The sequence below is a fragment of the Malania oleifera genome, chromosome 6, assembly GCF_029873635.1.
Source record: "Malania oleifera isolate guangnan ecotype guangnan chromosome 6, ASM2987363v1, whole genome shotgun sequence".
Taxonomy (NCBI): domain Eukaryota; kingdom Viridiplantae; phylum Streptophyta; class Magnoliopsida; order Santalales; family Ximeniaceae; genus Malania; species Malania oleifera.
This window is the reverse complement of record NC_080422.1, coordinates 30,562,292-30,634,380: the sequence shown is the minus strand read 5'-3', so window position 1 is coordinate 30,634,380 and position 72,089 is coordinate 30,562,292. Positions and strand designations below refer to the sequence as shown.

Below are 72,089 nucleotides of genomic sequence, written 5' to 3'. Positions count from 1 at the left end.
TTATGAAAATTTGTCCATTTTGTGCAAACAAGGTGCCATGCTACCCCTTCACTTATAACTTCAGTGTCCTCACTGAAGTGTGGAAAGAGAGAACCTAGGTGCATGGCATATGGAGTGAAAAGCAAGTAGTGTACCTACATCAGTAATATTCACAGAAACTAGCAATGGCAAGCTCAAGCATAGATACACACTGTAGCATAAAGGATATTTGCATTCCAAAATCACCATGTACTTTTCATTTATAACAGATAAAAGGCACAAAGGATTAGATAAATGAACCGTTAGTACCTCTGACAAAAGCATGGTGTGGGTATAAAACGAGATGGCAAAAACAAAAGTGGGCTGTGATAGGGGGTCATTCTACTTCAGATGCTGAATCCAAATCTAAAATGTGGAACAGATTGTCAGTGAAACAACCAGGGTTGGTATGGTTGGTTATAGTTCGGATGATCTTTTTGACTGCTTCAACCAGGGTGTTTGAAATCACTGGGCCCAAAGTGGTGGGTGGTACATTAGCAGGCTTGGGCATAACTGTGTGAGGTAGTCGTAGAGTCCGCCCTAAATGCGTTGTCCGTCATGTAGAAGAGGCACTCTACTGAGGTAGCTAGGTTTGGTGAGTCCGAGCCGGAGTGTTGGAGGGCAGGCCATGCTCCACCTTAATCTTGGTTCCCAAGCGCAACTCCATCAATGTTGGGTGTGTGGCTTAAGAAAGGGAAGAGATGATGTGGAAGGAAGGGGCTAAGCCCTAGGTCATGGAGCCGTGGTGCAAGCAAAAGGTGCTCATTGGAGCTTGACGCGACGGTCGGACAAGTGGCAGGGAAGCGGAGGTTGGGCTTGGACATGGGCGACTAGGGTTTGGAAGTGAACGACGAGGATCGACTAGGAGGTAACAATGACGAGAGTTGAAATGTCGAGGATGAAATAGGATTTTAAATGAGTTTGACTTTGTCGACTAAGGTGCACCAGTGCATAGTGCTAGTCACCACCTTCGTCGAGCCTCTTGGTATTTCAAGTTAGAGTGCAAGGAATGGACCTGGTCGCCCATATTTATAATGGTCGCTCTCTTGGTTGCACCCCCAACTTATCCTAAATCTTACTCTAAAGACGCTAAACCCTACTTAATCTAATTTAAACATTCTGTGGACTAGAAAAAATGAAAAACTATTGGGTTGCCTCCCAGAAGCGCTAAGTTTACCATCTTCAACCAGATGCATTGAAGTTCAATTTGGACTCATCCTGGTTCTCAAGTAGAATTAGCTTCTCTCTTTTCTTCCTCCCACCCGAAGTTGCATACCCCCAACTTATGTTCAGAATTGGGAACCCACTCTTATTTTATTATAAATTGCTCAAAAGGGTTCACAAATTTAGCAATGGTAGGGCTATCAAGTTAAAGCGTACAATCCCAAGGGTATTTCCATAGCATTGAAGGAGTTGCTTCCTTAACAATTTTATCCCTCACGTTTTCATCCACAGCTTGGACAGCATTAAGTGGATGTTAGGAGGCATTAAATATGTTCATCCTATGTTGCTTATGACTCCATGAGATGTCCATAATCCCCATCCTGAATGCAGGCATTAGTCATGGCTAGGAATGGTCGTCCCAAAAGGACAAGGATCGGGTTTGTGGAAGTCTCCATGTCTAAAATGATGAAATCAACAGGGTAATGGAAATCTCCCACCTTGACTAACAAATCTTCTACCACACCTTGGGATTGCTTAAGAGATCGATCAGCAAGGCATAAAGAAACCGAGGTGGGTCGCAACACTCCTGGGTTAAGTTTTTGATAGTTCGGGTATGAAAAGATGTTCACATTTGCTCCTAAATCTAGAAGGGCCCCATTAATGGTGTAATTTCCAATTACACATGAAATAGTAGGTGATCCGGGGTCTTTTAGTTTAGGAACAAGGTGCTTCAGTATTATGGCACTCATATGCTCGGCCTGCTTAACCAAACCATCCATGTGCACCCTTGATTCTATCCCCTTTGTTAACAAATCCCTAAGAAATTTTATGAACGCAGGTGATTACTTAATGTCATCGAGGAGAGGCTTATCCATTCTTAACTTTTTAAACATGTCCTAGATGGACTCAGTGGAAGCCTCTTTCCTAAATATAGAGGGTGCAAGTGGGGCTGCCGAATGTGTCACTGGGTAGCTTTGAAAAGCCCTATGGGGGGGGGGGACAAAATGAAGTATGGTCCTTCTGGTGGTAGGTGTGAGACTCAATGGTCTTTGTACCCGACTAGAGGAAGAGATTGTGCATGAATCAATGTTTGGTGCTTCCAGTTTTATCTCTTTATTTTCGCCCTTACTTGATTGCTCCTTACCTTTTTTATCTATCATCCTACAACTTTAGAAGGTGGTCAACACCTTGGCTTACTCAAGGTATGATGAGGGACCAGATTCTAGTTCACATTCCACCTCATATTGTCCCTTAGGATTTTCTATAGGATGACTTGGTAACTTACCCTTATCCCTCCAACTTAAAATAGCAGCTAGCTACCCCATGGTGGCTTCTAGCTTTGCAATAGATTAGGAATGCGAGTGAAGCAGTTGCCGGTCCACTTGACGGTCAGCTTCGTTTTGCTTAAGGGCTATCAACACTGTCCCCTGAAATGAATCATATTTGGATTGAGGTGAAGGCGGCTACTGAATGGTTGAAGGTCTGGGGGCTGAGTCCGGATGATTTTGGAAATTTTGGTATAGGCGTGGAGGCACAACATTAGGGTTTTGTTGAGGTCTTTGGCTTTGAAAACCTAAAGCTTACGGCCTCCAGGAGAATTTAGGATGTTGTTTCCACCTGGGATTGTAGGTATTCGAATAAGGATCATTGGACAGCTTATCGTACCAATTGTGAGCTGCCTTTACTTCCTCCTGCACAAGCTCAGGCTGGGAGTGCGCATACAGGCAATTATAACATGCGGCCTCTACTCTTATTCTAACTTGGCTCTCAATGAATTCCTAAGTCTATCACTAACCTAAGAAAGGTGGAAGAGGAACCCAAAGCTTGTGTTCGTAGAGAATACTTATAGGCTCTAGGGTTTATAAGGTTTTTTTTACAAATTAGGAAGCTTTGCAGTAAATCTCACGCAGAAGATCGTCGTTGTCGACCAAGTCGCCCTTATGTCACTCTTATGTGCGCCCTAGTCAAATCTCATAAGAAGTTAGGGATTCGAATCTTCAATATCTTTGAATTTTTCGTCCCTCAGGGTCTTGATAGTCGAGAATATGTTCGAGACTTGCAATATCTTGATCCTCAGAAATCTCAATATCTCGACATAGTCGCCCCAGAAGGTCTCTTGGTCGAACACTTCGTCGAGACTCTTAGTACTTATGAATTTCAGTTCTATCTTAGTATCTCAACATGGTCGGCCCAGCGGGTCACTTGGTCGAATCTTGCAGCATTCTGATCTCAATCTGAACCTTAGAGTTTCCAGTGGAAGACTAAGTCGCCCTTGTGGTTTGCTGGTCGCGCCACATGATTCAGCATCATCTTCTTGTCCATTTATGATCTGACGCTACTGGAGTTTGGCTAAATGTCTAAATTCGAGCTTTGAGTCCTCCAAATCCTCCTTGGCTTCTTGTAATGCCTAACTCCATGGTTTTAACCTGTTTTTCCTAAAAAGACAAACAAACCTTGCATAGTTCTGAACAATGATAACTCTAGGTAAATACATAATGAAATGAGGATAAGCACAGGTAAATAAGGGTCTAAAATCATGTATTTTAGGGACTCATCAGACTCGTCATGCCTGCCAACGTTATATTATGAAATACACGAATAACCACACAAAACAATCACCCAAACATATCAATTCATTTACCACAGTATTCACAACCAGTATATTATGAAGAATTAATCTCATGCCACATGATTTAAGCATTGAACCACAATTTAATAAATTGATATGGTCAACCCTACTCACTTTGATCCTTTATAAAATACATATAATGATTCAAAACCAATAATTTATTCTGATTAGAACGTTCGAAAAATCCATTACTATAACCCTGTGTTCATATATTTTAGTTTAATCGGTTAATTTTGGAAATAATAGTCGTTTACATAATCCTAAGCTCAAATACTCCTTTTAAAATGGATAGGTCTAGAAACAAAAGTGGTATTCATATACATAAACCTATATACTTCATTTTAATCGGTAGAATTGACAAAAAAACCAACATAATTTATTCCCCTAACCTGTTTTCTCGAAAACGACCCGAAACGAATGGGAAAGCAAAACCTTAGCTTTCCAATACTCACCAAGGAATGGGAACCTTTGATCCAGAAGGAGGGAGAAAGGATCAGAGAGCACGTGATAGTGATTTGGGAGGCTTAGGAGAGGGAGATACGAAGGAGAGAGCCAAAAATTCGAAACCCTAGCTTTTTAGAAAGAGAGAGAGGAATGAAGTTTTCTAAAATAAATAAAATAAATAAATAAAAAAAGAGCTTAAAACTATTTATAGGTTCTCAGCCCCACAAGAAACAATCGATGGTTTGGCACTTAAACGCTCTCAGTAGATTAAACTATCGACAGTTTTTCTAAGAAGGCCTCAAATCGCCGACAGTTTAGTGCTAAACCAAACCATGTCCATTCTTTTCTTTTCCTTCTCTTTTCTTTTCATTTATTTCCATCTATTCCCTTTTCCTTTTAAATATTTTCTTTTATTTTCTTGATTTGGGTCTCTACGATCTCCCCCCTTTAAAAGAATTTCATCCTTGAAATTCATTAACCAATCATTTCACATAACTATGGTATTACTTAACTAACCTCATACCAAATTTCCAACATACTCCATAAATACGAATAACTATGTTAGCCTAGTATTAAATAAAACTATTGCTTACTTCAGAACATAAACACGTTATCTATTGTCATGCCTCTAGCAATATCTGCTTCAATCGGGATAAGTCTATAGACGTGCACCTGGCTGCCACAAGGCACCTAATTGTTCCCCTGGTTCTGATCAGGAGTGGGTGCATTGTTTGATGGTCCGCGACAATCTTGGGCTATGTTTGTACTTGCCGCACCGATAGCACACAGGACCCTTACCCCAGCATTCTCCACAATGCCTTTAATTACATCTGGCACAGTGAGGGCGTGATGAATCACCCTAGTGACCTCGATCATCCTTATCTAGCCTCAAGCCCACAGTATCACCATCTCCCCTCCATGAACCCTGTCTAGCATCTACATGGAAGTTAGGAGGCATGGATCTCTTCCTATGATCTGACATCTCTGCACCTCTTTGCAGACTCATCTCTGCTACGATGGCTTTATCCACTAGCTCTGAGAAACTCTATATCTGCAAGACTGCTACCTGCTCGTGGATCTTCTATTCAAGGCCCCTCTTAAACCTTCGCACCTTTCTGTATTCATCTGGGACCATGTAGGGGGCGAAGCGAAATGGCTCCATGAACCTGGTAGCGTATTGCTGAATAGTGAGGTGCCCTTAGGTAAGGTTAAGAAATTCCTCTACCTTTGCATTCGTGGATTGGAGAGCATGTGAGAATGATCCGAGAGGCTTAGGAGAGGGAGACACGAAGGAGAGAGCCAAAAATTTGAAACCCTAGATTTTTAGAGAGAGAGAGAGAGAGAGAGGGGAATGCAGTTTTCTAAAAAACATGAGCCTAAACCTATTTATAGGTTCTCAGCCACGCGAAAAATCATTGACGGTTTTCTGGTCTTGACGAAATCGTCGACGATTTGGCACTTAAACGCTCTTGGTGGATTAAATTGTCGACAATTTTTCTAAGAAGGCCTCAAACTATAGACGGTTTGGTGCTGAACCAAACCATCTCCATTCTTTTCTTTTACTTTTCTTTTCTTTTCATTTCTTTCCATCTATTCCCTTTTACTTTTATTTATTTTCTTTTATTTTCTTGGTTCGGGTCTCTACATGGGAAGCTTGGTCATGCTAGCATGGATTTATTACATAGATTATCTTCTAGAGAACTAGTAAATGGCTTACCAAACGATAACTATGTCAATGATAAAGTTTGTGATACTTGTCAATATGGGAAAAAAAAATCAAGTCACCATTCAAAACCAAAAAGATGATTTCCACAACTAGACCCTTAGAGTTAATACATTTTGATTTATTTAGACCTAATAACATTGCAAGCATTTGTGGAAAATTGTATGCTTTTGTAATTGTTGATGATTTCTCTAGATTTTCTTGGGTTATCTTTCTTGCAAATAAAAGTGACACTTGCAATGCTTTTATTCATTTTTATGGAAAAGTTCAAAATAAAAAAGGCATGCCCATTGTTCACATTAGGAGTGATAGGGGAAGAGAATTTAGAAACAAAGAATTAGAAGACTTTTGTAACAAAAATGGTTACTCACACAACTTCTCCGCACCTAAAACTCCACAACAAAATGGAGTTGTTGAAAGAAAGAATTGAACGCTTCAAGAAATAGCTAGAACCATGCTGAACGAGCATAGTCTTCCAAAATATTTTTGGGCTGAAGCCATAAGTACCGCATGCTATGTTAGTAATCGAGTCATCATCATATCCAAAATAAGAAAAACCCCCAATGAAATATGGAAAGGTAGGAAACCAAATATTTCACACTTGAAGGTCTTTAGATGTAAATGTTTCGTTCTAAATAATAGAGACCATTTGGCAAAATTTGATCCAAAATCTGATGCAGGGATCTTCTTAGGGTACACTATGAATAGTAAAAATTATAGAGTCTTTAACAAAAGAACCCAAACTGTTCAGGAGTCAACACACGTAGTTTTTTATGAATTAAGCCCTTTTGCACCCAAAGCAACAATTGAATGAGAAGAAGATGATCAAGTAACCACCATTAGAATTGAAAAGGAACTTGAGTAGCTTAAAATAAATAACGAACAAGAAGAAAGTTCCCAAGAAAACAAAACCAATCATCAAGAGCCACAACCTCAAGAAGAATTTGTGAAACCAGAAGAAATTGATCAAGAACTCGCCAAAGCTTGAAAATTTGTCAGAAATCATGCAATTGATCCATCATAGGAAATCCATCTAAGGGAGTCAATATTAGATCACACGTAAGAAGTGGATGTCACCACATAGCCTTCGTATCCCAAATTGAGCCTAAGAATTTTAAAGAAGCTAAAAATGATGGAAATTGGATAATGGCTATGTAAAGACTCAAACTAGGAAAATAAGGAAATTAAATAAAACATGAAAAATGGGATTTTCAGAAGGTCTTCATTTTTTTTAAAAAAACTCATTTATTTGTACTAAACTTAAGGTAGGAGATGCTTGAAATCCTTGTTTTCAATTTAATGATATTTTCTAAACCATTTACTATACTAATGCATATTAACTAAATAAGTGTGGCATGAGAGGTTAAATGAAAAATATACAGAACATTAGAAATATATGTATGAGATATAGGAACTGGAGTTCAAATTTTTATCAGGAAATGTAGGAAAGAGATGCCAATTAAATACCGAGAGATGTATGTACTAAGGTTAAACCAAGAGCTGTGTGTGCCGGTTTATATCAACAAATGAATGAATGAATTGTGAAAAGTACTGGAACTGCTTAAATGTTTTATGAACGAAAACATGTTATTGCCTCATGATCGTGAGGTGGAGTTCGTTATAGAGTTGACTCTAGGGATGGCGCCAGTATCAAAAGCTTCATATCAAATGGCTCCAGCGGAACTGAGGGAATTAAAAGAGCAACTACAGGAGCTACTAGATAAGGGTTACATTCGACTGAGTGTTTCACCCTGGGGAGCACTAGTACTGTTTGTGAAGAAGAAGGATGGGTCGATGAGGATGTGCATTGACTACAAAGAGATCAACAAGGTGACGGTAAAGAATAAATACCCGTTACCCAGAATTGACAATTTGTTTGACCAGCTACAGGGCACACAGATCTTCTCTAAGATCGATCTACGATTCGGGTATCATCAGCTAAAGGTGAAATCGGAGGACGTACTGAAGACAGCTTTCCAAACCCGTTATGGCCATTATGAATTTTTTGTTATGTCGTTCGGCTTAACAAATACTCCTGATGCATTCATGAGCCTGGTGAATAGGGTGTTCCATGAGTACTTAGATAGGTTCGTGGTGGTGTTCATCGATGACATTCTAGCATATTCAAGGAGCCCAGTAGAGCATGGGACTCATATAAGATTGGTTCTTCAGGTACTCAGGGAGAAGAAGCTATTTGCTAAATTGAAGAAATGTGAATTCTGGTTGGAACAAGTTGCATTTCTAGAGCATGTAGTGTCTAAGGAAGGAATATCTATGGATCAAAGCAAGGTAGAGGCAATAGTTGACTGGGCAAGACCAAGGAACATGCATGGGGTTCATAATTTCTTGGGTCTGGCCAGGTATTATCACCGGTTTGTTGAGGACTTTTCTAAACTGCTAGGTGCTCTAACACAGCTTATGAGGAAGAATAATAGGTTGGAGTGGACTGGGGAGTGTGAACAGAGTTTTCAAAAGCTAAAGCAACGTCTAGTCACTGCTGCAGTATTGACCATTCCGTTAAGGGATGATGGTTATGTGATTAACAATGACGCATCCTAGAAGGTACTTGGGTGTGTCTTGATGCAATGGGGAAAGGTTATCGCTTATGCTTCTCGTTAACTCAAGAAGCATAAGAAGAACTACCCTACACATGAATTTGAGCTAGTAGCTGTTGTTTTTGCATTAAAGATATGGCGGCACTACATATATGGTGAAAGGTGTGGGATCTTTACGGATCATAAGAGCCTCAAATACTTCTTCACCCAGAAGGAGTTCAATATGAGACAACGCAGATGGCTTGAGCTAATTAAAGACTACGACTACACCATTAGTTATCACCCAGGAAAAGCTAATGTGGTAGCTGATGCATTGAGTCGGAAGTTAGTGGATGCGTCGGTTTCAGCAATTATTGTATATCATCTTATCATTGTGATCTGGAGATGTTGGGAGTGGATTTGGTGGACAAGGATCCACTGGCATTCATTGCCGATTTAGTTATTCAGCTAACTTTGTAGGAGAGAATCAAAGCTGCGCAGAAGAAAGACGTAGAGTTGGTAAAGGTTATAGAAAAGGGTTTAGGATGGCTTAAATCCAAATTTCAATATCTTAGACAATGGGATATTAAGATTCCACACCAGGATTTGTGTACCGAATCACGCCAAGATTAAGAAGGTCATTCTAAAGGAGGCACATCGTTCACTCTATACAGCACATCTAGGGAGTATGAAGATGTACAGGGATCTACAGAAATCTTTTTGGTTGTCTAACATGAAAAGGGAGATCGCCCATTTTATAGAGCAGTGCTTGACATGTCAGCAGATTAAGGCAAAGCACCAGAGGCCAATAGAACCACTTCAGCCACTTGACATTCCCAAGTGGAAGTGGGAGCATATCTCGATGGATTTTGTATCGGGATTACCTGCAGCGGTGCATGGGCAGAATGCCATCTGGGTTGTAGTGGATCAGCTGACAAAGACTGCACACTTTATTCCCATCAGAGTCGGTTATTCCATGAATAGGCTGGCAGAGCTATATATGCAAGAGATTGTACGACTCCATGGCATCCTTATTTCTATCGTTTCAGATCAAGACCCGCGATTTACCTCTCGTTTCTGGAAGAGTTTGCAGGATGCCTTGGGATCGCAGCTCACATTCAGTACATCATTTCACCCATAGACGGAGGGAAAATCCAAGAGAACTCTTCAAACTTTAGAGGATATGCTATGGGCGTGTGTGCTAGATTTTGGGGACAGTTGGTTTCGTTATCTATCGCTCAGGAATTTGTATATAATAATAGTTACGAGACCAGTATAGAGATGACACCATATGAGGCTTTGTATGGTCGTAGGTGTCGATCTCCATTGTACTAGGATGAGGTAGGCAAGCGGCAAATTTTGGGACTGGAATTGATTCAGCAGACCTCTACAAAGCTCGAGCTTATCAGGGAGAGGATCAGAGCAGCACAAAGTCGACAGAAGAGTTCTGCGGATACTCGCCGACGGGAGTTAGAGTTTGAGGTTGGAGATATGATATTCCTAAAGATTGCCCCGATGAAAGGGGTGATGAGGATTGGGAAGATGGGGAAGTTAAGCCCTCGGTACATTGGACCATTTGAGATTCTAGAAAGGATAGGTCCAGTTACTTATCGAGTGGCATTACCCCCAGCACCATCCAGAGCTCATGACATGTTTCACGTATCAGTTTTAAGGATTTACGTGCCAAACCCTTCACACATGCTAAGTTATGAATCTTTGGAGATCGGGGATGTATTAGCATACGAGGTGGTACTGGTTCAGATTCTAGATCAGAAGGTACAGAAACTGTGTACTAAGGAACTACCATTAGTGAAAGTGCTGTGGCAAAACCATGCAATGGAGGATGCTTCATGGGATTTAGAGTCAGAGATACATCAGAAGTATCCTCAGTTATTCATAGATATTCAGAGCTAAATAGGTAAGTAGAATGGTAAGTAAGTGGTTTGTATATATGTTTAATAGAGTAGGTTTGTTCATGTTTAGAGTATATATGGTCTCCGGGAGAGTTTTGTATAGATATTGTAAACTCTCGAGACATTATGTAACGACCTCAAAATTTAAACGTCATTCATTTTTTTTTATAAACACATATGAACTGCTCTAATACTCTTACTATGAAATCTCAGGCCTCAGAGGGGCACTGGGGTATTCCTGTATATAGTAAACATACCTATGCAGTGGAAACATAAATCATACAACCATATATACCATATAATGCCAGAATTCAGTATTTCCAAACCATGGTTATATAATGCATCTCTCTCTAGTCCCATCTACCCCAAAATACAACACTCTGTACAAACTTACCCTATAAACAAGGGAACGCAGTAATCATGCTATCTGTGAGCTTGGTCTGCTCGCCTAACTAGCTCACCTGAAAAATGTTAAAGTAATGGGGTGAGTTAACGCTCAGTAAGTGGAAATATGCTATTACTAGTGTATGGCTACTAAGTTGCATACTATTTGAATAACATCCGAACTGTATATAAATGATAAATCTGTAAAACATATCTTACATTATCGCAGTTTAAAGTATAACTGTATCATTTGAATTTTCTACTTTTCATACTGCTAATATCATACTATATTTTTATCAAATACTGTAAAACTATATACATATCTCTTTCCCTGAAACTCTGTATGTCATGATTTGACCCCTCATGACAGGGTTGTGCAGCCCGTAGGGGGGACTTAACGCTGGTCGGCCCTCCAGGTAAGTCAGTATACTCTACACTTCCTCAGCCTGGCCAAACTGCATCCACTCCTAGGCGCGGAACTGGACTACTACCTCGTCAAACCGGCCCCCTCAACCCATCAAACTGGGGAGCTGCATCCACTCTGAGCATGGTTTGACGGTACCCACACACTATCTGAGATATGTGGTTACACTCTATCTGTATTAGCAATGGTACCGTACTCTGTTATCTGTATCTGTATCTGTAATATTTCATAGGGATCTAATACCATATATATAATACTATAATCTTTCTACTGTTTTCATCATGTTTCCAAAATAACCACAATACTATAATTCTGTACTATAAATTCTGTAATATCTGAATAATTGAACTATAGCATCTTGATGCTATATCTGTATATCTAACTATATAATCTGTCTGTATAATCTATCTGTATAATCTGAGTGTTATGATATTAGGAAACATGGCATACTGTAAATACTGTATATAATGATCTGTATAAAAACTGTAATATACTGATTTGAATAAACATCTGTATATGTATACTGATTTGAATAAATATCTGTAATATACTTATCTAAATAAACATCTATATATATATACTGATCTGAATAAATATCTGTATATATTGTATAACATGATATGCTGGAAAAAGCTATGTAAGTTCTATATCAGATAAATATCTACTCAGGCCACATGAACATTAAGAACTCTTATTCTGTAAAAACTGTATAATAAACTGGTAAATATGTATCTATGAAATCTTTGTTAACATTTTTAAAACTCCTAGCATAGCATATTTCCCTTACCTAGTTTCTGAAAAGCCCCTACTATATTCTGGCTCTACACCCGCAGGGTTCTCCACTCAACACCCTAAAAATCACATCTCCCAAAACAAAATATCATTATTTCTTCGTATATTATATTTCTTATAACTGTGGAAAAGAAAAATACTGAATAAAATGCCTTACCCTAAAATTGGGATGGATTTCAAACCAGCTCCACCAATGATCCACTCCGGCAAATTTGCAGAGAACTTTCCCAGGAGCGTTGTGGTGGCCTCAGATTGTCAATCCAACGAGAAAAGAAGCTGGGATCAAAGAGAGAATGGGAGAGGGTCGTTTTAGAGAGAGAGTGTGTTTCTTGCGCCAAATTCTGAGGATAAATCCGAGTTTTAGCTATTTATAACCCCGGATTCGTCGATGAGACACGTCATCTCATCGACGAGTCCCTTCAAAAGTTCATCGACGAACCTTCTTCTCTCTTCGACAAATTTCAGACTACCAAAAACCCCCCTCTCGGTATCTTCTCGTCGACGAAACATATCCTCGTCGACGAGGCCTTTTTATGTTTTCAGCGACGAATTCCCTATGTTCATCGATGAGACCCTATTTAAATTCTCTGGGTTATTACACATTATGTGTAACCATGATATTCCTCTACCATAAGAGAGGGCAGGTAATAAATTTGGGACGGGGCTGCTATGTGGGTGGCCGCCAGCTCTTCCTAGAGTCAGAGCAATAATAGTTCGGATGATGTAATAGGAAACAATTAGCAAATTTTGAGGACGAAATTTTTATGAAGAGGGGAGATTGTAGAGACCCAAACTAGGAAAATAAGGAAATTAAATAAAGAAAAATGAGATTTTCAACAGGCTTCATCGACAAACTCTATGTTCTCGTCGACGAAGGCCCTTATGAGATTCGTCACCGAAATTCATAGCTTTGTCAAGGAAGAGATCCAGAACATCCGAAAAATATCAAACTTAGGGTTCGTCAACAAGGTCCTTCCTTCGTTGACGAATGGCCTTGTGTGGCTTGTCGACGAAGGTGCCATTTCGTCGATGAATTTGACCAGGTCAAGGGCTCTATAAATAGAAATTTTGTTTGCTTCTTCATTAAGAAACATAATTTCTCTCTCTCTCTCTCTCTCTCTCTCTCTCTCTCTCTCTCTCTCTCTCTCTCTATCTATCTATCTATCTAATCAGCGCCCACACACACACACACTCTCTCTCTCTCTCTCTCTCTCTCTCTCTCTCTCTCTTCAATCCTTCACCGTTCGTTGCCCATTTCAATGATCGGAGGTTACCATGAGGATTAGGGAGCGAATATACAAATCTAGTGGAGTGGATTCTTGATTTCGGGAAAAAGCTAGGGTTCGGTTCTCGAGCGTCTCAAGTGTTTGTCAAGAAATAGGTAAGGGGATTTGTTTACAACAGTATTTTTGAAATATAAATTGGTAGAACTGTAGTTTATGATATTATGTATGATATGACTACTTATTTGGAAAATTTCACCGAGTGGAATTGCTGATTTTTCAGTTTTACGGTTTTGGGAAATCTAGGGTTTTGGGGTATGGTCTTCAGTTTTTTTTAAAACTCATTTATTTGTACTAAACTTAAGGTAGGAGATGCTTGAAATCCTTGTTTTCAATTTAAATGATATTTTCTAAACCATTTACTATACTAATGCATATTAACCAAATAAGTGTGGCATGAGATGTTAAATGAAAATATACTGAACATTAGAAATATGTGTATGAGATATGAGAACTGGAGTTCCAAATTGTTATCAGGAAATGTAGGAAAGAGATGTTGGTTAAATACTGAGAGATGTATGTACTAAGGTTAAACCGAGAGCTGTGTGTGCCGGTTTATATCAACGAATGAATGAATGAATTGTGAAAAGTACTGGAACTGCTTAAATGCGTTATGAATGAAAACATACTACTATGCTTTTGATATAAATTGTATGTGTGATATATGAACCGCTTGAGAAAGCTTGTTACTAAGAGAGCATGGTATCGTTGCTAGAAAGAGAGATACAATGCAACCACACATTATTCTTGAGTGTGGGTATCTAAACAGTCGATTTGGCACAAAGGGCCACTGGTTGATTACAGACCAAGGTGGTGTAGGCCAAGTCGGACTGAAGAGAGTAGCACGACTAGCCTGGTGACCCCAAGACTAGATCAGAGCATTATAATCGCACAACGCATACCATAGGGGAAGTAAATGGTGTTGATATGATGTTTCAAAGATGAGATGAGTTCATGATGCATATACATGATTTAAAAAAAAAATGGGCAAAGTCACAGCGTTAAGTACCAAGCAGAAGGATCGTACAGTGTGTGGACTTGTACCTTACCCTAACCTCAGGAACTCTTGCTTATAATAAGCTTGTAAAAACCCTAAAAAGAGATATAAAAGATTAGTAGAATGATTTCAAAAATAAAATAAAATAAAATAAAATTAAAAAAAGAAAAAAAATTATTATTAATTAATTAATTAATTAAAGAAATTTAAAAAAAGAAAAAAAATTAATTAAAATTAATTTTTATTTTATTAAAAAAAATATATTATTATTAATATTAATTAAATATTATTATTATTATTATTATTATTATTATTATTAACATACTGAAGCTTCACAAAGCTTCAGGATGAATTTTTTTTTTATTGTTATCTTTAGCCGCCCCCCCCCCCCTTCCAACTTTCTTCTTCTTCTGTATCTTCTTTTCGTTCACTTTCCCTGCGCAGCACTGAAATCTCTCTCTCTCTCCTCTCATTCTCTCTCTCCTCGATTTCGTGACGAATTTTCGTTCGATCGAAAATTCGAAGATACCATTGGACTCCATTCGCCGCTGCTGTCATTTCTACCGGAGCGAATCGGTGGTAGGAGCGGCATAAGCATATTCCCTGGGGTAAGTCATTTTCCATTTTTCTTTAAATTTTGGCAAAATATAAGCCCAATTGACGAATGGAAACCACCACGAGAATCTAGGGATGATTCTTTACAAGTCTAGCGGGACGGAATTCTCGTGGGGATATCAGGCCAAAACCCCAAATTTAGGGTACGAGGGTTATTAAGGGGTTTATTTTTAATTAATTAGCATTAATTTAAAAATACTAAAATATTGATCATCTGATACTGAAGTAAGATTTTTGGAATTTAGGACCCGGGTGAGCGCCGCGGGTGTAATTTTGGGACCCGCAGGTAAAATTTGGAAAATTAAGTGAGGATGTTAAATAATAGTTTAAATATTAATTTGAGGTATATGGAGCCTAGGGAAGGCTAGATGAGTATTATTTTGGAAAAATATATTAATTAATCTGGGGAAATGTAAATTGCAGGAGTTAAATTTCGGGCGCCAAAGGCGTAGGATTTGGGTCCTAACAAATTTCTTAGTAGCCAGGTAAGCGAATAAGCAGTTATTTTCCATACAAATTATTATTAATTATGAGTAAATTTATTTATAAAAAAGCATATTCTATATTGTTTATTATGAATGAAATGTGCGATTGGGAAAATACTGTTATAATGATTAAAATATATATGTATGTATGAGGTGCCGAAAAATCACGATTTTAGAATATAAAGTATGACTTTTAACAGCATGTGTGTGGCATGAATATTATTTTACGTGAAATGTATTATGATATGAAGGATTTTACGAACAAAGCATGATTTCAGGTATTATGAAAAGATGAGTTATGTTGTGATGAATTTGACGAATATATGATAAATGATTTATTTTCAATATATATATATATATATATATATATATATACCTGAAATGATTTTGGCGCGAGGCCATGTATTTATGTTATCAGCACGAGGTCGTATTTATGTTATCAGCACAAGGCCATATTTATGTTATCGGCACGAGACCGTACTTATGCATGATTTCGGCACGAGGCCGTAATTACTATATTTTCGGCACGAGGCCGTAATGATGTTATATATATATGATCATGTATTGTATGTTATCACAACTAGCATGTTAGTTTAGTTTAGTTTAGGGGCTCGGTACCGTAGCTATATTGTAGATCAGATATCTACGTCAGATCAGTGCTAACCATCCCACAAGGGGATGGGAGATGGATAGTCGATGTGGCTTTCAGTAGAGTGTGGACGTCTACTTGGCAATTCGGACTAGGGTGTGGCGGGTTCATCGTACTTACAAACATATTTGACTCAGCAGTGGTCGGCTAGCCATTGTCGGGTCCCGCCTTTGGGCTGCACAACCCATCATGGGAGGTAATACATGACACCAGCTAGCTATTCATCTTGGTTATATGTTTCAGTATTACCGATATAACAGATGTTTTATGTAAGATATAACTTACTAGAAAATATGAAAGCATGTGATTATTCAGTATGATATGATGAACGTTTACGAAATCTGAAATGTACTGTATACGTATAATTACATTAAATATTTATGTTGCCACACAGCTGTATTTAGTTTATTTTACCTTACTGAGAAGTGTCTCACCCCCAAACTTAATTAATTTTTCAAGAGCCCCTGAGAGACCAGCGAGTCAAGGCCGCCGTTGAGCTAGTGAGATTACCCTGTGAGAAGGGTAAGATTTTGTAATAGGGTCAAAGTTATTTTGTGTTCGACCCTAGAGATATTTTGATGTATGTGAGGATGTATAGAAGTACAGTTTTATAATGTTATAGAAAGCTCTTGTATTATGCTTTATGGATGGATATTTGGATTTTATGTTTACTGCTGCGTAGAATTCCGCTGTGTTTGACAGGTGTCCCCGCTACCCACGGGTTCAGGTTGACCATTTGATCTATTATGTGACATTTTATGTTAAGAAATTGAGGGACGTTACATTTGGTATCAGAGCCTAGGATACTAGGTTCTGTAGACTCTATAGTGCAACAGTAATAATACCAGAGTATAGGATAAGGGAATTTGAGGTCTAGTTTTGTAGTCTAGATCCAGGACTTCCGTGGTGGTTTGTGTGATTTTCCTGAGGTGACGACTTCAGGAAATTCATTGTAAACTATCGTCGAGTTAGGTATCTAGGTTGTAGGATTGAACCTTGAATTAAGATCAAGAGTGACGAGTTAATTAGGAAAATATACCATATGAGCTGAGTGATATGTATAGAGAATGAGGTTTTGAGTTATGTTACATGTTTTTCAGGATGGACCTTGGTGGCAATAGTGCCCACGCTAGTGGGAGTGAGGGTGCTGGACCCTCGGGCGCTGCGGGTAGTGATTTAGATGCCTTTTTACGCAACGTAGCACAAGTGATGGCAGAGATTGCTAGAAGTTTGAAGGGACAGGGTGGTCCGTCTGGAGGCCACAGTAGCTCGATAAAGAAGTTCATAAAAATGAATCCTCCAGCTTTCTCAGGGGGAACGGATCCTGCAGTCGCTGAGAATTGGGTGCAGGAGATAGAGAAAATATTTGCAATGTTGCACTATTCTAAGGAACAGAGGGTACTATTTGCCACATATAAATTGACTGGAGAGACCGAGAGGTGGTGGTCGGCGGTGAGAGTATTAGAGTAGTAGAGGATTGTACCTGTAGAGATGGCGTGGGAACAATTTAAAGAAACATTCTTCGACAGGTATTTTCCAGCCTCTTCTAGGGAGGCTAAGATTGAGGAGTTCTTGAATCTGAAGCAGGGATAGCTATCAATGCAGCAGTATGTGGCAAGGTTCATCGAGCTATCTTGTTTCGCCCCGTACATTATTCCAAATGAGGCGAAGAAGGTACGACAATTTGGAAGAGGCTTGAGGAGAGAAATTTATAAGCAGGTATCGATTTTGAAGTTGCAAGACTTCGCCGAGCTGGTTGACCGAGCCACTATAGCAGAAATAGGTGATCGATTTGAGGCTAAGGAGCAGAGATAGAAAAAGAGGTCTACACCTTATGGTTCCCAGCAGGGAGTTGGTCGTGCCGCATGGAAGAGAGGTGGCTATTATAGGGACCGGAGACAGGAGACTGGGAATCACGGTTTCCAAGGTACACAGCCATCTCCCGCTTGCCCATCTTGCGGGAAGAGACACCTAGGAGAGTGTTGTGCTAGGCGAGGTCTCTGCTACAAATGCAGGGAGCCAGGACATATGATGAGGGAGAGTCTGACACATACTGTTACTACTCTTAGACCTACACAAGGAGGTTACCAGGCACCATGAGGAGGCCAGCAGAGGAATACGGCCCCAGCTAGAGTTTTCGCTTTGACACCAGGCGATGCTTAGGCAACCGGCGATATGATAACAGGTACTGTTTCAATACTGTCATTTAAAGCTACTGTTTTGTTTGAGTCTGGGGCGATGCATTCGTTTATCGCCCGAGATTATGTTAAATTGTGTGGGTTTGAGCCTCGGCAGTTAGAAATTAGTTTGTCTATTGCTACGCCAACTGGGACCGTAGGGGTATGTAGAAAGGTACTCAGGGACTGTCCAGTGGATATTCAAGGGAGGTCTTTGTTAGCTAATCTGATGGTTTTAGACATGCATGGGTTTAAGGTAATCTTGGGCATGGATTGGCTAGCTACCCACTATGCTAGCATTGATTGCCATCAGAGAGTGGTAGTGTTCAGACCTCCAGAGGGACGGGAGTACAGACTCGTGGGATCACATGTGCGCACCCTAATTACGCGCCGAAACTACGTAATTGGACGTTTAACCCTGGCTTTACCGTTTATATTTTTAATTAAATGTCCAAAATTATCCAATATTTTAATAAAGTGCCAAAATTATCATTCTTGAACTTTATTGCACAATTTATGAAGTTTTGGTAATTTTTTGTCGCAGGAAAATTCTCGGGAATCAAAACCGACACTTATTCGTATTTCATGCATAACTTTTCCGTTTGAGCTCCGATCGAGATGATTCAAATTTCTGGAGAAAGAGGAAAGGATTATCTACAATTTTAGTGTTTTAAGTTTTGTGAGATACGAGCTCTAGAAGAGCAGAATTTGCAATGAACAGAGAACAAAAAATACAACAATTCGGGTCAAGTTGCCGGGTCAAGTTGGTTGGATCCGAGTCCTAGGGCAGCTTCTTTCCTCCATCCTATTTAATTCCCTTTTCTCCCTTGCGCAGGGTGTGCCTCCGACACCCTTTTTCTCTCCCTCAAACTCTCCTCTCCTCTCCTCTCTTCTTCTCCTCCTTCTTCTTCTTCTTTAATTTTTCTTTGTCTTGTCTTTTCTTTTCAGTTCTCTCTCTTTCATTCTCTCTGTATTTCGGGCCTCTCTCTATCTCAGTCTTCCTTCCTAGTCTCTTCCCTATATTCTCCTTCTCCCTCAATCCCTTGTTCCCCCAGTTGCAGCCATCTTCAGCAGTTCCAGTTCCGAGCTACCCTGCAACTCGAAGAAAGTTGCTGTCCACAGCAACACAGCAGCAGCCTTCTCGTCCAAAACCAGCAACCCGTGAGCATCCAACACACAGCAGCAACAGCCCCAGCTCCATGATTTGCTGCTGCAACCTCCACACACCCGAAGCCTCGGCCAGCTACCCCTGCAGCTTCTTCAACCCGAGCACAGCTGCGACAGCCTCTACAAGACCAGCCAGCTCCCTGCTGCAATAGCTATCCAAGCTCCTCTCGGCCATGCTCTGTTTTCTCTTACTCTCTCTCTCTCTCTCATCTCCTTCTTCTTCTTGTTTTTATTTATTTATTTATTTTATGTTAATTGTTATTTTGTCTTTACTCATTGAATTTTATTAAAGGCTTTGTTTTTGTTTTATTATTCTATATTCTTCTTTCTTTAACATTTATTTAGATGCTCTTTTAATTATAGTTCTTTTTAGTATTTAAGTTTATTGAATTTATGTGTTCAATTAATGAAGTCTAAGATAAAAATAAAAATATATATAGAAAACTAAAATAAAATACAAAGTTCGTGTTTTTTTTTTAGTTCTTGTGTCATGTTATTGTTTAGGTTGATTGATGGTCTAATTTTAATTCGAGTTCGGTGTTCGTGTTAAAGGTCCAATTTTTATTGCGCGTGTGTGCGTATTTGATTGAGTTTTCATTGCATACTCTATTTCCTTGTTTGAAGTTGCCATTTTTAATTAATGCATGTTTCAGTGTTTCCTTAAGTAGGTTAGGGTTTCCATTCTTGTTTTTTAAATTAGTGAATGTTAGTTTTAGGGTTTAAAATTGCATGTTATTTAATTTGTCAAAAGTGAAATTGAACAATCTTGAGATCCCGAATCTAAACTGAGTTCAGTACCTTTTTAATTTCGATTGGAAAGACGTAAAATCTGAAATTAAAACGCATTCCCTGAGGAGACGATCTAGCCCTTGGGCTTAATATTACACGACAGAACTCCTATACTTGGGATAGCGTTCGAGCTGCTCATTTTTCGAGTGAGTCAAGTTTTTGCACCCCACCTCAATTATTATCTTCTATTCAAGCGCATAGATGGCTATCAGAAGGCTGTCAGGGATATTTAGCCTATGTGAAGGCTGTATCAGAAGGGGAATTGAGGGTGGAAGATATCCCAGTGGTGAGGGATTTTCCTGATGTATTCCCTGAGGATTTGTCGGGACTACCTCCTAATCGTGAGGTAGAGTTCGTTATTGATCTGGTTCCAGGGACAGCACCGATTTCGAAGGCACGGTATAGAATGGCACTGGCAGAGCTAAAAGAATTGAAAGAACAGTTGCAGAAGCCATTAGATAAGCGGTTTATTCAGCCCAGTGTGTCATCCTGGGGAGCACCAATTTTATTTGTGAGGAAGAAGGATGGCTCGATGAGATTGTGCATCGACTATCAAGAAATAAATAAAGTAACTATCAAGAATAAATACTCGCTCCCGCGTATTGATGATTTGTTTGACTAGTTACAGGGGACACAGATCTTTTCGAAGATAGATTTACGCTCCAGGTACCATCAGGTGAAAGTCAGGGCGGAAGATGTTCTGAAGACGACATTCAGAACACGGTATGGTCACTATGAATTTCTAGTTATGCCATTTGGATTGACGAATGCTCCTATAGTGTTTATGGATCTTATGAATAGGGTTTTTCACCAGTACTTGGATCAGTTTGTGGTAGTATTTATTGATGATATACCGGTGTATTTGAAGAGCCCAGAGGAGCATGAGGAGCATCTGAGTATAGTGTTGCAGGTGTTGCGATAGAAGAAGCTATATGCGAAGCTCAAGAAGTGTGAGTTCTGGCTGGAACAGGTTACCTTCCTTGGACACGTTATATCAAAGGGTGGTATTTTTGTTGATCCGAGTAAGATTGAGGGGGTAGTAGATTGGGTACGACCAAAGAACGTGCACAAGATCAGGAGTTTCCTAGGATTGGCTGGGTACTACTGCAGGTTTGTTGAGGGTTTCTCTAGATTAGCAGGCCCACTTACTCGATTGACTAGGAAGGGAGTGAAGTTTGAGTGGTCTGATGAATGTGAACAAAGCTTCCAAGAATTAAAGCAGCGACTCATCATTGCACCTGTATTGACGATACCTTCAAGAGAAAAGGAATTTGTAATTTATAGTGATGCGTCCCATAAAGGGCTCTGATGTGTATTAATGTAGCAGGGGAGAGTAATAGCCTATGTCTCATGATAGTTGAAAGAATATGAGAAGAACTACCCTACCCACGATCTAGAGTTGGCGGGGGTTGTTTACGCGCTGAAGATTTGGAGGCATTATCTATATGGGGGTAGGTGTGAGATATTTACTGACCATAAGAGTTTAAAGTATTTCTTCACGCAGAAGGAATTGAATACGAGGCAGAGGAGATGGTTAGAGCTAATAAAGGATTACGACTGCACTATTAGCTACCACCTAGGAAAGGCTAATGTGGTTGCTGATGCTTTGAGTCGGAAATCAGTGGAATCATCTATATCTGCAGTGGAGATTCAGCATCCGATTCAGATGGATTTGGAGAGGCTTGGTGTGGATCTGGTAGAGGGCAATCACCAGGCGTTCATTGGGGACTTAGTTTTGTAGCCGACTCTATAGGAGAGGATTAAAGCAGCTCAGAGGAATGATGCAGAACTAGTAGAGCTTATGGGAAAGGTACAGGATGATCAGGAACCAGAGTTCAGCATTTTAGATGATGGAGCCCTGAGGTTTCGTACCAGGTTATGTGTTCCTGCCGATCCTGAGATCAAGAGTCATTATAGAGGAAGCACATCGGTCCCTACATACTGTACATCCAGGTAGCACTAAAATGTACAGGGATCTTCAAGAGTCCTTCTGGTGGAGCAACATGAAGAGAGAGATAGCTCAGTATGTGGATCAATGTTTGACGTGCCAGCAAGTGAAGGCTGAGCATCAGAGACTAGTAGGATCATTGCAGCCACTCCACATTCCTGAGTGGAAGTGGGAGCATATAGCGATGGATTTCATCTCAGGATTACCACCAGCATTGCATGGATAGGACGCTATTTGGGTAGTGGTGGATCGATTGACGAAGACTGCCCACTTTTTGCCGATCAGAGTTAGCTACTCCTTGGATAGATTGGTTGAGTTATACATCTAAGAGATAGTTAGACTCCACGGCATCCCAATGTCCATAGTTTCAAATAGAGACCCACAGTTCACATCTTATTTTTGGAAGAGTCTGTAAGGGGCCATGGGTTCTCAGTTGTCATTTAGTACAGCTTTTCATCCTCAGACAGATGGACAGACAGAGAGGACGATACGGATTTTTGGAGGATATGCTGCGAGCATATGTGTTGGACTTTGGAGGTCGTTGGATGCAGTATTTGCCACTAGTTGAGTTTACGTATAACAGCAGCTACCAGGCTAGCATTGAGATGGCACCGTATGAGGCATTATATGGCAGGAGGTTCCGATCCCCATTGTACTGGGATGAGGTTGGAGAGAGATAGGTATTGGGGCCAGAGCTGATACAACAGACTCAAGATAAAGTCAGACTCATTAGAGACAGGATCAGGGCAATGCAGAGCCGGCAGAAGAGTTATGCTGATACTCGTCGGCGAGAATTGGAGTTTGACACAGGAGATCACGTATTCCTGAAGGTGGCACCATTGAAAGGTGTTATGAGATTTAGGAGGAAGGGTAAGTTGAGCCCTAGGTATATTGGACCATTCGAGATTCTTGAGATAGTAGGCCCAGTTGTCTATTGTTTGGCACTACCACCAGTCCTATCTAGGATCCATGATGTATTCCACGTTTCTATGCTGAGAAAATACATCCCAGACCCCTCCCATGTGATTAGATATGAGGCACTGGAATTGGGTGATACTTTAGCTTATGAGGAAGTGCCAGTGTAGATTCTTGACTGGAAGGAACAGGAGCTACGCACAAAGAAGATTCCACTGGTAAAAGTTCTGTGGCGCAACCATGCCATTGAGGAGGCTTCCTGGGAACTAGAGGATCAGATGCGCCAGAGATATCCACACTTATTCAGTGGAGTTTAGAGTTGAGCCAGTCAAGTGAATGAAATAGTATTGTAGTTCTATTTGTATAGTGTAACGTAGGATAGATAGAGTTTTTAGTTTTGAAATGTGAATGGTTTTGAGAGAATTTTGAATAGTTGTAATCTCCCAGAGCTCTCATTGTAACCACAGTATTCCTCCGCCATAGGTGAGGGTAATCAATAAAAAATGGAAGTGTTTTTGCTAAAGAAGGGAAACAGGGGAATGACAAATTTTGAGGACGAAATTTTTATGAGGATGGGAGAATGTAAAAACCCCACAAAAAGAGATATAAAAGATTAGTAGAATGATTTCAAAAAATAAAATAAAATAAAATTAAAAATTAAAAAAAATATTATGAATTAATTAATTAATTAAACTAATTTTAAAAAAAGAAAAAAATTAATTAAAATTAATTTTTATTTTATTAAAAAAATATATTATTATTAATATTAATTAAATATTATTATTATTAACACCCTGAAGCTTCACAAAGCTTCAGGATGAATTTTTTTTTTTATTGTTATCTTCAGCCCCCCCCCCCCCCTTCTAGCTTTCTTCTTCTTCTTTATCTTCTTTTCTTTTCTTTTCTTGCACTCTCCCTGCGCAGCACTAAAATCTCTCTCTCTCTCTTTCCTCTCATTCTCTCTCCCTCTCTCCTCGATTTCGTGACGAATTTTCGCCCGATCGAAAATCCGAAGATACCACTGGACTCCATTCGCCGCTGCCGTCATTTCTACCGGAGCGGATCAGTGGTAGGAACGGCGTAAGCGTATTCCCTAGGGTAAGCCATTTTTCCCTTTTTCTTTAATTTCTTGCAAAATATAAGTCCAATTGATGAACGGACACCACCACGAGAATCTAGGGATGATTCTCTACAAGTCTAACGTGACGAAATTCTCGTGAGGGTGTCGCGCCAAAACCCCAAATTTGGGGTACGGGGGTTATTAAGGGGCTTATTTTTAATTAATTAGCATTAATTTATAAATGCTAAAATATTGAGCATCTAATACTGAAGTAAGATTTCTGGAATTTAGGACCCGGGTGAGCGCCGCGGGTGTAATTTTGGGACCCGCGGACAAAATTTGAAAAATTAAGTGGGGATGTTAAATAATAGTTTAAATATTAATTTGAGGTATATGGAGCCTAGGGAAGGCTAGATGAGTATTATTTTGGAGAAATAGATTAATTAATCTAGGGAAATGTAAATTGCAGGAGTTAAATTTCGGGCGCCAAGGGCGTAGGATTTGGGTCCTAACGAATTTCTCAGTAGGCAAGTAAGAGAATAAATTAAAGCAGTTATTTTTTATTCAAATTATTATTAATTATGAGTGAATTTATTTTCAGAAAAACATATGCTATATTGTTTATTATGAAAGAAATGTGCGATTGGGAAAATACTGCTATGATGATTAAAATATATATGTATGTATGAGGTGCCCGAAAATCACGATTTTAGAATATGAAGTATGACTTTTAACAGCATTGGCATGAATATTATTTTACGTGAAATGTATTATGATATGAAAGATTTTACGAACAAAGCATGATTTCAGGTATTATGAAAAGATAAGTTATGTTGTGATGAATTTAACGAATATATGATAAATGATTTATTTTCAAAATATATATATATACCTTAAACGATTTTGGAGTGAGGCCATGTATTTATGTTATCGGTCCGAGGTCGTATTTATGTTATCGGCACGAGGCTGTATTCATGTTATCGGCACAAGGCCGTATTTATGTTATCAGCACGAGGCCGTATTTATGTTATCGGCGCGAGGCCATATTTATGCATGATTTCGGCACGAGGCCGTAATTACTATATTTTTGGCACGAGGCCGTAATGATGTTATATATATATATATATGATCATGTATTATATGTTATCACAACTAGGATGTTAGTTTAGTTCAGTTCAGGGGCTTAGTACCGTAGCTATATTGTAGATCAGATATCTACGTCAGATTAGTGCTAACCATCCCACAAGGGGATGGGAGATGGATAGTGGATGTGGCTTTTAGTAGAGTGTGGACGTCCACCTAGCAGTCCGGACCAGGGTGTGGCGAGCTCATCGTACTTACAAGCATATTTGACTCAGTAGTGGTCGGCCAGCCATTGTCAGGTCCCGCCTTCGAGCTGCACAACCCGTCATGGGGGGTAATACATGACACCAGCTAGCTATTCATCCTGAGTATATGTTTTCAGTATTACCGGTATAACAAATGTTTTATGTAAGATATGACTTACTAGAAAATATGAAAGCATGTAATTATTCAGTATGATATGATGAACGTTTACGAAATCTAAAATGTACTGTATACGTATAATTGCATTAAATATTCATGTTGCCACACAGCTGTATTTAGTATATTTTCCCTTACTGAGAAGTGTCTCACCCCCAAACTTAATTAATTTTTCAGAAGCCCTTGAGAGACCAGCGGGTCAAGGCCGTCGTTGAGCTAGTGAGATTACCCTGTGAGAAGGGTAAGATTTTGTAATAGGGTCAGAGTTATTTTGTGTTCGACCCTAGAGATATTTTTATGTATATAAGGATGTATAGAAGTACATTTTTATAATGTTATAGAAAGCTCTGGTATTATGCTTTATGGATGGATGTTTGGATTTTATGTTTACTGCTGCGTAGAATTCCGCGGTGTTTGATAGGTGTCCCCACTACCCATGGGTTCGGGTTGACCAATTGATCTATTATGTGACGTTTTATGTTAAGAAATTGAGGGACGTTACAAAGCCGAACTATCTTTTGCAAGAAATACATGTATATATATATGCTATATTACAGGGATGATAATGAATTAAATGTTTAACTGCTTTCTACTTGAATAAACTCATATGGTCACACACTGATGTAATATGATCTACCTTACTGAGAAGTGTCTCACCCCAATATACAAATTTTATTTCAGGTCCTACAGGAAACCGATTCTAGCGTTCTAAAGGGATTCTTGATCGTAGTGGTTTTGGTTAGTTTATGTACGTTCTTGTATATGTACTGGGCTTTGGCCAGGTTATCTTTTTGGGTTTGTAATAACAAGTTATGTTTTGTTTATGAATGGCTGTGTGTGAGGAACAGTTAGAAACTCTGGTAAATTTTTATTAGACAATGTATGTATTTCCACTGTATATGTTATACATAGTAGTATAGAACGCCCGTGTTTCCCTTATTTGGGCGGGTAGTATATGTATGGTATTAGAGATATGCATGTTATGTATGTATAGTGGCACTTTGGACCCACCCAGAGGGTCGGGGCGTTACAGGCTATGCAGGAAGAGCTTGATTAATTTAAAAGAAACAATGTATGGGAGCTGGTTCCTAAACCCAAGAGCACATCGATAATAGGCACAAAATGGGTATTTAGGAATAAGAAAGACGAAGATGGTAACATAGTAAGAAATAAAGCATGACTAGTTGTTCAAGGGTATAACCAACATGAGAGAATTGACTATGACGAAACATATGCCCCTGTAGCAAGACTTGAAATCATCAGGATGTTACTAGCCTTTGCTTGTTACAAATATTTCAAATTATTTCAAATGGATGTTAAAAGTGCTTTTCTAAATGGATACATTAATGAAAAAGTCTATGTCAAATAATCCTCAAGATTTGAGAGTAATGCACACCCTGAGCACGTATTTAAACTCTCAAAAACTTTATGGGCTTAAGTAAGCACCAAGAGCATGGTATGATCGATTAAGCACATTTCTCTTGGAAGATGGTTTCACAAGAGGACATTTTGATACTACCCAGTTCTTGAAACATAAAGGAGATGATATGCTTATTGTGCAAATCTATGTTGATGATATCATCTTTGGTGCCACAAAAGAAAACATGTGTAAAGAGTTTGCTCGATATATGCAAGAGACCTTTGAAATAAGTATGATGGGAGAACTGACATTTTTCCTTGGCTTGTAAATAAAACAGATGAAAAATGGAATATTCATCAATCAAGCCAAATACGTAAAGGACATGCTCAAGAATTTTGGTTTGGAAATTGGAAAAATAAAATCAACTCCAATGAGTATGACAACAAAGCTAGATAATGATGAAAACGACAAAAATGTTGACCATAAACTATATAGAGGAATGATTGACAGTTTACTTTACATGACCTCCAGTAGGTCGGCATTCATGTTCAGTGTATGCCTATGTGCTAGATTCCAATCATGCCCCAAAGAATCATACCTCAATGTCGTAAAGAGGATTTTTAAGTATCTGACAGGAACTTATGACTTAGGACTCTTTTACCCTAAGAACGCTCCATTTGATCTTACTTGCTATTTACATGCTGACTATGGGGGATACAAAATTGATAGGAAAAGTACTAGTCGTACATGTCACTTTCTAGGACACTCACTTGTTTCATGGTTTTGCAAGAAACAAACCTCAGTTGCACTCTCAACCATCGAAGCTGAATACATTGCCGCTGACAGTTGTTGCGCTCAGGCTTTGTATATGAAGCAGCAACTCAAGGACTTTAAGATTTTAGTAAAGGGAACCCCAATCCACTGTGATAACACTAACACTATAAATATCTCAAAAAACCCATGCTTGCACTCTTGGACCAAACACATTGAGATCCGGCACCACTTTATTTGAGACCACATGCAAAAGGGGGATATTGAGTTAGTTTATGTTAATACTGAAAATCAATTAGCAGATATATTAACAAAACCGCTAAATGAAGAGAGATTCTGCAAGATTAGACATGAATTGGGTATGTGTACTCCCAAGGATTTATATTAAAAACATCCCATTCATTTATAATCTTTATTAGCTTAAACTTAGAAATTTTTTGCTACAATTCTGCTTCACTCATCGACAAATGAAAGGTAATCATTGACGACAGGAGCACATTCGTCGATGAACTATTATCACTTGTCAACGAGTCCCGTTGGGCCATTTTAAAAGCCAACACCCAAAACTTGTCTGTTTTGAGCACTAACTTGAAAACTCTCTCTGGTTTTTTCCCTCCTCGTTCCTTAGACCTTAAATCTCACCCCTCCTTCATTTTCCAAGCCCTAAACGACCACAATGGCTTCCAAACCAAAGAGAAAGGTCGGACATTCTTCCGGACATTACAATCTTGGCACGAGCTCCTCTCAAAACCTTCCTCTTGAACACGTTCGGAAAGCTTTGGCTGAGGGAAGGGTTCAGTTCATTTCACCAGAGGCTCAACTTCGCTACAACAACTATATATCTAAATGAAGCATCGTTTTTGGTAAGATCGTTCTAGTTAAGTTCCTTGAAGATAACTTCTCTACTCTTTTAAACAAAATAAAAGTTGTTGGTTTGGAAACTTTGTTAACATTGAACAAGCTTGTTTATATTGATTTAGTCAGAGAGTTTTATGCCAACTTTGTGCCGTTATCATCTGGATGCATGACCTGTTCCACTGTTAGAGGCAAAACAATTTTGTTGAATGAAAGAACATTCTCTAAAGTGCTATCTTGTCAACATTGCCCTATTCAGAGCCTTCCCAAGGCCATGTGGCCTACTGATGATGATTGGTTTGACTCATAAAAGGCACTTGAATTAGTAATGGAAAACCCCCAACATCTCAAAAAATTGCCAAACCCAAATCTAAAGAGCTAACTATGGAATTTAGAATATTACATCACATAATCACCTATAATATCTCATTAAGACAGGGCAGGCGAGATACAGTGATGCTTGGAGATATTTTTGCCATGTTTTGTTTGTGGCATGGACGCGAGATTTATTTGCCCTCTGTTATCATCCAGCACATGGAAAAGAATTTGAAACGTCGAAAGGGATGCTTACCCTTCGCTTGAATGCTCACAAAATTCTTCTCATACTACAATATTATATGTGCATGCATTACAGGTACAACACCTACTCAAGATGACATCTACATAGAAGCCACCCTGTATCATATGCATTTTGTTTGGGATGATCAGACATTGATCTGGAGAAAACTTGACCAACAAGCTAGGGGGATTGTAGACTAGGTGGAAGAAGCCATGGAGGAAGAAGCAGCAGTTGGGGAATAAAATTTCCCTGAGATTCACATGGATGCTCTTGAGGCTGGGGCATATTCAGTTGACCCTATCTTGTAGCGTTTGGATAGGTTAGAGTAAGGAATGACAGTGCGTATGGATGCTTTGGAGGAAAGCATGCGCGCATGCTTTGACTCCATGCAGCAAGCACAACAGGCACGCTTCGACTCTATGCAGCAAGAACAAGAGGCTCACATGACCCACGTTAACTTTAGTCTCACAGCCATTCTTGACCACCTTCATTGTAACTAGTAGGAAACCCCCTTTCTTTTTTATGAAGGCAAAAGGGAGAGATAAATGTAAAATTGGTGTTTGCTTGTTGCACTGATTGCCACTTGACACTTTACACTTGTTTTTTATATGTATGCTTCTTTTGGGATATGGCTGTGTTGTTTGCATCATTTTGTTGACTTGATGCATCGTCTTGTGTTGATGATTGAGGCATAACTGTTGTAATGCTTATTGAGCATGGTACATGCTCATGATAAATATACATTTTTGTGGGAACCGTTGTACTTAGATGATCATTCATGATATGTTTGATGGATATTACTTGACTCTTTTGCTTGATTGCTTGATTTCTAATGAAGTTTATTTACTATTGAGTCACACTGGGCATACTGCTAATTTGTTGGACATTATGCTTGTGTTGGATATACTGAACTCTTTGAAATTAGGCATGATGATGAAAGTCAAGGTTGAATCTCTTTTTACCATGCAAAAATTGCATACAGTAAGGGGGAGACATTTATTTAAAAAATTTTTAAACAAGTATGCATATTTTGATGGGGAGTTTTTTAAGAAAAATCTTACAAAGAACGACAATGGTTTGCCATCATAAAAAAGGGGGAGAATGTTAGCCTTAGTTGCTAAGGTATCTCAACCATTTGGTTTTGATGATATAAACCCATTAGTGACCCTCAGGTTAACTAATCTATATTCTTAAGTTCAGTTCACGTAAACAATACAATACCAAAGTGAGCTTAAGGATCAGACGTACATTGATGAAGTAATGAGCAAAAGTCATGACCAAATCCCACACAAGGAATACCCAAAGCACAACCAACCAAAGCTTTTAAGAAGACTTGTTTGTGTTTACATGTATGTTGGGTTGTGTGTGAGGTAGGAAAGTTCTTGTAACTCTTGTGCTTGTGATGTGTGTAAGAATACCTTGTAAGAGTTGAGCAAATGCATGTGCATGTAGTTCATGTTAGTATAGATCATCAAATGAGTTCTCACATGCATACCGCGAGTCATGCTAGTGCACAAGATGTCCAAACGAGCTTTCAAACTTGGTTTTCTTAAACAAGACATCTTGTACTTTATTAAAACCTCATTAGCACAAGGTTGAATCATCGTTAGAACACATATAATTCATATGCACTTGTCCTAGCTTGGGTTAGTTCATTTAAGGCTTACTTAGCATGAAAAACAGGGGATTCTTTAGCTAATGCAATGCATTCGTCGACCATAAAATCCACTAGCCTTATTGCTTTTCTGCTTAGGCGAGTCGTCGATGAATGGGGGCGATTCGTCAACTAGTGAGGTTGACTCATCGACGAACAAGCTTGGCTCATCGACAAAGAATTCTAGTAGCTAAAATATGACTCTCAGCCCAGGTGACTTGTCGACGAAAGAAGGCGACTCGTCGACTACTGAGGGTGACTCGTCAATGAATCCATGACATTAATTGACGATTGATTGCGAGCAGACCCATAATAAATGAGTTTCAAACGACTATTTTTTACTTTGTCTTGCATCAATAGATGCCTAACGACTAGCCAATGGCTAACTTGTCCCCTTGCCCATAAATATAACCCATTGGCATTTATTAAGCAGATTGATTGAATATTGGTTATTGGAAAAATTAGTTAGAGCATTCATTCTAGGTTTACATTTGCTCAAAGCTCTCTTGCACCTTATTCTTGTAATACATCACTTGCTGAAGAGAGTAGTGTGAGGTTTCAATCTGTATTATCAGCTCAAGAAGGAGCATCTCTTTTAATCTCTATTTGCTATTGTTTCCTTGTGGATTTGAAGGTTTTTGGTGAGCCATTTGTAAGGTGGTTCTTGGTGAACACCTTGTTTTCAGCTTTTGGTGAGCAACTAGGTTTGGTACCTGATTTGAAAAGGTTTCTCCATCTTGAAAGGAGATTGTTTAGTGGATTTGACAATCCTTGAGTTGGTCTTAAGACGTGAACGTAAGCTAGGTGCTGAACCACGTTAATATCTCGGTGTCAAGCTTCTCTCTCTCTCTCTCTCTCTCTCTCTCTCTCACACACACACACACACACACACACATACACATTTATTTTGTTTGTTTGTGATTATTTACTTTGATATTTATTGTGATTTAAATCACTTGCTTCTTGGCAAGATTTATTATTTTGTAGAAAATTTTATTGTTTGCAAAAAGTGTCTATTCACCCCCTCTAGATGGACACTTAGGTTGACAAATATTTTTCATCTTTTTCAAAATTTTCAAATGTGAGAATTTCTTTTTTTATTTTTCTTGGGGCCCAGGGGGAGTAATAAATTTGCTAATTGCTTACCAAGTTTGAATTATAATTTTGAGTAATTAATTGTGTGTTAATGATAATAATGTGATTGTATTTATTGTTAAGGCTAAGTGTAATAGTCTTGGGCCCAACTCCGATGAGATATTATTCGTTTTGGCTTAGTAGTTTCACGAGTTTGTCATATAAAAGACATCTCACATAGTTGGAGTCCAATCCATAAGGGCGTGGGACCGTAATAGGCTCTCCTGTTTGATCTTTGACACTTTTGTCAAAGTGGCTTACACCTCCATGTAGGATCCACCCACATAATAGTATCCCCATGGTAGCTCTCATACCAAATGTAATTGTCCTATACCCAACTCCGGTGAGGTATTGTCCGCTTTGATCCACTATCTTCATGGGTTTGTCCTATAAAAAGTATCTCACATAGTTGGAGTCAAAACTATCCTTACAAATCTAAGATCACCTTAGTTTATATTCAATGTGGAACCGTGGTACTAAACCTTAAGAAAATTATGAAAATATAGAAAAAGATATAGATTAAGTGACAAATTACTTTTTGTTGTGTTGTGAAATTACAATGTAGATGGTTGATACCATTGTACCATGCAATGATTTTGGAAAGGCGAAAAATATTTAAGTCATGCACAAAAGGGTACCATTAATGCCTATTTTATCAAATTTGTGTCCAGTAAAAAGTTTAACTTTTCACAACTATATGTTGTACTTTTTTAATGAAAGGTGCATGATATTTCATCAAGTAGTATTTTAAAATAAGAATTTTGAAATTTAGATGTTAATATTTGTAGATATAAAAAAAAATTAAATTAATTTATATTATGCTTTATCAAAATTTATAATAATTTAGATAGAAACCTAAAAGCAAGATTACATATTTGCATTTTCTCATTGTAATCTCATTTAACGTCGGCCCAGCCCAACTTCATCAGTGTTCTTCTTCAGCTCCCAAAATCTTATACTTCGTAGCATTAGAATGAAACCCGAGCCTTGTGATTACAAGTCGCGAGGGTAGTGTTCTGATATCAGTGAGCAATGGAATTGGGAAGAAGAAGCAGGTGATTTGGTCTCTTATCAAAGATTCAGTTCGCGAGTTTGAAACAGGTGATCGCGATTGCAAAACATTTGCGCTTCCGGCGTCATCCCTGTACTTGGATTGTGTATCATTCAAATTTCACTAATTGAGTGCTGACCAGAGGACCGCGTTCATCAATCGAATAGGGATTCAAGGCATGAGCTAGCTCCTTCTTGAATAGCAACCCACTTGAACAAATGGAGAGTTCAGACATGATTCAGATTCTTGTGTTGTCACAGTTCCATTGATTTCTTCTTCATGTGGGCATGTTGGATGGTCGCCCATTCTTAAGTCCATCCGTTCTTTCAAAGGAACCCCCCTCTTTGCTTTTCTCTCGAGAAAAGTGGTTGTCGGAAAAAAAGGTAACTTTCCCAAAATCCGAATTGCAATAATTTCTCCGTATGCGTCTATAATTTCTATCTCCGGTTCTCTTCATGCGGTATTTATTTGCGAATACATTCTCATTCTCATTCTATAATTCATAAGAATCTATTCTCAAACCTATTCTTTTTCTATTTATCCCTTAAATCAAATCCCTCCCAGAAATCATCAGCCATCAATTGCATAATCGACCATGAGCAGCTCTCTCCATATTTGTCTCAACAACTCACTTTGCCCAGATCTCCGCCGTTCGGTTACTCTTAAAACTAGAACCTTTTTGGGTCCGTCCAACGGCGGGAGGGTGCTTAATTGCGTCAATGTGGATGTGCGAGCGCCGGATAAGGGGAAGTTTGGGGTTGGGGTGGCGAGCAAGGAGGTGATGGAGGCAGAGGGGAGGTTACTGGTAGGGACGTATGCTAGGTCCCCGGTGGTGCTTGCCAGTGGGAAGGGCTGTAAATTGTATGACTGTGAAGGGCGAGAGTATTTGGACATGACGGCTGGGATTGCGGTGAACGCGCTTGGGCACAGCGATCCCGACTGGCTGAGGGCGGTCATGGGGCAGGCTGGTGTGCTCACGCATGTCAGCAATGTGTACTATTCGATTCCTCAGGTGAGGGCTTTCTGCATTGTGGATTTGTTATCCTTCTGGTTTCATATTTTTCGTAATATGCTGTAAGATTTATCATTCTAGTATTTTATCTCATGTAATCATTTTTCTGCGAATATGTATTTCCATGTCCCATCACAAGTATAATTATAGCACACAGAAAATTCTGCTTGTGTGGAGAGTGGGTTTTGATGATTGAGAATCTGTGATCATTTATTCCCTTTGGTGAATTAGCGAAAAAGTAATTGCTGGTTCAGGAATGTGGAAAGGTTTAGTTTGATAAGAAATTAGTGTTAAGGATTCTGAAATTGTGGCATTATATTAACGGAAAAGTTTGCAAAGAAGGCTGTAGTTGAGTATTAAAACCTTATTTGGGATATGCAGCTGTAGTACTGTCTGGAGTGGCTGGGTGGTTAAAATATCCGCCTTTTGACTATTCTCATTACTCTCTTGACTGGGTGTACAAATTTTGACAGCATTGAAGTAAATCAGTTTATCAGTTGACATGCCTAAAGTTCATTTATAAAACTGACCTAAGAGTTGCAACTTTTAAATAGTAACTAAATTTGGTTAGTCATTGCATTATACAGTGTGATTGTAAAACAATGACTTTGAACCACATGGACTTTGAAATAATGATGAAACTATGATACTTCAATAAGTGTGCAAAGTGGTGCTAGGGCTGGTATTAAGGTGTGAGGAATCGATGCGAATTACTTCCTACTTATTGGGGATTAACCTTGACAACTTGATTGAAAATACTTGATAGCGCTGTTTGAAAATCTATTCCCCAGGGATCATGCTAAAACCACTATCTGCTTCTTGTTTGCAAACAATGCTATGTTGCTTTTGTTTGTCCATGCTAAGTTGCTACTTAACATGGGCAATTCAATTCTTTGTTGTCCAACCCTACAATATATCAATGGGCTTGTACCCTTGTTGCAGGTAATTTGTACTTCCGTAGCTTATAAGTCACGTAGATGGGAGAAAGCATTTCTGTTTGCATTATATTTACATTTAGCTTGACTGAGATCTTCTGGCTGGATTGCAGTTGGGTGTTAGTGTCAACGGAACAGCAAACAGCAAAGCAAAAGATTTCTTTCCTTACTTCGGCCCACAATTATTTCCTTATTTCTCAATTCATTATTTTGTACGGTTAGCATATATTTAGTTTACATGTATAGGGCTAGACATATTATAGTTACATGTGTAGGGCTAGAATCATGCTAAAACTTATTTACTTTCCATGTATACCATTTTGGTAAAGTCTATATATAATATACAGAACTCAAGGCCAAACGATTTGGCCATTCACACTATACTTTGACATGGTATCAGAGCCAGTTGACTGTCAAGTTTTTTTTTCCCCTTCAAATTTTTTTGTCTTCTCGATTTCGGAGGTCTCTCTTTTCTATGGCTGTTGTGGGTTTTATTTTTTTTATTTTTATCTTTTCGATTTTTTTTTGTTCTCTATTCTTTCGGTATTTCTGTGGCTGAGTGGCTGTCAGCACAGCAGGTTTACTGGTTTGCCACTTATTTTAGTGCAGGCAATAACTTTTTGTTGCTGTTTCTGGTGCTTCTTTGTCTCGGCACAACAAGTTTCTATCTTTGTGATTCTCGACATAGTAGGTTTCTTGGTTCAAGATTTATTTTTTAGTGCAGGAAGGTTGGTCTTGGTTCTTTCCGTTGCTGATTCTGGTGCTTCTCTGTCCTTGTGATTCTTGGCAAAACAGGTTTTTTGGTTCAAGATTTATTTTTTAGTGCAGGCAGATTGTTCTTGGTTTTCTTTGTACCTGCATTGATTTATTTTTTGGGCTTCTAGATTTTCTGGTAGTCTTTTTTTTGGCATAGTCTTTTATTTTTTTTTTTTAGCTTCTCGATTTTCTCCTTTATTTAGCATGGACTCCGCACCTGTGTGTGCCAAGTTTACGGGCAACAATTATTCTACGTGGGCTTTTCAATTTGAACTTTTCCTGAAGATCTTTGGGGTCATATTGATGGCACGGATTGTGCAACCAACCTCATAAATCCAAGGAGTCAGCGGCTTGTCCGTCATGGGCTGTGCTTGGTGCCAAGGATTCAGCGGCTTGTACTTCATGGGCCATGCTTGATGCTTGGATTATGTCTTGGCTTCTTGGTTCGATCGAGCCCCATATTGTCCCCAACTTGTGACCTTATCGCACTGCTCCATCCATGTGGACTTATTTAAAAATCAAGATAATGGTGTCTGTTGTTTTCAGTTAGAGCATGCGATTGCCATGTTTCAACATGACAATTGTTCCATCAAAGACTATTATTCAGAGTTTCTTACTATTTGGAACGAATATTCTGATCTGGTTATTGCAGATGTTCCTGTTGCCTCTCTTCCCATTATTCAAAGCATGATTCGAAACTGCGATTGCGGGTAACGTCGCGTAATAGTCACGGGTGTCGCGGGTCGCGGGAGACGCAGGTGTTATGTAGCGGGAAGCGGGTGTAACGATCGTGAATTTTTTTCACGCATGCACAACCATGCCAAAATCGAAAAATAAGCATGAAATCCATTAATACATGATTTTTAATGAATTTTGAAGGATTTCATTCAACCTACAAATGTTTCTTAATAGACATTATGATTTTTATATTAATTTTAGTGCGCCGTTTACAAAAAAAAAAAACATATATATATTTTTAATAATTTACATTACTTTAATGAGTCAAAAGATGTAAAAATGTAAGAATCAATTAATTAAAGTCATAAAGTTACTAAAAATAAATCAATAGACTCAATACTCAATGTACACATTACACATACATTAATTTAAAAAGTGATTAATATCAAATATCAATAAATAGTTGAAAATACATGAATACAATATTACAAATATATAACATAACACATGTCACCACCAAAAAGAATGACGTGGAGTTTCTTCATAATTTGCATTTGTATCTTGAAATTTGGATTGGAAATTATCTCCCCATCCTTGTGGAAATACATAGTTGAATAAACCCAAGTTTGCGTCATTTCGTTGTTGCTTTTGAAAATGTACTGATGGTGAAAATCCTCCTGATATAGGGGGTGCATAATCTCCTATTTGACCATATCCTGAATAATGTCCATAAGTTGGGGTTGGGGCTAGCTCTAGGTAGTGTCTAAAAGAAGACTCACTAGATCCTGAGATTCCTAATATACTAGGATAAAAATGTGAGTCACAAGATGCATAATGTGGATATGTTGGATGTGATCCATATGATTGTGATGATGAACCATCTAAACCAAAGTCGCTAAAACTACGAACCACACCATATGAATCTTCAGCAGAATCACTAGGGTCACCACGAACACTCCTTCTCCTGGGTTATGAAGATTGGTTCCCTGGAGGAATACCCAAGTCATAATTTTCAGGTATGTCATGTAGTTCATAAGGATAAGAAGGATGTATATCCCTTACAAATAATGTCCCTGTGTCATATTTATAATTATATTCTACACCGCCGCCTCCACCACCACCACTACCACCCCCCCAACCCCAGTTCCAGCACCATTATTACCATCATCATCACTTGGTGGGCTCAAACCAAGATTTTCATCACTTTGTGTACAGCTGGGGCTTGGACTTGAATCATCATGCGCGTTTATTGGTGGTTGATCACCTCCTTTTGTAGTACCACCAACTTTTTCATTTAACCAATTTGAATTGTCATGACCGTCGAGTAGTGGTGTTTCTCTCTCCTCTAACCATTGACCTAAAAGATCATCTTCTTCAAAAATGTAGTCCAAATTGATAGAATTGAAACCCTTTTCAATTTCTCGTTGCCTTCTTTTCATTATACGTCTTAACTTTAACCTCATGTTGTAATGTACGAAAACAAGTTTTTGTAGTCTCATGTACTTTAATCTATTTCTTGTTTTCGTATGGATGAGGCTAAAGGTGCTCCAATTACGCTCACAGTTCGAAACTGATGTGGTCTGACTAAGAACTCTGATTGCTATTCTTTGGAGCTCAGGAGCACACAAGCTATAATGAATCCATCATTCAGCTGCATGAATAATTAAAAAGAGTTTTATGTTAGTATAACGTATATTTCAAAAGTCAAATTTGAACATAAAAAGAGAAAATAGAGCCATTCATCCATTATTTAGCTATATAGCCTATATTTACCAGGATTTGTTTGTTTCATTGCCCTTTGAGCCAATGGGGTTCCAAAAGTCTTCTGCCTATCTCGATATAGCAACAACTAAAAAAGGATGATTGTGAAATATAATTAATTAATTAGATGTATTAATAATTATTCTTGAAAGTATTATAGAATATTAGAACAATTCGTTATTCAATTTAATGGAACCAATACTTACTTGATTAATAGCCCGAATTTGAGTATCTATATTGGGTACCAACTTGGTTATCATTTTTTTAACCCCATCCATGATTTCTCTAGCAACTTCAGGAGAGGGTGGGCATCATAAAGAAATTGTGGGTTCAAAAAATATCCTACAATTAAATTTAGAAACATATTAATCAATAGTTTTGTAATGCAATTATGCTTAATTTTAAAGTTAAAATAATGAGAAATTGTATTTGATTTACACTTACCAGTAGCGTGCAAATCTTGGTGCAACTGAAAACTCCACCGTTTGTTAATAATTTTCCAATAGTCTTTGTAAAACCGGCAATCTTTTTGAATGGCCAACTTCGTCATATCAATTGCCTCGTATATGAAGCCTATGATTGGTTTTTCATCACCATCAACCAATTTAAGAACTTTCATTAAGGGTTCTTGCACTTTAATTATATCATAGGCCTTTTGCCAAAACTCTTTGCCTAAAATAATTTCTTTGAATCATATGCTGGGCCTGATATTGCCATCCCAAACCTTGAGTTTTTCTAAGTATCAGATGTAAACATTTCCCTTAATGCTTGTTTATGCCTGACAATAGTCTCCAAAGCAATGAAATTTGTGGCAAATCGAGTGATGAGAGAGCGAAGTAACTCTCTATTATTTGTGAATATCTTCATGAAATTCACTATCCATGTGTGGTTGTAAATAAATGAGGTTATTGTTCTTGCATCTTCTAAGACCTTCTTTGCGTTACTTTTCTGACCAATATCTTCAAGAATAAGGTCTATGCAATGAGCTGCTCATGCTATCCAATAGAGATTGGGTCTCTTCCGCATTAATAATTTTCCTCCTGCCTTCATTGCAACTTCATTATCAGTCACTACTTGGATAACATTCTCCTCTCCAATTTTTTCAACCACCTTGTTCATTAATCTGAAATGAAATTATAGATTCAATAATTGCTACTATTTAATTAAAAACATGTAAGTCCATAATACTATTTGCATATACAATTAAAATTAGAAAATTATCTGAAATAATATTCAGTTGTTCTGCTTGGCACATCAGAGGCATCAACTGATTTATGAAACACGGTGCTTCTATCGCAATAAACTAAAAAGTTTATAATGTGTTTTCTAGTTGGTCCTGACCAACCATCACGCATAAGGGTTACACCTCTCTCCTTCCAAATTCCAGCAAAAGAAGTTATATAATTTTTCATTTCTTGATACTCTTGCTCCAAATAAATTTCAGATATCTCATAGGGTGATGGACTCTTCACCCCCTTTCCAACCTCTGCAATAATATCAAGCATAGGCTGCATAAATGGAGAGTCAGCTACATTCTCTGGAATCCGATTATAAATTAGGAATTTTCCAACCGCTTTTCCTAATTTACTTTTTAAACCTTTCAGTAACTTAGTGTTGATTTTTCGTTGTTTCGCACTCTTGCTTCTTTCTAAAATAGGATCCATTGCCTTTAGTCTAGCTTCTGGGGCATCAGAATTGATCCATTGTCGTCCACTACCTCCAGCTTCTCGACCACTATAAGATCGAGCTCCCGCTCTATTAAAATCACTGGTAGCACCACTGCCAGAGCCACCTTCCTCTTCATAAATATTACCCCCTCCAGTTGTTTATGCTCGAAATCTTTGTCTCTCTTCCTATTGTTGCCGTGATCGTATGCTTTCTTGTCGAGCAAATCTCATACTTTCTTCCTCCAAGTTTTCTTCATCACTCAAATTCTCAAAATCTCCTTTAATTTGGACTTTTGCTTCTTCTTGCCTTTTTTTTTTATCTTTTTTCTTCTCAGCATACTGTTGTAGATGTTTCATCATTTGTTCTCTTACTTGTGTGGTCACATTTGAGCATCCAGTTACTTGACCATTTTTATGTGCCAAGTGTTGTTTCAAGCGTGTAATGCCCTCTTTAATTATCTTCCCACATAACTTACACATAATAACATGTCTATTACTGTCTACCGCAGTACCAAAATGCCATCCAATATCCTCACTAGGTAAGTTCTCATTTCCTCTATCACGTGACATATTGATAGACTTAATTTGATGATCTCTACACAAAACATAGAGAAAATACAAAGTTACAACCTTTCTACAAAAATGACAGGAATAATATAATTAGTAATTTAGTAAATATTAAATAATAAGTACTAAATAGTCCTTCTAATTTTAAATACTTATTACATAAAAATAAAATATAATATTTGATTAAAAATAATAAGTAATGTTTATTATTTTTATATTTAAATGTACAAAATTATAAAATAGATATTTTATTACAAAAAAAATATAATCCTTTATCTTTAAAAATATATTTTCATTATTTTTTATAACTTGATTTTATTTTCATTTATAATTATAAGAAATTAACATTGTAATTTTAAAGGTGAAAAAGACTTTTGCTCTACTTTCATATACATCACAGCATCACTAATAGAGATCCATGCATTACAAATTGACTATTTAACTTTTTAAGCATTTTCTCAGTATATAGATTAAAATAAAAATTTTCTACAATTTCCAGTAGTAATTAGTAAAAATCAGAATTATTAATGTATTAACTATTAGGTTAATTTTTTTTATTAAGTTATTAATTTTTACTTTATTTGATAACTAAAAACAAAAAAATAGATCATGTAAAGATTTATTTTACCTAATTTTAAATTTAAGGTCAAAATGATGTTTTAAAACTTAAAAAATATTAATAAACAGGAAATATGTGATGGAACTAGATTTTCATAATTACCTTTAAAAAATTAGAAGACAATTAAAATATTTATAAATTAAGAAAATTTTATTTTACATAATTATTAATGAATTCTAATTTTTTACTCTATTAAATTACTCTTTTTTTTTTTAATTCAATTTAACAAACATAATTTACAACAAAATATAATTTAGAAAAAAAAAAAAATGATAAGGCTTAGTGCTGTGGGTGTTGAGTGTTGAGTGTCTCATACGCTGGGGAGTCTGAGTGAGACCGAGAGGGGGGAGGGGACTCAGAGGAGCCTTGAAGCCTCGAAGGAGCGAAGGCTGTGAAGCACGAACGGCAGCGATGACTCCAAGCTCCGAAGCTGAAATCGAGGGGCTGGCTGGTAGCGAGTGCAACGACTGGCGGAGGAAGCTGCCGATAGGCTATCGGCGACTCGCAGAGACGGCGGAGCTGCTGCAGACCTGTCACCGGTGGACTCGCCAAGCTGCTGCAACTGCAAGTTTGCAATTCCTGAGTCCTGGAAGGCTGCGAAGATGAGTAGATCTGCTCACTCTCAAGCTTCGAAGAAGTGAAGCCTTCTTATTGTTTCGGCCAACAAAATTTCAAGGTAAGTTTTTTACTTTTCAGTTTACTCTTTGAATGTTAGACTTAGATTGAATGGTAGATGAGTGGTGGGGAGGGGGAAAGCAGCACTGCAGTCTGCAGCAGAAAGCCTTTAGGGAATCTGCAAGTTGACGGCAATGTAACAGACCGTTACGAAGTGTAACTTTGGGGTAACGGCCGTTACGGCTGTGAATTTTTTCCGAACCGCATTATCGGCCTGTATCGGTTTCAGAGCCTTCGATTTTCGTTACGTTTCGGCCGTTACGCTACGTAACAGCCGTTATTTAAAACCATGATTCAAAGTCTTCATAACACTAGTCGTTGTGATCAATTTCTTATGAAACTCTGCCCCGAGTATTAATTTGTTCACTCGTCTCGCTCTCCTGTTCCTTCTCTTATTGTTTGTTTTGGTGAATTACTTCATAAAGAACAACGACTTAGTACTCAAGTTACCTTGGCACAAACTCATGGTAGTCTAGGGCCCTTGTGGCTTACGCTGCTCAACGACGAGGACCGCCTGCGCATTCTAGCACCTTGCAGTGTTTTTGCTGCAAAGAATTTGGGCATATCGCTGCTAATTGTTCCACGAAATTTTGCTCTTATTGCAAGAAGAAGAGTAACATTATCAAAGACTATCGTATCCACCCACAGAATCGTTAGGCTAGGCATTATAGACTTTTGTTATTGTACCCCCCCCCCCTCCACAGTGACTTTTGAGGCCCGGGGCTCTTCTTTAGGTGATTCCTCTGTTCCTGCACCTCCTACAGCAAATTACTACACACTCGAAATGGTGCAACAGTGCTAATTTTGGCATTATCAGCAATGGGGCTCCAAGGTAACAATTCTACAAAACTCTGGTATGTAGATTGTTGGAGATGTGACTTATATTCTGAGCGGATCACATGTACTAGAGAAAGTTACGTGAAGTGAGGGACAAATTGCATGAGAAGAGTATGCATCACTAGGGCAAACCGTCGATTGATTGGGCCAAATTGTCAATGATTTCAAGCAGTACACAAGATTATTTTCTTAGCACCAATCAGTCAACTGTTTGGCCTGAAAAAAACAGATTACGAATTTTGAATTTGGGGGCATGTAGATTGGGGTTATCTGGGGGATTTTCCTTCGGGGGTTCACTATAGATGTAGTTTAGTTTTACTAGAACTCTTCTATAGGTATTGGGTTCATACTTAAACACTATTGTAACCCAAAGATGTAAGCGTTGACATTGTTCATAGTGGAAAATCGAAGTGCTGCTCCCGTGGACATAGGCTATTGCCAAACCACGTATATCTTGTGCGTTCTAGTTGTGTTTTTCTTGTTCTTATTATTGTTTGATTGCTTCTTTAGTATATTTCATCATTGAGTGTTTGCATTATTGATTGTTGAGTGATTTGTGATTGGTTGTGTGCTTCCGCTGTGCGTGTTTTGATTGGACGAAACACCAACTAGTGGTATCAGAGCTATTGGTTCTACAATGGCTGGGGTCTCTTTGATGAACTTCGATGTGAACAAGTTTGATGGAACGGGTAATTTCGGGCTTTGGCAACAAAGAGTGAAAGATCTTCTAGTGCAACAAGGGATGGTGAAGGCTTTGTACAGAAAGAAGCCAGACGACATGAATGAGGCAAGTTGGAAGGAGCTTGAAGCAAAGGTGGTTTCCACAGTCCAACATTGTCTGGCCGATGACGTTACATACAACGTCATGGATGAGGAATCGCCGACGACGATATGGTTCAAGCTTGAAAGCCGGTATATGTCCAAGTCGCTAACGAATAAGCTGTTTCTTAAGCAAAAGCTTTATGGGCTTAAGATGGTAGAGGGTTCGGATCTTTCTCAGCACATGAACACTTTCAATCAAATTATTTGTGATTTGAAGCGTGTCGATGTGAGGTTCGAGGAGGAAGATAAGTCATTGATGCTACTAAATTCCCTATCGACGTGGTTACGACTCTAACTTGGGGAAAAGAAACTCTAGAGTTGGAGGATATCACGAGTGCGTTGCTAGGGTTCCAGCAAAGAAAGAAAGTTAGCGACGAGGGTTCACATGCTGAAGGGCTCGTGGCAAAGGGGAATCAGGATCGTGGGAGGAGCGGTTCGTGGAGTGGATCGAGCGGCCATAGGGCTTGATCCAAGTCCAGGAAGAAGAAAAACGTGTGGTGTTTTAAGTACGGCAAAAGAGAGCATATAAAACCCGAGTGTCCAGAAAGGAGGAACGGAGGTGCTGAAAACAAAGAAGGTTCGTCAACAACGGCGAATGTAGTTGAAGAAGGAGATTTTGGGAGCAGTAACGGTGATATGCTCTCGGTTTCATTGGGGTCGGATAAGTTCACAGATTCTTGGATTTTGGACTTTGTATGTTCATATCATATGACGCCAAACAAGGACTGGTTCACTACGTACAGACTGGTCAGTTTTGATTCCGTTTTGATGGGGAACGATGCTGCGTGCAAAGTAATCGGGATCGGGAATATCAGAATCAGTGATGTATGATGATGTAGTGCGGATGTTGAGTGATGTGAGACACATACCAGAGTTGAGGAAGAATCTGATTTCATTAGGCACCTTGAATTGTAATGGGTTCAGTTACAAGTCCAAAGGTGCAGTCATGAAGGTGAACAAGGGAGTTCTGACCATGATGAAGGGGAAGAGAGTACTGGGTAATATTTACACACTACTGGGAACTAGGCTTGTAGGTGGAGCTATAGCCGTAGAGTCTGAGTCTGACAGTACTCTTCTGTGGCATATGCGTCTAGGGCATATGGGAGAGCATGGGATGTAGGAACTTCACATGAGAGATCTTCTGAAGGGGATAAACTCATGCAAGTTGGAATTCTACAAGTACTGCGTACTTGGGAAGCAGAACCGGGTTCTGCTCAAGACGGCCATGTACAAGACGGAGGGAGTGCTGGACTACATTCATTCTGATGTTTGGGGGCTGGTGAGAGTGGTGAAATTAGAATAACTTTCCCAAGAGGGGGGTGAATTGGGTTTTAAAAATTTTATTTTCTTTTTCAATGCTTCTGTGTTATAACAATAAGCACACCCCAAACACAATCACAAAATACGTATAAATTAATTCAAATCAACCATAATCAAAACGAAATAACCAATCACTTGATTCTTGTAATAATAACCCCGTAGTAATATGTAATGCTTGCTGGATTTGTATAAGTCCTGTGTTAAAATTCACAATCACACTTCTTCCCAATGATCAACTTTTAAATAAACTTTCAGTTTAATAAGTTTAGGATGATCAACCAACGTAGTCCCTTTTGGTTTCCGCAATCAATGTTGATCAAACCGAAACAAATTATCTTCTAGTCTATTTAACAACCAAACACTCAGAATTCAGAAATTGATAAAGCATCCACGCAGTTTGTAAATTTTTCTGAAAAGTAAAGAGTAGGGAAGAGAGAGAGAAACACAAGGTTTTACGAGGTTCGGCTTCTACCTAGCCTACGTCCTCGCCTTTGGCAAACCACTAAAGGATTCACTAGGTCAGTTCCTTTGCTGGGCGGAACAACACCGATTACAACACTCCTTTGTTTAGGCTAGAGCCCGCCTCTCCAAACAATATACCCTCGTTTGGTCCAACGATTCAACACTCGAACCGTCAATCAATCTGCTAAAGAGATTTGAAGCAAGATGTACAAGAATTGCTCCTAAAAGAGCTGATTAGTACAGTTCAAAACTATGTACTTCAATGTAATTCATAATATGAAATTCAGATTGAAGATCTAGAAGTATTTCACTGTATGATTCTTTAAATGGATGAAAGAATTAGTAGTTGTAGCACAATATCAGTGAGTAGAATCAGCAAAAACTCAGTAAGCTTCGTGCAATTTGAGAGCAAGAAAGAGCTTTGAGAATTTAAGAACAATTGAGAGAGATTTTGAATGCTGAATTGAATTCTTGGGTGTTAAATCAATTTAACTTGGGTGTATTTATAGATGTAGAAAAGTATCTAGTTTGTTCCCCAAGTTTACTTGGAGTAGGGTCCAAGATTTAAATAAGTTTGAGCCTCAAGTAATTGAATATTTCAAAATATGTTCGTTTTTTTTAAAATTTTGCCGCGTGACAATTGACTGTGAGGTCTCTGGCAGTTGTCTGTCAGTGTATTACACGTATAAAATGCACAAGTAGTAAGATGATAGTCGCTTGTCAACAGGGGAGTCAGGTGCCTGTCACTGAACAACTGGGTTTTTAAATATGACCAGAAGGGTGACAGATGACTGTCAAAACACAGTCAGTCGTCTCAAGTTTCATTGGTAGTCGTCTGTCAAGTTCTAGACAGTTGACTGTCATGTTTCTGTCTATTTATTTAAAAACCTTTAACATGACAGTTGACTGTCCACGTGCAGTCAGTCACCTATCAAACAATTTTTTCTTGTTTTTAAAATATTTTTGTTCTTTCTCTTCTTTGCTTATTCAATCTTGGAATATCAATTTGTTTTCCTTAAAAAATATGTTCTAAGACTTAAAACTGAGGTCTCTAAGTCTCGTTTGCCTAATGAGTTTCAAAATGAAAAGTCATACTTGAATCATACTTGAAGTACTTACAAAATTTGTTCTAAAAACTTATTTGACTCTTCTTTGTTTTGAGTTCTCTTTGTCGCTGATCTTTGATCTTTCAATCTTCTTTGAGCTTTCATTATGGATCATTTATTTGATATGGGCCTGCCTTCCATGTTCCTTGATCCTTGTGAGCTTTCAAGATATGTCATTTTGAAGTCTAAGCTTCATTTGATCCTTGATTTTTGACATGAGCTTTCGGAATTGTCATTTTATCATCTGAAATCCACTTTGCCTTCATTAACTGAAATATCACCACTTTGAAGCAAATTAGATAGCCTTACTTTGTTATCATCAAAATCAAAAGTCGTAAGCCTAGCTAGGCCAACCAGTGGCATCACGAGGAGGACATGTGTATTTCGTGAGTTTTTTTGATGATTACTCACGAAAGGTCTGGGTTTATTTCATGCGTCACAAGTCGGAAACGTTTGCCAAGTTCAAAGTGTGGAAAGCTGAAGTGGAGAACCAAATCGGGAGAAAGATAAAATTTCTTAGGACAGACAATGGGACTAAGTACACAAATTCAGAATTCAGAGAGTTCTGTGAGCAGCAAGGCATAAGGATGCACTTTACCGTGCGCCAGACACCGCATCAAAATGGTGTGGCGGAGAGGATGAATCGAACCCTGGCTGGAAGGGCTTGGTGCCTCGGGTTGCAAGCTGAGCTCTCCATGAATTTTTGGGCCGAGGCGGTTAATATGACATTTCTTGGTAAACAGATCACTTAAGGCATCACTGAATGGAAAAGCTGTTGAGGAGCTGTGGACCGGTGAAAAGGTAGATTACTCTGGACTTAAAGTATTTGGGTGTCTAGGCTATGCGCACATTCTGGGTGAGGAGAGACCTAAGCTTATTTCGAAGTATAGGCGGTGCATTTTTTTTTGGATATTAGAAAGGTGTGAAAGAGTTCAAGTTGTGGGATCCAGTGGCAAGCAAGGTGGTGATTAGTCGTTGAGAAAGCTTTGTTGCGGCGTACTCAGGATGAAATAGAGAAACAGATGCCAGAAAATCGCAGCAGCAATGAGCGTGTGATCTAGGTGGAGTTAAAGATTCAAGGCAGATATGCAGGGAGTCTTAGCCTGAGAGATCAGACAGCGGTACACTAGAGTCAGAAATGCAGGGTGGAGATGACATAGGTAGTTCTAGCTCAGATGACCAACAGCTGCGTTGGAACATACCTGTAGACAGACTCAGACACGTCGTCAGGCCACCCCCAAGATACAGTTTTGACGATCTGGTGTCTTATGCGCTTATCCCCAGTAAAGGGGATCCTAATACTTATCAGGAGGCGATGCATAGCCAAGGTAGCTGGATAGGCGCTATGGTGGAGGCGATAGAGTCATTGCATAAGAACCAGACGTGAGATTTGGTGGAGCTTCCATTTGGGAAGTGGGCAATTGGATGCAAGTGGGTATATAGGAAAAAGGAAGCGAATTCAGAAAAGGAAAGAGAGAAGTACAAGGCTTGCTTGGTAGCGAAGGGTTACTCGTAGAGGAAGGGAGTAGATTATGATGAAATCTTCTCTCCTGTGGTCGAACACTTCCATTAGATTAGTGTTGGGGCTGGTGGCGCAACATGATCTACATCTGGAGCAGATGGACATAAAAACGACGTTCTTCCATGGTGACCTGGAGGAGCTGATTTACATGACACAGCCGGAAGGGTTCAGCCAACATGGACAGGAGCATTTAGTCTGCAAATTGAATAAGTCACTGTATGGGCTAAAACAGTCTCCAAGGCAGTGATACAAGAGGTTCAATGCCTATATGACCCAGATTTACTACAGGAGGTGTGAGTACGATTGTTGCGTTTGTGTGAGGGAACTTGTGGATGGGTCTCTTATTTTTCTACTGCTATACGTAGATGATATGCTGATTGCTGTTAAAGATATGACTGAGGTAAATCGGTTGAAGACTCTGTTGGGAAAAGAGTTTGACATGAAAACTTGGGTGTAGCCAAGAGAATACTTGGCATGGAGATTTGTAGGGACTGAGTTGCAGGGAGACTATGGTTATCTTAGGGCGGCTATGTGGAGAAGGTGTTGGAGAGGTTTAGCATGGCCAATGCTAAACCAGTGAGCATGCCTTTGGCGAGTCATTTCAGGCTGTCTACCACTTAATGCCCAAGTACGAATGATGAGGTTCGGGATATGTCGAGTGTCCCCTATGCTAGTGCAACGGGGTGTCTAATGTATGCCATGTTGTGTATGAGGCCGGATCTGGCACATGCTGTCAGTGTGGTGGTGAGCAAGTTCTTCTCAAATCCAGGATGATAGCATTGGGATGCTGTGAAGTGGATTCTCAAGTACTTGAGGGGTACAACCGGGTATGACATAGAGTTTAGAACACTATAGAGTGATCCAATAGTGGTGGGGTACATGGATGCTAACTAAGCAGGAGACCTAGATGATAGGAGGTCTACCACGGGGGACGTATTTACCCTTGTGGGGGGACCCATTTGTTGGAGGTCTATGATACAGTCGCTCGTGGCATTGTCTACTACTGAGTCGGAGTACATGGCAGTGGCTGAGGCTGCCAAGGAAGCGTTGTGGCTTACGGGGTTGGTTAGAGAGCTGGCTGTCCAGTAAGGTAGAGTTCGGCTGTAGTGTGATAATCAGAGTGCCATTTACTTGGCGAAGAATCAGGTGTACATGTGAGGACGAAGCTCATTGGTGTGCGGTATCACAGGATCAGGGAATTGATTGCTTTAGGGGAACTTCTTCTTGAGAAGGTCCATACATCTGACAATGCGGCTGATATGCTGACGAAGCCGGTCATGACGGATAAGTTCAAGCATTGTTTGGATTTGATCAACGTCTCCAAGTGCTACAGGGGAGACGGACCCAATCTACAGGCTCAGGAGGAGCAGTAGTTGTGCTTTCAGATTTCCAAGGTGGTGAATATTCATTAAGGTGGAGATTGTTGGAGATGTGACTTATATTCTGAGCGGATCACATGTACTGGAGAAAGCTACGTGAAGCGAGGGACAAATTGCATGAGAAGAGTATGCAGCACTGGGGGCAAACCGTCGACTGATTGGACCAAATCGTCGTCAGTTTCAGGTAGCACGCACAATTATTTTCTCAGCACCAATCAATCGACTTTTTGGCCTAAACAATCAACTGATTCAGTTGGCGTAGATAACGAATTTTGAATTCGGGGGCGTGTAGATTAGGGTTGTCTGGAGGATTTTCCTCTAGGAGATCACTATAGATGTAGTTTAGTTTTACTAAAACTCTTCTATAGGTATTGGGTTACAATAGTGTTTAAGTATGAACCCAAAGGTGTAAGCTTTGACATTGTTCATAATGGAAAATCGAAGTGCTACTCCGGTGGACGTAGGCTATTACTGAACCACGTATATCTTGTGCGTTCTAGTTGTGTTTTGCTTTTTCTTATTATTGTTTGATTGATTCTTTAGTATATTTCATCATTGATTGTTTGTATTAGTGATTGTTGAGTGATTCGTGATTGATTGTGTGTTTCCGTTGCGCGTGTTCTGATCGAACGAAACGCCAACATGGACTTGGGTGCCTCTAATCACATGACAAATAATCCCACTACCCCGTGTCATGTTCGGCCCTACGTTGGTCAATCTGCTATTTAGACTGCCAAAGTTCTGTGCCAATAGCTACTGTCGGAGATGCCTCTTATAAGTTTGCTGATGTGTTTCTTGCTCCTCAGCTTTCCACGAATCTTATTTCTGTTGGTCAATTAGTTGATAACAATTGTGGTGTTAATTTTTTTAGTAATGGTTGTGTTGTGCAGGACCAGGTAATGGGGGAGCCGATTGCAAAGGGACCTAAAGTGGGGCGCATGTTTCCACCACTTTTGCTTGTTCCAACACGTTCTCCAATTTCTTTTATTAAGTCTTTTGTTTGTAATAATGTTTTAGATCTTAGTATGGTGTGACATCGTCGTTTAGCCATCCCAATACTTAGATCTTATCTCATGTATTGAACTCTAGTTTACTTGGTAATAAAGAACGTTCTTCTTTATCTTTTGAGTGTGCCTCTTGCAAACTTGGTAAAAGCAAAACTCTTCCTTTCCCTTTGCATGCTAGTAGAGCTTCTCAGTGTTTTGATCTTATCCATAGTGATGTTTGGGGACCTTCCTCAGTTAGTTCACATGAAAAATTTAAATATTATGTGACTTTCATTGATGATCATAGCAGATTTACTTGGGTCTACTTTCTTCGCTCTAAATTTGAGATTTTTCATACTTTCACTAAGTTTTTAGCATATGTTGACAATCAATTTTCTGCTTCTGTTAAGACACTACACACGAATTCTGGTGGTGAATATGTGTCTACTGAGTTTCAGGAATTTTTGGCTTTTAAAGGTATTATTAATCAATGTTCATGTCCCGCTGCTCCCTTACTGAATGGAGTGGCTGAACGGAAAAATCGTCATCTCCTAGATGCGGTACGTACTCTCTTGCTAGAATCCTCTGTTTCATCCTTGTTCTGGGTTGAGGCTCTGAAAATTGCTACTTACTTGATTGATCGTTTACCTTCTTAAGTCCTATTCATAGAGTCTCCCTATTTCTGCTTATTTGTTAAGCAACCTAGTTACGATAACCTCCGTACCTTTGGTTGTGTATGTTTTGTTCATTACCTCCTCACGAGCGACATAAATTATCTACTCAATATGTTCGATGTGCATTCTTGGGATATAATGTGTGTCAAAATTGATTTGTTTGATATGAACCTACATTACATTGTACATGCATTTTTAAGAATGTTATTTTCTTTGAAAATCAACATTTCTTTCCTATGTCCTCTGTACCCTCCTATTATATTGTGATTCTCCTCTCCTTTGAGGAGCAGTTCTCGGATCCTCATCAAGTCATTTCTCGTTTTAAACCGCGTATTGTGCATATGCAACGCTCTCGCCCATAGTCTCTTCTGGTAGCTCATCTGATATCTGATCCTACCACGCTTTAGATTCAGTCAGTTGCAACACCCTTAGAGCCTTTGGTACATTGCTCTTCTTGAGTGTCTCTACCCCCAGATAGGTATAGGTTTCCCTCTTCAAGTTCTGGCAATTCTTTTTCAGCTCTTACTGCTGCATTGTCTAATTTAGATATTCCTACATCCTATTCACACGCTGCCAAGCATGATTGTTGGCGACAAGCTATGCAGGAAGAAATTGCCGCTCTAGATGCCAATCACACCTGGGACATTTGCCTTGTCCTCCCACCATTGTTCCTCTAGGTTGTAAATGGGTTTACTCAGTCAAGGTCTGATCTGATGGATGTCTGGATCGTTACAAAACTCACCTTGTTGCACTTGGGAATAGTTAGGAATATGGTGTCAATTATGAATAGATCTTTGCTTCTGTGGCTAAGATGACTACTGTTCGTATGATTCTGGCTATTGCTGCTTCCAGTGATTAGCCACTACATCAAATGGATGTCAAGAACGCTTTTCTTCACGAGGATCTTAAAGAGTGTATTTATATGATGCCACCCCCGGGCTTGTTTCCCTCTTCGACTTCACATGTGTGTAAGCTTCATTGCTCTCTTTATGGTTTCAAACAAGCTCTGAGAGCCTGTTTTGATAAATTCTGCACCAGTTTATTACAATTTTCATTCAAGCACAACAACTATCACACTTCAATTTTTCTTCGGAAATCAGACATGGGTATTGTCATTCTTTTGGTTTATGTTGATGATATTGTGATTACTGGTTACGATTCTGCTTGCTCAATTCAAGACTCATCTCTCAGAGTCCTTTCATATGAAAGATCTTGGGTCTCTTACATATTTTCTTGGTCTTGAGGTGAATCGTAGTCCCTCTGGTATTTCACTAAATCAACATAAGTATGCTAGTGACTTGGTGGCCACAGTTGGCCTTCAGAAGGGTACTTCTGTTGATACTCTCATGGAATTAAATGTCAAACTTCGCAAAGAGGAGGGTGACTTACTGATCCCAGTTTATACCGGAAGTTGGTGGGTAGTCTTGTCTATCTCACCATTATTAGACCAGACATTTTTTTTGCAATACAACCAGTCAGTTGGTTTCTTCAGACTCCTCATCATCTTCATTTGGCTGCTGTCTATAGGATCATACACTATGTTCAGGGCACTTCTGCCCATGGTTTATTCTTCCCTATAGGCAATTCTACTCGTCTTGTTGCTTATAGTGATGCTGATTGGGCTGGTTGTGTGGATACATGTCACTCCATCACTGGTTGGTGTGTGTTCTTAGGTGATGCATTGATCTCTTGGAAGAGTAAGAAGCAAGACAAAGTTTCTAAGTCATCGACAGAATCTGAATACCATGCGATGTCTATTGCTTGTTCTGAAATTATTTGACTTCGAGGTTTGCTTGCTGAGCTAGATTTTTCTGAGACCGATCCTACACCTCTACATGCCAATAATACGAGTGCTATCTAGATCATGGCCAGTCCTGTCTATCATGAGCGCACGAAGCATATTGAAGTCGATTGTCACTCTATCCGTGAAGCATTTGAAGCTCATGTTATCACTCTTCCACATGTTTCCACTAAATTACAAATTGCGGATATCTTCACCAAGGCTCTCACTCGTCATCAATATTGCTTCCTAGGTGGTAAATTGATTCTTGTTGATCAACCTGCATCAATTTGAGGGGGGCTGTCATCGGAACAGCAAACAGCAAAGCAAAAGATTTCTTTCCTTACTTCAGCCCACAATTATTTCCTTATTTCTCAATTCATTATTTTGTACAGTTAGCATATATTTAGTTTACATGTATAGGGCTTGACAGATTATAGTTTACATGTATAGGGCTAGAATCATGCTAGAACTTATTTACTTCCCATGTATAGCATTCTTGTAAAGTCTATATATAATAGATAGAACTCAAGGCCAAACGATTTGGCCATTCACACAATACTTTGATAGTTAGAAATATGTTGAAACACCGGTGAGGGCTTTAAGGCATTATGATAGGTTTTGGGTTCAAAAGTTTGTAATGAGTTTCTTTTGCTGCCCTTTTCTAATACAAGTAAAAAAAGAAAATAAAAAGGGAAGTATATAAATATTTAATATAAGGGACCAGATCTTATACATTTTCTGACTTGACTAGAATAATATCGCATATATTTTTACTCAAAATATGTCAAGTGAAGGTGGTGGGCAAGGCTTTAGACATCAAGCTTACAAGTGCCTCTAAGATACAATTGAAGTATTCTAACTGTTTGACTTGATATTGAAAACCTAAATGTAACTGTGGAAACACCTCCAAGCTGAACTTGTTGGCAGGTGCTTGTTGTGGACATGGTCTTAAATTTCCATGAAATTGTCGAAAGTTCCATCAAAATTTCCAATTTTTGTCACCCTCGAAATCGAAATGGCCGTCGATTTTCGTTTTGCATAATTTCCGTTGAAATCTCAACGAAGCATCCAAAATTTATCGAATTCTCAAAATTTTAGCGAAACTTGTCGAAATTTTAACTATACAATGAAATTTTTCTAGAATTCAAATGAGAAATTTAGGTGTGAAGAATTTCTATCTTAATTTATTTTTATTTTATTTTATTGAAACAAAAGATTATTACAAGTGCTTTTGAAATTATATGAAAAAATAAACTTACAAAAAAATTTTATTTAATCATTCATGTCTAAATTATCATTATTTGTATAATAAATAATATTTAAATGATTTATGAATTTCATTTGTATTACTTGAATATGTTCAATGTACATTATCTTACATATATGTTTGATACACTTTACTATTTTACAACTTTTCCTCATACAAAACATAGATGTATTTAATTTGTAATATATTAGTCCTAAAACTTATATTATTATGTTTGTTAACCATTTCTAAAGTTTCACAAAGAATTCCATGCTTTACTACTATTTTTTGTTAGTTTTTCAAATCGAAATCAAAATTGAAATCGAAATTTCCATCGAAATTTCCGTACTTTTGGAGCTTCGAAATTTGAGTCGAAATCCAAATTTAAGACCTTGGTTGCTGATCACATTTCATTATTCATTTCTTATTAGCTAGGACCTATCTTCAGGAGAGCAGAACATATTTTCATATGACCTGTTTGGCCCACACATTTTCTGAAGTCTTTTTTTCCTCTTCATTTTATTTTTCTGGAGCTTCTGTTTGTTGAACAGTTAATGTTGGTGTGCTGCAGGTGGAGCTTGCCAAACTCCTTATTGCTTGTTCTTTTGCTGATCGTGTTTTCTTTTCAAATTCTGGAACTGAAGCAAATGAAGCTGCTATCAAATTTGCTAGAAAATTCCAACGATTTTCACATCCTGAAGGGAAACAGCCACCAACAGAATTCATTTCTTTTACAAATAGCTTCCATGGAAGGACCATGGGTGCTGTTGCCTTGACGAGCAAAAAGCATTACAGATCACCTTTTGAACCTGTCATGCCTGGGGTTACTTTCTTAGAATATGGGAATATTCAGGCTGCCAGAGAACTTATACAGTCTGGAAAAATTGCTGCAGTATTTGTGGAGCCCATTCAAGGGGAAGGTGGCATATATAGTGCCACAAAGGATTTTTTGCAGTCCTTGCGCAGTTCTTGTGATGATGCTGGGTCTCTTCTAGTCTTTGATGAGGTAGGCATTTGTTTTAAAAACAGTTGCGTAATATGGATGCTTGGTCATGCTCTCAAATCTCTTGAATTTGGTGCTATACGCATCTCCTGATGCACTAATAATACTGTTGGATTTGATATATGGCCCCATGGTGAAAAGTAGAAAACCTGACATGTCAAAACATGACATGGATTGCCCAACAATTTTTAGATCATTTTCAAATTTAGGCTTGTTTCATTGAGATAACAAACTAAAAATGATGTGTTTTAGTACATGCTCTGCGTGGAAAATTCTATTTGGTTACTTTAGGAAGGAAAATATTGTTGAATTGAAATATGTTCCAATGGATCATGGAAACCCTGCATTGGTTGCTTCTTTAAGTGATGCATGTTCCTATGTGTTGTATGCTATGTTAGATGGATGTTGCAATGGTGGGGTGTTTTTTATTTGTCCAGACCATTATGAATCCATAGCTTAGCACAAAATCACAAATTAATTATTAATGCTTAGGCTGCCTTAGATTTTGTTGATTCTGATAACAGAATTCCCAAATTATTTGTTGATGTGACAAATTGTTCCAGCATTAGTATTTGAATTGGATATTACTGTGAAAGATTATTATTTGGATTCCTATTCACAATAGTTGTGATCGAGAGAAAGATCAATTAAAATTTAAATCCCTCACAAGAGTTGTGATGGAGAGAACATTACTTTTAACTTGTTTTTTGGAACAATAGAGTGCGCCCCTGGAAGCATAGAGAACTTGGAATGTGTTTTCTTTTTCTTCATTAGACAAGATTGGAGGGTGTCTGATTGTAGGCATGTGACATATACCCCTCACCATGGTGTTTCATGCCCAAGGGTGATGCTTGGATTCATGTTGAAGTGCCAATGGTATAGTAGGTCATGGTGTGTGTGCAAAATTAATCTCAACATCTTTTTCATTATATGTGGTCAGAGTAGCATACATAATACTTTTGTACTCGAGATTTGCGTTCATTTTAGACACAATTCCCTCATGTACTTGCATGGAGAAACTTAGTGAGCTCGGTGCATGTATTTTTTATTCATTTCGGCTAAAGAGTGATTTTGTGCATGTTCTTAGTTGTCAAAACCATTAAACAGCCAAACATTAGAAGAGATATGACTCCAAATTAATTTCAGAGTGATTAATAAGTATCTGTGTATATTTAATGCATGGTTTTGAATAAAGGCCGCGACCGTTACGTAACGCCGTTAAGTAAAGGTTTTTTGGGTTACCGATACCGTTACACACCGCGAAATCGGTGGGAAGAAAAATCACGGCCGTAGCGGTCGTTACGGACCGCGACCGTTACCTAAAGGCCGCTACGGCCGTTACGTAACCGCTACAGGACTGTTACACCAAAAAAATATTTTATTTTTCACCTTTTCTTCTCACTTTTTCTCTCTCTTTCATATATCATTCTCAATATACCAAGTGGCAAGAGGGGGAAAAGATTATAATGAGGATGAAAATGATACAAAATTTACTTTTTCTTTAAATACTCACAATAGATGTATTAATTAACAATTTCAAAATACTAACTTGTTAGGAATTTTTTTTTAATAATATTAGTAATGTGATATTTATGTTCTTTATTTTTCAACTTTAACTTTCTAGTTATTTTATATTTATATTATTCGTATGTCTTATGTGTCTAATAGACTAATGGAGTGTATAATGTATTTTATTTTATTAATTCATTTAGCACACATAAGAATTTATCACAGATAAGAACAATGAGAAGTATAAATACGCGCACACACGTAATTTTCTATCAATGATGGTTTAAAACAAATGTAAACTTGTTGTCCTTACCAAATAACTTAGTTACTCGAACTAAAGGGTCCAAAATACACTAAAACCCTTTCTAAGAATGGTCAAAAGCTTAAAACATGCAAGTACGCTAATATGCACAAGGTTGTGCGTGCTTCAAAAAAATTCACGGCCGTTACACCCGCTTCCCGTTATGTAACATCCGCTACTCTTGCTTCCCGTTACACCTGTTACCGTTACGTTATGCTACCCGCTACCGCGATTTAAAACCATGATTTAATGTAGCCTGCTTGGCTTTGGTACTTCACTCTTTTCATATATCTTTGTCAAGTTGTAACCAGTTGAGCAATTGTCTTTGGTACTTTAAATGCAGTTGAACTCTGTTGTTTTGATTGAACTTCACTCCTGTAGAATGCATGTTATCACTGGCATATCATTCATGTATCTTGTTGTGATTCCTTGTCATTTTGAGCCTGATACCAACTCCAGTGCCTATGTAATTATAGATTATAGGTGAATGCATTGTAGCAGTTAGGATCTGCTTCATTATTTGGGGCGCCATTTGCATGTATTTCTCCATTTCGATCACATTATCTTGAAGACAGTCTCCACATAAATTCCCCTAAGAGAAAGTATGTGTGCTAACATGTTAGTAAAACCTGCATTAATTTGGATTGCTGCAGCTAAAGTTGCATGCATCAGTAGGGGAGAGTCAGCCCTATCATGTATTTTGGCACAAGGGAAGCATTCTTCAAATATTTAGAAAACTGGATGGATATAAGAATTCGAGTGGTGGACTGTTTTTACCACCGTTTAAACAGTTCTACAGAAGCCGTAGATTTAAGAATTAGGGATTTTATATTATGTCGAGGATATTTGTTTATTTCAGTAATTTTTTATTACTTTAGGATTATTTTATAATTTTTTATTTTTTTGGGTTATTTTCTAATTTTTAGTACTTCTATCTTTAAGGTTTCTTAGTTGCTTATAAATATAGGCCTACGGTGCAAGGTTAAGAAACTTTTGATGATTAATTGATCCTAGTGCCTATAAATATAGGCTTACGCATTTAGATTGATGGAAGAGTGCTTTGTTTGCTCTAGGTGATCTTATCACTCTCCTTCTAGCTTGCTTTTCCAGTATCCCTCTGTGTTATTAGTCTATTTTTAGAGTTTGGGTGGGGGTTGCTGCTTGCTAGTAAACTTAAGAAAGTTATGAGAACTTTTCTTTGGTTGGATGTGGGGGAAAAGAGGTGTTGGAATTGGTGTGATCCCAAGAGGGAGGGTGAATTGAGTTTTAAAAACATTTTGGCCAATTTAAGCATTTCGTCGATTCACCACAAATCATATCCCATTCAGTATAATAACGTGTATGAAAAATGATAAAGCTATACGTTCAAACATACACGTTAAGCATATCTCATTTAAATAAAAGTGTGCATGTAAATAATTAGAACTATGAATAAACAAGCATACACATGAAAATTTAAAGTACAGTAATTAAATGAGATAGAGAGAGAGAGAGAGAGAGAGAGAGAGAGAGAGAGAGAGCAACACACGATATTTGTTATCGAGGTTTGGCCAAACCAACCTACGTCCCCGCCTTGGGCATACACCCCCTAGGATTACACTATCAACACACGATATTTGTTATCGAGGTTCGGCCAAACCAGCCTACGTTCTCGCTTTGGGCATACCCCTCTAGGATTACACTATCCTTGCTCACTTAAACGGGCGGAGCAGAAGTCGTTACAACCTCTCCTTACGGGGTGAGGTAAGCTCTAATTCAATTACCAGACTAAGCTCAATTGGTCTCCCTTATGAGACGGAGACACCCCAGTTCAATTATCGGACTAAACCCAACCGGTCTCACTTACGAGGCCAAGACTCCCCAGTTCAATTTCGAGCTGAACCCAACCGATACAATAAAAACATTTTTGTGCATGATAAAATGCTTATAAATATAAGTAGAGATGTACAGCGTTTAAGTTCTAAATATATGCACTTTAATATGATATGAAATATGCTCAGTAGAGTAAGGGTGCTTTCAAAATAATTTTTGTAAACTTTGAATATAATATGTATGATGAGGACCTTGAAGATTTAAACCCTAAATCAAATATTTTTTCAAAAATATTTGCAATAAGAAATAGGAGAGCTTAGGGTTTTACTTTCAAAAGCTTTGCACACTCGAAACAAAATACAAGCATTTAAAACTTTATGTGCAAATCAAAGCAAGGATATATTTCTCCAATAAAATATTTACCATGGAAATATGTGGAGAAATCCCAAAGATTTACTCTCAAAAAAGTTTGTCAAACATGCAAGCAAGAGAGAGTAAAACTCTTGAATGAAATAAATTCCCAAATAAAAATACTCTTGTAAAAATGATTTTCAAGAAAAAATGAAAGAGTGTTGGAGAGTATAAAAAAAATGACCCCAAAATGATTTTATAATAAAAAGGTTGTTTGGGGGAACTTTGATTAAGAAATAATTTGAGAGAATTTTAATGCTAATCAAGGTTACTAATCTGGAGTTATGAGGGGTATTTATAGATTTTCCGAAATATAACCGTTGGGGACATGCTGGGTATTTTTCGAATTGTTTAATTAAAAATTAATTACATTTAAGCTATTAAAAAATTCAAAACCCGAGAGGTTCGGTCAACTATATTTAAGGTTTGGTCAACCACTTTAATGAGTTCGGTTGACCGTGACACTTTTGAACTGCAGATATGGTCGACCATTTCAAGGCTATTTTGAACCTTTCATAGGTTTGGTCGACCAAGACAAAGTTCGGTTGACCATCTTTGAGGTTCGGTTAACCAAGGCTATTTTGAACTGAGTTCGGTCGACCAAGTAGTTGGGGTGTCAGACACGTGTTGGTTCAGTTGATTGAGGGCGGTGTGTTCAAAACAGAACGGTCGATCAAGCGAAATCAACATGTTGACTTTTGTGAAGTGTGTTGGTCCCTAGGGTCTGTCTACGGTCATTCTGAGCATTTAAACATATCATGCAAATGCATGCATTATTACATACCAAAATAATAAAAATTAAATGCAATACAAGTAGAATAAAAATATCTTCTTCTTTTGCTCTTCATTTTCCATGGAATTCCTCAGGAGAGTGTGAACTTTATGTTCCTGTTAGCATCCATTTTTCGGGATTTTATGTTCATGCTGAAATAAAAACCTGTTCACACACTAAATGCACACATAAGATACTGGTGCTTTGTCAGCATCAAAACAGATATTGGATTCAAAAAGTCAACAAGAGGGACCACTTTCTTTGTTTGGGTAATAGGGGACAAGAGGGATCATTTAGTTAGATGGAGATTTTGTGTTGGACCAATGAGTAGGGGGGCGGCAACTTCGGTAATGGATGTGCTGGGAGTCCTTGGAAGTGTATTGCCTAGATCTATTCTTTGTCAAATGTGTTGTGGGCAGTTGGGCTTGGGCTTGTTATTTGGAACTGGAAGACTCTTGGGTGAGGAATTTTGCACTTGTTATTTCCTTCCTTCAATTATATCGTCTCTCCTTAGCGTCTAAGGATGTCATTGCTTCCTTTCTTACTTCAAATGGATCTACTACTTCTTGGGGTTTTCATTTTTGTAGACCTCTAAATGATAGGGAGATGAATGAACTCTCCTTTGTTGTCGTTAATTGTTGTTATTGGAGGGAAGTCATCTCACAATTGGGGAAAATAGATGGGTTTGGCTTTTGGATACTTCAGGAGTTTATTCTTCTAAATCTTTCTTTTAGCATTTGATTAAAAATTATAAGTTCTTTCCTCTTCATTGTACTATTTGGAAAGCTAACCCTCTAGGGTAAGGGCCTTTGTTTGGGTTGTTTGTTCTTAATAGAGTTAAACATCAACAATCTGTTGCAGAGTAAGGGACCTTCGAAGGCGTTATCTCTAGATGTTTGTATGTTGTGTTTTGATAGCTCCGAATCTGCATTGGTGGATGTGGAATAATTTATTTGCTTTATAGGCAAATCTAGCAACACCACCTAAGTTTTCCGACTATGACATTCCACAAGTTTTTGAAAACTACCAAAGGATCCCTTGGGATTTAATTTTTCATTGACAAAATGAACCTTTCGTCAATCATGAAAAAAAATGAATTTTACCTTTAATAAAGTGACACTTTTTACTCCTCCATTCAATTCAATTGGAGAATTGGTGAGTATAATGTTTTGAAAATCAAACTGGTAAGTGAATCAAATACCAAAGATTCTTGAGTTAATTGGTTCAACAAGTTGGATCGATTTGGCTCAACTAATTGACATCAACATGACAATGTAATTTTATTATTACTACAATAATATTTTAAAAATAAAAAAATAAAAAATACTATTAATAAATCATTAAAAAAATACTTAGTAATTATAATGCTAGAAAATGTGTTTTGTATGCAATTTTCGTACAAATTAAATGATTAAGCACCTCATAAAACTAATAGAACATAGTTCAATCTTTTTAATATTTAAGTAACATATCAAATATAGTATTTAAAAAATATAAACCAAAATTTTAAAATTCATATATAAACCAAAATTTTAAAATTCATACTTCACAAATTAAAATTATGAAGTTGAATGTTGATCCTTTTGTCTACAACAACAACAAAAAAACCAAATCTTAAGTCCCATTAGGTGGGGTCGGCTATATGAATTCTTTTCCGCTAATTTATGCGATAATGAACCATTTCTTTTGACAAATTCAGGAATATTGAATCCTTACTCACTATCTCCTCCCAAGTTATTTTAGGTCTAACCCTACCCCTCCTTCTGACTAACTCACTCTTCCTCACTGGTGCACTATGTGGCCTACGTTGCAAGTGTCCATGCCATCTAAGTTGTTCATCCCTTATCCTACCATCTACAGGAGTTACACCTTACTTATTGCAAATATGTTCATTTCTTAATTATCTTTCAATGTTATATCACTCATTCACATTACTATGTTATTAAACCAGATATTCAACTTGGGTTGAAAAGTGAGCCAATTCTCAGTTCACCAATTGGCCTACTGGTTTTTTAGAAAACACAGGTCAAGTCCAGGTTTATGTATTGCATTCTAAATGTTTAGAACATTTGAAGAAAGTGAGAATGGTTTCAGTGCCACAGTATATGTATGGATATTATGAGAATTTAATTACTATTTTACAGACTATTCATACGCTTCTTTATTTACTGACAGCATTAGGTATTAGTTCATGGACTTCTAGATACTCTATAATGATATTAATGTAACATGGATTTATACTCTAATTGGAATTTGTTAAGAAATTGACTGACCATAAAATAAGTTGTATTACATGATTTCATATTATGGTAATGCACCTTGAACTTCTAGAAATGCAAATCAAATGTAGGTCAAATGGGCAACGTATGCGTTGATCATATTATAAATTAATCTAGACCGGTCGGTTGAACTGGTCAGATTGGGTCAACCTGCTTTCCAGGCTAGAGTGAATGCAATATTTTATAACATACCAACCTTGATATATTTGGGAAAAGCTAGCGAACCAGCTGGCCTAGACAAACCGACTCAAACTAGGATCAATCAGTTAATATGTAATTGTGTTGTGTTTATTATTCGTCTATCATTTACATGTCATACACAGAAGGGCTAACGTTCTATTTTGATAATTTTAATTTATGAAGTGTGAACTTTGAAATTTTAATTTATGCTTTTTTCTAACACTATATTTCATAAGTTATTTCTAACACTATTTGTATGTTGTGTTTCCGTAGCTCAGAATCTGCATTTGAGGATTTGGAATAATTTGTTTGCTTTATTTGAAGTGAATTGGTTTTGTTTGGGCTTGGTGGAGGATTTATTTAGCATTTCATTTCTAGGCTTTGGGAAGAGGAGAGATGGTTCAGTCTTATGGACTTGTGGGATCTTTGCAATTTTATGGGTAATCTAGTTGGAATGGAATGGTTGCATTTTTTTGGGTAGGAAACCACTTGTGCTTTGCTATGGGCAAGGATTTAGGTTACGCTTGGTTTGCGGAATGCCTATTCTCAGGAATAGACTAGTTTTAGTATATTAGTTGCAATTAGTTATATAAGAAATTATGTTGTTACTATAAACCAAATAGCAATGTGAAACATTTTATGAATCCATAATCAAGAATAGACAAGGAATAATTATTCCTTTGATTCTTAAAATTTAAACTATATTCCATCTTATTCCAATGAATAACTATTCTGCTGCGCCAAATGAGTCATTAGTATTTGGCTTCTGTCTAGTCCTAGCAGTATACTGTTTTGAAGGGGTGCCTTTTTCAGATATTCTGCAAGAATGGAAACCCATCTTATTTTGATTGTTGTTTTTATTTATTTTTTTACCTTTTTATAGGAGGGTGTCTTATTCTTCTTCTTCTCTTTTTTTTTTTTTTTTTTATGTTCTTTCTTCTTTAATGAAGTCTCTTCTTTTCTTTAAAAAAAATTGACCTTATACATATTTCCTCTCACTCCATCTGTCCCTCTCCCTCACGACGTCTTCTACTTCCTTTCTCCTCTTCTCTCTCTGTTGTGTTTCTATTGTGTAACTTTGCTCGTCTTTTGTTCTGTCCTCCTGTTTTTTCCTGCTTTCTTCTATTCTCTCTGTTTCTGCCTCTCTGTTTCTGTCTGTTGCCATTCTATGTCACAGAGCAAATTCTGTTATAACCTTCAATCACTATAATTTTTGCACCATATAAGAATGTTTTTACAACTATTATACTGATGCATGGATACTTCTGGGGGGTGGCATCCTTATTGTATCCCTTATTAGATACTGAGATACTTACTGACACATGCTAGGTACTTGAACAATAAATCCTGCCTGTCTAAGAGGCAAGTGTTGATTCACTCGACATGAAAAGTGTTGGTGAGGACTTTTAATCATATCCTGTGAGGTTGGAAATTCCTCTACCTCTAAAATACTTTGTAAAAGTATCAAACGTTCTTGAACATGCTGCTGGTAAACCACGTACATTAGCACCTCATGCTTTTTGGGTGGAGTGCAAATATTTTATTTTCTGAATAATTATAGAAATCAACACAAAGTGTCTAGAAGAAATATAATATTCTTATAATGCCTGCACTTGATGCCTTTTTTATTTCATCTTTTAGTCGAGTCTTTCGACGATTGTTATATAAATGTTTGGGATAGAATAGAACATGGTAAAATATTGATGTATCATTGTAATATACAATATGGATGAACACTATAATGCATGTGTAAATATAAACTTAAACCAATCCCGTGGTATCTCAAATTTTCAGGAATGTATTGACCCATCTGTCCATGTATACATAGCTTTGTGACTTACGAACCATGAAAATTTTTAATCCTAGTTCATCAACTAGACTGCTAAGTTGTTGTCTTTTGCATTACTAGGTTCAATGTGGCTTGGGTCGAACAGGTTATCTATGGGCATACGAAGCATATGGTGTACTCCCAGACATGATGACACTTGCAAAGCCCCTTGCTGGAGGTCTCCCCATTGGGGCCGTGCTAATGACCCAGAGGGTTGCTGCTGCCATAAGTTCCGGAGATCACGGAAGCACGTTTGCTGGTGGACCTCTTGTTTGCAATGCTGCCATTTCTGTTTTGGACAAAATATCAAAACCAGCTTTCTTGGCCAGTGTCTCCAAGAAAGGGCAATACCTGAAAGAACTGTTGATGCAGAAACTGGGAGGAAACTCACACGTGAGAGAAGTAAGGGGTCTTGGGCTCATAGTTGGGATAGAATTGGATGTTGCTGCCTCGCCTCTAGTGGATGCATGTAGAAACTCAGGTCTTCTAATATTAACTGCAGGAAAAGGAAACATAGTCAGGCTTGTTCCACCGTTAATCATTTCTGAGCAGGAATTGCGCCAGGCGGCTGACATTCTGCTTCAATGTTTGCCCGTCCTGGACGAGAGTAGTTAAAAGTGGTCAAGATAAAAAAAATTTACGTCTGGTTTTCAATAAATTCCTGTAAACTCGTTTGTCCTAATGATGTTTATGTAACATTTGACACCATGTAGTTTTAATGAAGTATAATATAGAATAAGTATTTTTCCATGAAAGACTTGCGACTGAAAAAAAAAGCCTTGGTATGGAAATCACTTATCATAGGAAAGTCAAGAAATTGTGGTTATCATAGGAAAATTATATTGAGAGTGTGATTGAAAGATTCAATATGGATAGGGTTAAGGCAGTTCCTCTTGCTAATCACATCAAAATGAGCTCTAAACAATGTCCTTCTATTGAGAAAGAGATCAATAGAAGGATGAGATGAGAAGAGTTCCATATGCTTTTAGTAGTTGGAAGTTTGATGTATGCAATGGTTTATATAAGGCTAGACATAAGTTATACATTTGGTGTTGGTAGATTATTTCTAATCCTAATAAAAGAAAGTTGGAATGCTGTGAAATGGATTCTCAGGTATCTTCGAGGTGCCTCCTCCTTATGTGTTTGCTTTAGGAATGGAAAACATTATTAGCTGGTTATGCCTATGCAAATACCACTAGATACGTTGATATTAGAAAGTCTAAATTGGGTTAATTGATTACTTTCACTGGGAAAGTTATGGCTTGCCGGTCAAAGTTACAAAAATGTGTTGTCTTTTCTACTAGTGAAGAGGAGTTCATTGGAGCTACTAAAGCTTGCAAAGAAGTTTTGTAGATGAAAAGATTTCTATAGGAGGTAGAATTCAAGAAAGAGAGGTATGTGTTGCGTTTGATAATCAAAGTGGATTCATCTTTGTAAGAATTATACTTTTCATTCACAATCTAAACACATTGATGTAAAATACCATTGGATTAGAAATGCATTATACTTTGATTTATTAGAAATTGAAAAAGATTCATACCGATGAAAATAATTTAGACATGATGACAAAATCCCTTGCAAAAGAGAAACAAAAAATTTGTTGTATAATTGTCGGTATGATGAATTCCTTCACATAGTCTGGAGGGGAAGATTTATTGAGCTTCCCTCTTAAGTGTAGAAATTATAATTAATTGTAATTTGGTTGAAAGATGATTTATAAAATTTGGAGAAATTAAAGGTAGTAAATTAAAGAGAATAATGGCTAAGAGTTACAAAATTTCATGCATTATGGTGAGAGATATGAAGGTAGAAAGAAGAGATAAAAAGGAGAGAAGAAAACATATGAAAGTTGGGTTTTAGAGGTGTTCATGAAGCTTGATTATTTGTTATGATCAAATGGTGATTTGTTGTCCACTCGAGCTGAATTTTTAATATCATGTGCGTAACTTTCTTTCTTCAATCTGATCAGTTTGATCGTCACTTGGAGGTCATTTGCATTGGTTTTTGTTGCATGGACAACAACCTCAGTTTTTGGTCAGACCTCTCTATTTTTCTTAAAGTTTGATTCCACCTTTTGTTGGTGATGATTCTTGATGATTTATATGCCAAAAAGTTCTTGTTCTTGATGAATTTAGTTAATGTATACATCTAGTTTTAATTGCAAAAGATCTATTGTAACCTACTATTGAACATAGTGAAAGATTGGAAACAGACTTTGGTCATATGGTTGTTCTCTTCACATTGAAGGATTTTTCATGTAAATTTGGTGTTCCTGTTATGATTGTGTGGTTAATTTGTATCTTTTTGGCTACTAATTATTTCATATTATTGGGTGATTAGTTATTTTACTTGGTGTTAATTGGACTAGGGGAAGACTTGTCTTGGGATTTTGTGCTTTGACCATCACCTCCATGTCTCCCCTTATTGAACGATTACCACTAAACTTAAAGCTTTCCACTTTTGCATTCCTCATAAGTTCATTGGTCAACAATGTGATTGTCATATACGGGACCACCATAACTATCCTATAATGTACAAAAAACATAGCCAACACCTTGTCTTCATCTTGCAACATCATATCGATGTTCTCTAATTGAGTTTGAATGTCATGGAAAACATTCAAGCCACCTTTGCTTAGAGAGAGATTTAGCTTGATATAGGCTTTCTAATCTTTCTCATAAATTCACATTATCTTCTTATTTTTGATATTGAATAGGATATGATCCAATAAATACAAATGGATTATAAAAGTTGCTCTCATATCCACATTTTTCCAATCATGATTAAACATCCTTTGTGGTTTTTTCTCCTTCTTGAGTGTCGATGCCCATTTTGACCCATTTGTTTTATTACTTATAATCATTAAGCTTAAAGTGAGTATGAGATGTTATATTTCATTCGAAAGACTTTCAAGGGCTGCTTGCAGTCTATTGGGTTTAATTGGGGTTCAAAGAGTTTGTGGTCTCAAGGGGCCTCTTTCAATCTTAAAAAAAGGGCTCCTTGTAGGCTAAGGGGCCCAATTTAAATCCAAAGAAGGCTCTTTGTCTAAAGAGCCAAATTGGGCCATAAGGGTCCCAATAGCTCAAATACATGAAGCCCTAAAGTAAAACTTTGGAGATCAAGCTTACCTCCAAGGACATTTTTGTCCATTCAATTATTTTAAGAAAACCCTAACTCCTCTTCCTTTCCTATAAATAGGAGGGAGGAGAGTAAGGGAAAGGGGAGCCAAATTGGAGAGAAAGAGAAGGGGGTAGGGTTTAGAGTAGAGTCTTGTGTGTGTGTGTGTGTGTGTGTGTGTGTGTGAGAGAGAGAGAGAGAAGGAGAGGGGTTGAGGAGAGAGTAGGGTTAGAAAAATAAGAGAGAGATCAAGAGAGAGATAGAGGTATGGCTGCTTAGACAAGAAGAGGGGAGAGAGAGGTTTAGCAATAGAAAAATAAAAAAAAAATAGAGAGAGAGAGAGAGAGAGAGAGAGAGAGAGAGAGAGAGAGAGAGAGAGAGAGAGAGAGAGAGAGAGAGAGATACGACCAAACAAGAAGAAGAAGAGAAAGAATAAAAGCTATGCAATTCAACAAAAAGAGAAGAAAGAGAAGAAAGCACACAAAAGAAAAAGGAGTATGTCTTCAAAAGGTATGAGTTTTCATGCAAAAGTAGTGTTTTTTATTGTCTAGATATTAATTCTTGAAACTTATTTGGCTTTTAGTTTCTGTGTGTGTGTGTTCGGGTTAGGGCTTGTATAGGGGTGAAACAACCACATTGAGGAGAGGAGTGGCTAGTGGCAATTGGGTGTTTCTTCATGCAAAAATTAGAGTTTTTTAGGTCAGCATACATGAGCTGCTGTGTGTGCTGTGCTTAGGGGCTGGTAGTGTCTAGGGTTTATTCTTTTATTTTACAGCAAGAAGCTAAGGTGTAAGGGGAGGTTATATGGTTGTGGTAGTAGGCACGACTACTGTAAGTCATAGCAGGGGTTGCTGCAAGAGGAGGGGCGGCTGCAACTAAGAGGAACTAGGGTTTTCTTGTATAGGGAAAGCACAAGAGATCTGTTGGCCTTCATTTTTTGTAGTTCCATAGTGTCACGAGCTAAGCTTATTCAGGGCATTATGCTTGCCTATGACTGCTTGCCTCGTGTGTTTGGGATGAGTTTCCATCATGTAAATACTAGTGTAGGGTTATTTTCTAGTATTTATTTCATTGTAAGCCAAATAAGGCAGTATGACTCCTCGGTCACTTTAAAGTTTCCTAGTGCAAGAGTGAAAATAGCCCAAAAAGCTCTTTAGGGGAGGGTAAGTGTTCATCAGTCATTGTAAAACTCACTAGCTATTGTCAACGTGTTTAGCCTACTTGCCTCCCTCGCTAAACACACCATGTCAACAGAGGTGTTGTTAATGAATTACGTTGCTTCAATGTTTACTGCTTGCTTGCCACGACTTTCATGAATTGATTACTGTTTTCGCTGCTATTTGAATGAATGTTAATGAAAGTGTTTCGTGGATGAATGTTGGTAAACGATAGACTGGCTAGTTAAGCAATATTGTTTTAGCTAGCGCTACATGACCCTTCACAAGGTGTGAAAATAGTTAGATCGTGACACTTGGTATCAGAGACAAGGCGTAGTTGCTATGAGAATTCAGTTACCTTTGTTGTGGGATTTGGGAAGCTTTGGCAAGTGACCATGGCACCAAACAATGTAGAAAGAATTAGTGCACTGGAAGCACAGGTTGAAGAGACAACCCACAATATGGCCAACGAGATGGCCCAACTGAGGGGACTTGTTGATAAAGTGATGGGATCACACCAGCATCAAGCAAGTTTGACAAGTGAAATGTCTGAGGACTTTCACCACACTGTGGAAACTTTGTAGGCTCGGATGGTTGATCTAGATGCAAAGGTGAATCTAATGGTTCTTGCTATGGGGAACTCCAACACTTCGGAAGTTAGCAAGACCAAGGTACTTGAACCCAGAATGTATGGGGGTGCCCGTGATGCTAAGGAGTTAGAGAACTTCTTGTTTGATATGGAACAATATTTTCGCACTGTGAGGATGGCCTCAGAACAGGTGAAAGTAGATACTGCAACCATGTGCTTGGTTGGTGACGCCAAACTGTGGTGGCGTGCTAAGTAAAATGACATTGAAAATGGAAATTGTGTAATTGAGAGTTAGACAGACTTGAAAAGAGAGCTCAAGGCCCAATTCTTTCCTGAAAATGTTGAGTATAATGCAAGGAAAAAGCTGAGAGACCTCAAGCATAATAGGTCGATTTGGGAATATGTGAAACAATTTTATGCTTTGATGTTGGATATCAGGGATATGTCGGAGAAGGACAAGTTGTTCTATTTTCTAGAGGGGATGAAACTGTGGGCAAGAACTGAACTTCATAGACAAAGAATTCAAGACTTGTCTACTGCACAAGCTGCTGCAGAACGCTTGAATGACTACGTTGGGGAGAATACCGCTTCGTCCAAAGGGTCTGGCGGAGAGGGAAACAGTGGAAAGTCTTTCAAGAAAGGCAAACCCAAGAGTGGGGGAGCCAACTATAAAGCATCAACCTCAAAGGAAGTTTCGTTGTCTTGAGGGTGCAACACACCCATGGGAAAGGATAAACTTGAGTGTTTCTTGTGTCGAGGTCCTCATAGAGTATTTGAGTGTCCTCACAAAGCAACACTTAATGCTTTACAGGCTTCCATTGCAGAACAGCTAGTGGAAGACGATGGGGAAGAAGATGAGACCCCGAGGATGGGTGCAATGCGGCAGGTGAGTGCATTGGAAAAGCAGGCTAAAGCTCCAAATGTTGCACGAGCCAGAGGGCTAATGTTTGTGGACTTGAGGATCAATGGGAAGAGTACCCGCGCTATGGTGGATACCGGGGCTACCCATAACTTTGTTTCGCAATCAGAAGCTTAGAGACTCAACTTATCGTTAAAGAAGGATACAGGACGCATGAAAGCAGTTAATTCTGTAGCCCAGCCTACTCTGGGAGTAGCCAAGCAAGTTACTGTGAAGTTTGGGCAGTGGGAAGGTTATATGAATTTCACAGTGGTGCCGTTGGATGACTTTCCAGTCATTTTGGGAATGGAGTTCCTAAGGGGGACGAAGGCAGTGCTGATGCCTTCGGTTGGTTCCCTATGTCTAATGGGAGATCACTCTTGCATGGTGCAAGCTGTTGCAATGAAAGAAGACGATGGGAAGTTCCTTTCAGCCATGTAACTCAAGAAAGGTTTGAGAAAGGGAGAGTAGACATATCTAGCCACGGTGGTGGTAGATGAAGAAGTAGGCAAATAGTTGGTGCCTACGACCATCTAAGCGGTGTTGGATGAGTACAAGGAGGTGATGCCGGATAAGTTGCCTCACGAATTACCTCCACTACGGGGTGTGGAGCATGAGATCGAGCTGTTTCCAAGAGTGAAACCACCTGCAAAAGGGCCATATCGAATGGCGCCTCCAGAGCTAGAAAAGTTGAGGAAGCAACTTGATGAGTTATTGGAAGCGGGATATGTTCGCCTTTCCAAAGCACCATTTGGAGCACCAGTGTTGTTTCAAAAGAAACATGATGGGAGCTTGCGGATGTGTGTAGACTACCATGCGCTCAACAAGGTGACAGTGCGCAATAAGTATCCTATTCTATTGATTGCTGATTTATTAGATCAGTTGAGTCATGCCAAGTACTTCACTAAACTTGACTTGAGGCCAGGCTACTATCAAGTGAGAATTGTTGATGGGGATGAGTCGAAGACTACTTGCGTGACATGGTATGGGGATATGAATTCTTGGTGATGCCATTTGGGTTGACAAATGCGGCTGCAACATTCTGTACCTTGATGAACCAGGTCTTTCGTGAGTACTTTGACAAGTTTGTCGTCATGTACTTGGATGATATTATTGTCTATAGTTCCATTTTAGAGGAACATAAAGAGCATCTGTGGAAGGTGTTCGACAGGATGAAGGGGAATAGTCTGTATGTGAAGAAAGAGAAATGCTCTTTCGCTCAGCAGAGCAACAAATTCCTTGGTTATGTGATTGAACAAAATCATATCATGATGGATATGGAGAAGGTAAGGGCAATTCAAGAATGGAAGGTCCCAACGACAGTGAGGGAGTTGCACTCCTTTCTTGGCCTTGCCAACTACTACAGGAAGTTCATAGAGGGGTATTCACGGAGAACTGCCCCTATGACAGAACTACTGAAGAAGGGTCATGGGTGGAACTGGATAGAGGAGTGCCAGGGAGCCTTTGATGACTTGAAGGATGCCATGATAAGAGATCCGGTACTTGCTCTTCCGGATGTCATGAAACCCTTTGAGGTACAGACAGATGCATTAGACTTCGCCCTTGGAGGAGTCTTGTTACAGGAGGGGCACCCTGTTGCGTACGAAAGCCATAAGCTTAGTGAAGCAGAGCGAAAGTACACAGCTCAAGAGAAGGAAATTCTAGCGGTGATACATTGTCTTCATGTGTCTCCGCATTACTTACTTGGGTCAAGGTTTGTCGTGAAAACAGATAACTCAAGTGTTAGCCATTTCTTCACACAGCCAAAGCTAACACCCAAGCAGGGCCGATGGCAGGAATTCTTGGTAGAATTTGATTTTTCCTTTAAGCACAAGGCGGGGCGACTGAACCAAGTCGCGGATGCACTAAGTAGAAAGGACAAGCTGGCAGCCTTACAAATGGTAACACATTTGACTTTGAGTACTGTTACCACAACGATGCGAGAGCGCATCAAGGAGAACTTAGCCAAAGATCCAGTTGTGCAGAACTTAATGAAGCTTACCGAAGAAGGGAAGGCATGACAGTTCTGGATGGAAGATGGATTACTGATGACCCATGGTAACCGGCTCTTTGTGCCATGAGCTGGTGAAATGAGAAAGACCTTGTTGAAGGAATGTCATGATACCATGTGGGCCGGACATCCAGGATGGCAGCGCACTTTGGCCTTACTGAAGCGGGGGTACGATTGGCCGCACATGCATGATTATGTGATTGATTATACCCGAACTTGTCTCACTTGCCAACAAGACAAGGTGGAGCAGAGGAAAATTGCAGGGCTGTTGGAGCCCCTACCAGTACCGTACAAACTGTGGGAAAGTGTCTCATTGGACTTTATCACCAACTTGCCCAGAGTGGGAGATGTAAGGTCTATACTTGTTATTATAGACGGGTTTTCGAAGTATGGCACATTCATAGCCGCACCAAAGTAC

General features: G+C 38.5%; 2 protein-coding genes across 2 annotated transcripts; both read left to right on the top strand.

Moving 5' to 3' along the window:
- The first annotated feature begins 10,027 nt into the window (after positions 1-10,027).
- LOC131158541 (uncharacterized) lies at positions 10,028-10,426 on the top strand. The gene has a single exon (XM_058113412.1). It carries the CDS (start codon positions 10,028-10,030, stop codon positions 10,424-10,426), a length of 399 nt encoding a protein of 132 aa, XP_057969395.1.
- A 22,343-nt stretch (positions 10,427-32,769) lies between these two features.
- LOC131157068 (acetylornithine aminotransferase, mitochondrial-like) lies at positions 32,770-64,654 on the top strand. The gene is made up of 4 exons (XM_058110933.1): positions 32,770-33,380; positions 33,562-34,009; positions 54,376-54,810; positions 63,981-64,654. Exons 2-4 carry the CDS (start codon positions 33,593-33,595, stop codon positions 64,512-64,514), a joined length of 1,386 nt encoding a protein of 461 aa, XP_057966916.1. The 5' UTR covers positions 32,770-33,380; positions 33,562-33,592; the 3' UTR covers positions 64,515-64,654.
- Positions 64,655-72,089: the final 7,435 nt, after the last annotated feature.

What these genes read in the sequence shown, in the direction of transcription:
- LOC131158541 (XM_058113412.1), top strand. Translation starts at nt 10,028, where the DNA reads ATGAAAGGGGTGATGAGGATTGGGAAGATGGGGAAGTTAAGCCCTCGG.
- LOC131157068 (XM_058110933.1), top strand. Translation starts at nt 33,593, where the DNA reads ATGAGCAGCTCTCTCCATATTTGTCTCAACAACTCACTTTGCCCAGAT. An exon ending in TGTACTATTCGATTCCTCAG is followed by an intron (nt 34,010 to 54,375) that starts GTGAGGGCTTTC and finishes GGTGTGCTGCAG; the next exon opens with GTGGAGCTTGCCAAACTCCT. An exon ending in CTCTTCTAGTCTTTGATGAG is followed by an intron (nt 54,811 to 63,980) that starts GTAGGCATTTGT and finishes TTGCATTACTAG; the next exon opens with GTTCAATGTGGCTTGGGTCG.